General features: G+C 38.1%; 2 protein-coding genes across 3 annotated transcripts; one reads left to right on the top strand and one right to left on the bottom strand.

Annotated features, from left to right (window-relative positions):
- The first annotated feature begins 11,889 nt into the window (after positions 1-11,889).
- LOC145772812 (importin-4-like) lies at positions 11,890-46,212 on the top strand. 2 transcript variants are annotated; one of them, XM_082584692.1, is made up of 27 exons: positions 11,890-12,001; positions 18,464-18,582; positions 26,894-27,119; positions 29,269-29,448; positions 29,687-29,755; positions 30,081-30,182; positions 30,694-30,777; positions 31,026-31,175; positions 31,739-31,792; positions 32,238-32,347; positions 32,586-32,694; positions 33,439-33,571; positions 34,197-34,310; positions 34,890-35,021; positions 35,349-35,472; positions 36,246-36,357; positions 37,034-37,127; positions 37,413-37,549; positions 38,914-39,016; positions 39,561-39,715; positions 39,968-40,051; positions 41,355-41,366; positions 42,192-42,314; positions 42,492-42,619; positions 43,396-43,609; positions 43,943-44,120; positions 44,444-46,212. In XM_082584692.1, exons 1-27 carry the CDS (start codon positions 11,906-11,908, stop codon positions 44,575-44,577), a joined length of 3,276 nt encoding a protein of 1,091 aa, XP_082440818.1. In that variant the 5' UTR covers positions 11,890-11,905; the 3' UTR covers positions 44,578-46,212. The 2 variants fall into 2 exon arrangements, with proteins under 2 accessions (XP_082440818.1, XP_082440819.1); XM_082584693.1 differs by lacking the exon at positions 41,355-41,366.
- A 2,097-nt stretch (positions 46,213-48,309) lies between these two features.
- On the bottom strand, positions 48,310-58,712 carry LOC145772814 (mitochondrial thiamine pyrophosphate carrier-like). Its single transcript, XM_082584695.1, has 6 exons — positions 58,499-58,712; positions 53,380-53,526; positions 52,547-52,729; positions 51,103-51,274; positions 50,139-50,230; positions 48,310-49,655 (listed from the first exon to the last, which is right to left on the bottom strand). Exons 1-6 carry the CDS (start codon positions 58,619-58,621, stop codon positions 49,452-49,454), a joined length of 921 nt encoding a protein of 306 aa, XP_082440821.1. The 5' UTR covers positions 58,622-58,712; the 3' UTR covers positions 48,310-49,451.
- Positions 58,713-72,089: the final 13,377 nt, after the last annotated feature.

Raw genomic sequence — 72,089 nt, 5'->3', positions numbered from 1 at the left:
GGGTCACCTGAGGCTTTCTGAAAAGTTTAGAATTTGACTAGTTTAGAAATTTAGGAAGTTAGCTCTTAACAATGAGCAGCTCACCACAGAGTGCATCGCGATTTTACCATTATTTTTTTTTACCATGTTCTGTTTTACCATGTGTTACCATTTTTACTAGTTACTAGACAAACCAGAACACCATGGGCAAAAATAGTGCATTTTTTAAGCAAAAGTTGGACTTGAGGTCGCGATTTTTGTTGATATTTGTGAGAAAAAAGTTAAATTTTCAAACATTGAGCAGCTAGGATGCAAGTTGAGAGCTAGGCTATTATTTCTGCATCAGTTGATAGCCTAGGCAAGCCAGTGTAGGCTCAGTGGCGTAGCAGCCACTTGGCGGTTCTGGCTCTGCGCCAGAGGCGGCAGGCTGCAAGGGGGCGGCAAAATGAGGCTGCATAGTGCACACAGCACGAGAAATGAAGTAATGCCTTCTCACTGAACAAATTGTTGTGTTGATTTGTTGTGTTGTTTATTTATTTATTTAGAAGTCAAATTTAATATATAGCCTAGTAGCCTACTAGTTAGCTCCAAAAGTGCAGTGAAGGAGGATCAACCCAACTAATTTTATCCTTGGGGTCACCGCAACTTGGCAAATGTTATAAAAGGGTCACGGCACCAAAAAGGTTGGGAACCGCTGGTCTAGTCACTAGTAGCTACTGGTGTAGTGGTGCCACTCCTAAGGCGGAATTCAGAAACCAGACTTAAGGCGGCTTACGTAACTCTGTCTGGACAAAAGTCTGCGTTAAGCGTCGATTTTGCGATTCAGAAAGCAGACTTACGCTTTAGCAAGGCTTATACTCGGCTTAAAAGCCGAAAGATATAAGCCACCTGCGGAGGTGGTTTAAGCCTCTGTTGAAGGAAAAAGTGTTTGGCTAATACTGGAGGTATTGAAAGTAAGAGGTTTGTTACAGCATTTAAAAAAAAAATAGACCGTCTGGTGCAAAGGCACGAGACTTTTTTGATAGTTTTTAATGTGAAGCAGGTGTGCCTGTTATCTTAGCCTGGTTGCAGGCAGAGTTTCGGTTTGACAGTTGGCTTTATTGTTAAATAACTAGACTTCATTCAGACGCTGACAATAGTAGCTTACTAGTGTTATTGCTAGTGGTGTAAATTTTGAAATGCCTATTTTGTGTTGCTGAATAACCGGACACTGACACGCAGTTTAGTAATAATGCTTGTAACGGCCACCCCCACTAGTGGGGAACAAACCGACGATGGATTATGATGATGATGATGCTTGTAACATCACTTTTGCAAACATACAATTGTGATTGGTCATACTTTTTCCTTTGTCTGCAATGCCAGGAAGAAACAAGTCTATTAACTATCTTACATTTGACAGTTTTCAGACTAAAGGGAGGCTATGCGCCCTTTTAGTTATAAACTGGCGACAGTATTCCTAGAATTGTACTATTTTTAACTTTCAAGGCATCAAAAATAACCTGAGTTATCTGATTCTTTCAAATTGATGAATTATTGCAAACGAAAGCCATGTGCGTATTGGCATAATGTTGTTTTACGTTGTTTCAGTGCTTAATGAGTATATATTCGGCAGCAATGGCCGAGTGGTTAGCGCGTTGGGCTCGCAGTCGAGAGCCTGCATGTTCGACTCCAGCCACCCGCACTTGCTGTTGTTTCTCTGGGCAAGAAACTTTACGATAATTGCCTCTACCCAGTGATCGATTTCGAGTAATGGGTAGTACCAAATTTAAGTCATAAGTAGAGTAGACCGCAATGCAGGATAAAGATAAACAAACAAACAAAAAAGATAAACAAACAAACAATATTACTTGCTTGTGAATGAACTTTTTGTGCCAGATCTGTTGCGTCATGGATTACTTGGCATCTACGTTAACCAACGACTTACTGATGCAACTATAACGTTTCTATTTCAACATCACAAAAAAGGACTTTTTTTCTAGTTGTAGGTTTAAATAGCACAGCATTGCATTATTTGTTGATTGATTGATTGAATCTTTATCCTCGGACTGGGAAAGCTTCTTGCAGAGCTTAATCCTGGCAGTTTCGCATACTTGTAGAGGCTTTGAATCACTGACGCAGGCCCGGTCACCAAGATTGACAGAGTGAAGTTTCCGATTGTTGAAGTCTTGTTGCCGGGGAACTATTCCATCCATTAGATGCTGTTGAATGGAGAGCAGTCCTTAACGTGCGTTGCTTCAGCATGAATATAGCTCAGCTATACGCAAACATTTCTTTGCGTCAGTTTTATACTTTAATAGATAGAATTACTTAACAGTTTAAAAATATCGCATCTATTAAATGAGCTATTGAAAAGAACTTTGATCGTACTGTAATTTCAGACGCCATATATAACTATTGCTAAGATATACCGTAAACTGTTGCTTTAAATTCAGTGGGCAACTTGATTAGCGAGTTACTGCGTATTTAGATAAACATAGTTTATACAAATTCCCGTAACCCTTTGAAATAAATTGCATTATCATTTCTTGTTTCAATAAAAATGCCAAGAGGATTTAATTACAACGATTCTGAACGCCAACTGCTTACAACCTCATCAAAGACTTTCCAGTGGTGGAAAGTAAATAAAAAATTGATAAAAAAGCCTTTCCAAAAATTATCAAGCGTGGAATGATTAAACTAAACTTTTTAACGCGAACAGCTCCACTGAAAGGACCACAGATCAGCTGAAAAAGCCATCAATTTCTCCATTCTCAAATTTATCTCGAATGATGCTGTTGTCAAAAATCCGCGCATCATGTGTCGATTCTGGCCATGATTGTGCAAGCAAATTCAAAACTTTCCTATTTAGGCATCAAAAATAACTTGAGTTACCTGATACTTTCAAATTTATGAATTATTGCAAACAAAAGCCATGTGCATATTGGCATAACGTTGTTTCATTGTTAAATGAGTATTACTTGCTTGTGAATGAACTTTTTGTGCCAGATCTGTTGCGTCATGGATTACTTGGCATCTACGTTAGTTAACCAACGACTTACTGATGCAACTATAACGTATTTCAACATCACAAAAAGGATTTTTTTCTAGTTATGAGTTTAAAGCACAACATTGCATTATTTGTTGATTCAGCATGAATGTAGCTCAGTTATACAGCCTTCAGTTTTACGCTTCATTACCTCAACCGACGAGTTGCTATAGCAATTTCTCTTTCGCACGAAAAAAGAGAGGCTTAACACGGTCTTGTATAAGTCGCGCATAAATCGAGTTTCTGCATCGCAAATAAGCTTCTCGTATATAGTCAAACAGGCAAATGCGCGGAGGTTTTTTAAAAACTTTATTCTACATCATTTAATAAGCGGAAAATTCGTCTTGTTTTTGTTCAATTATGTTGGTCTAGTACTGATCTATAATCATGCAAAAAATTGCAAACTTGCGGCTTGTGGTTTTGCGTCACGGTAATTATCGCAATCACTCGCGCATTCCCGCACTTTTTATTAATGCGCGTCGCGCGTTGGCCTAACGCGCTCGTGCATTTGCAAATGCGCGGTCCATGATAAAACTAGTGAATTACGTCTTTAAAGCAAATACAGCAAATAAATCTGCCACTTATTGCCACACTCTCCAGTTTGCACAAGTAAATGTTTTAACGTTGATTCAACGTCGTTAGACGTTAAATCAACGTTAAAACATCGACTTTTCTTGGCTGGGTTGTTTTAACTCTAGACCTGACAATTCATTTACTAGTTTCGCAACAAAAAAAACGTTTCTTTAACACAGAAGTTTTATCACTGTTACCTCATTGTTGTGATTGGATTATTTTGTTATAGGTACAAACACTAAACAAAAATACTGCAATAATAGTAAGAATTCCCAGCAACGGGGATCTGCGAAGAGACCATGAGTCTTCGAGTCAAGCAGATACCCTTATTTTTAATAAAAATCTTTATTTGCGATAGCAGTTAATTAACCAAAAAGTACGGTACAAATGAGCGATAAACTTTACCAGTCACTAAGGACAAATACATTGAAATCAAGAAATAACATGATGAATATTTCAAAAACGAAATGGAGTCAGAGTGTTAGTTGCTGTAAACTGCTGCAGAAATATAAACAAAAATAGAAAATAACAAAAAAGTAAATCAAAATTACTCTTCAAAACTATTTTCTTAAGATCGTTCTGACCTTTTAAAAAGAAAATCACAACCTCTTCTTTTTTAAATTTAGTGTTTTCGCCCATTTAACCTCAGACAGCAAAATCCGTCAAGTTTACATTGATTCAACGTCTGCAGACGTTGAATCAATGCAAAAATAACGGATTTTGCTGTCTGGGCTACTTGAGCCATGTGATAAATTAAAGCCTTCGGTTGCGTCATAATGAATTACGTAGTTCCAACTCATCGAACGAGGAGCAACATATGCGCGCCGGTATTTAAAAGAGAATAACGGAGAAGAGAAAAGAGAAAAAAGTAGGAACCGAGGTAAAGTTGTTTACCACAAAAATGAGCGTCACCGCGCAATAACGAAATTCTCGAAAACCTTTTCGAATGCGCTGATTAATGATTTCAATTGGGAAAGAAAGCCAGAAAGTAGAAATTTTTTCATTCAGGTTGAAGTGAAACCACTCTACGTTGGACTAAAGCGCAAAGTAACTCTGTCACGTTGCCTTGCAAAGCGGCAGATCAAAGTTCGCAAAACCGGTTGTCAAGTTGATTTTGCGCAAAAAATAGGTGGTCGAAATCAATGCTTGATTACCCCTAAGTTTGACGTGATATAGGCATAATGATTTTTTGTAGTCGGAGTGTAAAGATGGAGGTTTGATATTATCGTATTGAATCGCCGGTTAATACTTGTTTTGATACTCTAATTTGATGGACCGCGCATTATCGTAAAAACTGTCCGACCGCGCATTTGCCAGTTTGACTATAAGCCTGGCTAGGGATGGGCAAAATAGAAGAATAAGCTATTCTAGAATTATTCTAGAATAATTTTTCGAATTTAGAATTTCGAATATATACCTATTCTAGAATAATTTTCAATTAGCTTCAGAAAATGTCAAAAAGCTTTGTTTTTATTCTGGTTTTATTGAAGAGACATCATGGAAAAGTGGCAACGAAACGAAAAATAACAGTAACTGCCTAGGAGAGCAAGTCTTTGTTGCAGTGAAGAATGTTAAAAGCTTCTAAATGCTCGCCAGTGAGCCGCAATCGCAGTTTTGATGCTGTTAATCCAGCACTCGAGAAGGATCTTTCTGAGGATACAGAAGTGACAGGAGTGGCTGAATACTTCCTCGCAAGATCAAACAACAGCGGGAACTTTTCTTTATTTTTGTTCCACCATTCACTTGCATCGCTGTTTGGCACTTTTGCCTTAAGGTACGATCGGATTTCCTGGCCAGCTGAACGCTGTTCGTTGTCGTCGTTACATATTATACTTGATGCTGAAGGCTGAAGTATTTGTCGCTTCAACACCGGAGCTCAATAGACCATCCATTTCATTGGATTGCTGCATTGTTGTGGAACTTCCGACACTAGGTGTAGCCATAGGCGTCGAAATAGGGTGGGCCGGGTGGGCGACGCCCACCCTGCAGTGAAACGAGGGTGGGAAAAATATGTTTCGCCCACCCTGTTTTCATGACACTTATGAAGTGTTCGTTACAATTATTTTCGTTTTTGTTAAAGGGATACTAAAGGAAAAACCTGACTTGGCGATTTTCCACGTTCTTTGTGTTTAACTTGCTACCGTAAAACGGTTTTCAATAAAATTTTGCCCCATTGCGGTCTGATCAGCATTCCGCGCGTACTTTTGTCAGAACTTTCAAAACCAGAATGGGCCTGAGCAGCGAAGCGTGCGACTGTACAGTCTACGTCACAAAAAAGACGAGCAATCAGCTGATCACGCAACAGTTGTTACTGCCGGCGATTTAACTGTAGGCTATGTATGTATGTACATCAAAACATCAGATTTCAACATCAAAACATCAGACAGTTTGCTCAAAACCTCAGATCTGATGTTAAAACATCAGATGTGGTAACGTGGCTTTTGTTATTGCTGTCTTTTGTGACGTATTCTCGAGCAGTATTTGCACTTATTGGTCATTTTGAAAAAAAATGAAAATAAATGAAACATTGGACTTTGGGCCTTGCCAGCGCCATTGAAAACAATTTTTTTTCGGTAATTTTTTTTGAAATGTATTCTTGTATGTTCAGTTTACGCATTTTAATGCTTAATTCCCGTTTGAAAATTTCATTTAGTATGCCTTTAAACGCTGAATTATCCAACCAACTGCAGCGCAACTTCTTGTTTTACGCTATGTCTCTCGCTCGGTATCCGACAGAACAAAGCAATTCCTGCGTTGAAAAAATGCGGTACTCACTGCATTGTTGTTGCTAAGGCAACTGCCACACGCTGGCAATTCCTGGAGAAAGCCACGTTTGATCTTTTTCTCTGAATGGTCTCACTTTCATTACGTCACAATCAAACTTCAGTTCCGGGTCAGCGTAAGGTAATATGAACATGACATTATAATGAATATGACAATAAAATAACCGATACAAACTAAAGACGTACGGTACTGAAACAATCGCTTTTACAAATCTTTGCTTTTTACAAATCAAAATGCGGCAAATCCGAAGGCGCCACTTTAAAGATAACAGGTCACGAGTCACAAGCTTTTTAGGTCGCAAAGGAAAACATAAAAGAAGTTTGTTTAGTTTAGCAGCGCTCATAAGATCGCAAGGCGCAAGAAAGCAAACATCAAACCTATTAAAGCTTAATTGCTGCAGCGACGCTAAATGCAGTCTTTGTGAGAAAGACTAACCATTGCGAATTTGCGAACATACCGTACACATTCAATGAAATCTGTTTGAAAACTTTCGCCCACCCAGAATTCCTCTCTTCTAAGAAAAAATCGACGCCTATGGGTGTAGCGGTAGCTTAACCCAGAGTTGAATTGTGTTCCATGTTTCGTACAATGAAAATAGATGCAAATCCACAACACAACGGTCTTCTAACATCTGAAAGAGAGCTGGCTAGCCGTTTTCGCTAGAGCGAATAGCTATCGCTGAGCCGAATGTAATTGATCGGCGAAAATCGATAAAAAATTTTGGTAGTGGTTTTGTGTGAAAAAGCATTGCCGGTTTAAGCAACTTCACTCACTGAAGCCATGACCAACAACGCACACGCATTAACAAAACAATATATTTTTCTGTTCAATATAATATTTTGTGTGAAAAGCATTGCCCTACGCAGGGGCGTAGGGCAATGCCAAGCTGATACAATCTGCAGACTTTACTAGGAATAGCACCTAAATGACCGGGCGCCACAGTGCTCCGCACCTAAATATCCAGACGCCACAGTGTGCGCGCCTATTTGACCAGCGCCTAACTGTCAGCGCCTAAAAGACGTGGACCCCTGATGCTGGCTTTCGTTGAGGGCCAGGCTTACTTTTCTGAATTTTTGCAATTTGAAGAGTTGTAAAAAAAAGATTCTTAGAAGAGTGGTACTTTAACCTTTTTCTTGTTGTTAGCACTTAATTAAAACGATCAAGCAGTCCTCGCACTCTTTTCTAGTGTAAAAGTCTGCCCCCATAGCTCAGCTGGTTAAGCACTCGACTTTTCAAAGAAACTACCGGTACAAGATCAAGATTCGATTCTCCAGAGCGTGCACTTGAGCAACGTATTTCAAGGACTGCTCTTTATTCAGTGGCACCTGATGAATGGAATAATTAACAAGACAACAACCATTGGACACTTCATTCTGTCAAACCGTGTGGCCAAGCCTTCATCAGTGGTTTAAAGTATACGAAACTGCCAGGATTAAGCTCTCAATAGGAGTGGGCTATACATGGGTCAAAAATACTTGTTTTGTTATTTTTCACTCGGGACAGTTTTTTTCTATTCCATTTAACCTATCTCAACATAAAATAACAAAATTTTTGATCTTGTATCCAAGAAAAAAGTGTGCAGAGCAAAAATCCAAAATGGCCGCTATTTTCCATAAAAATCACATTTTTAGCCATAACTTTGTTATTTTGGGGTTGTTTTCACTGGTTCTGGTGTTCAACCCTATGTTTGTGGGGTCATGCAATCTGTTAGTGCATATCAGAAAAGTCACTGACGATTGGAGGTTGACTTAATATTAATTTTTACCAAATTTATCGTTTTTTTTTCACCTTTATATTGTATTATTTCTTTAAACACAGTTTCAATTTCAGGGGAATTATTTAAAATGTAACATGGTTTTCTCCGAGAAAAGACCCAAGTTCCTGATACTGTCACAGGGATAATCTGTTGCTCCTAGTGTCCTGAATGTCACCAGTGCCAGGTGGTCGCTGCCAAGTTTTATCACGCATCAGATGGTCCACTCGAAATGTTCCATCCCCATTATCGTCGAGGTAAAACCCAGCGTACCATCTTTTGTTTTCTCCCACATCCCATATGACGTCAAGTGACTGGTTTAGTTGGAACACCAGACCTTCCTTATCCTGAACCTCTGCCTCTTTACCTCTTCACCTCTTCACCTCTTCCTCTTCACAAGGGAAGACCACTGCTTCCTCAACTTGGAAATCATCTCCAAGGAGTACAGTGAGGTTCTCGTTCATCTCCTTTTGGGATACCTTGTTGACCTGGTAAAGATCTCTGCGGACATCTGCATCATGTTGGTGGGTGACTCTCTGATTTCTTGCCTTATGAATGTCTTTAGCTAAGGTGGCGTTTTAGAAACAAGAGTTTTTACTTCATGAACAGACGTAAAAGGCCCTCCATGTTTTTTTCCATTTCACAAGGAGTTGGTAAATAAAATCACTGTCTCTCACTTTCTTTTGTAAATTCCCTTTCAACTTTTGCTTTTTCTTCTCTTTCTGCTTGTTGCTCCAGGTCACTTCCATTAAATCTAGTTGTTTGAGAATAGTAGTGGTTGACCGGTAAAATTCATTGATTTGTCTTTCTTATAGGCTAGCATAAGGTCATCTTTGATCCTCTTTGCCTTGAACATCATGTTTGAGTGTTTGGCCGATTGTGAAGCAAGATAACCAAATTTGACCAAGTACCTCCCTGCATTCAAGTTGTGTGTGTCGGCCGGTTTTTTTGTTGTTCGGATACCAGTGTATGGAGAGGAGTTGCTTGAGCAGCATTAAGATAAACATCCCAATACTTACGCTTGCACTGCGGTTCTACTTTTCCAGCCTGGATGCACAATTGCACATCTCTCCAGGAAGAAGATGATCAAGATCGCTTTGTGGAGCATTGTCTTCCATTTTCACATGTGTCCATGCTACATAGTAGTCCCGAAGGGTGTGGTCTTTTTTCAGCAAAGTCACTGCAGAGCTGAGGAAGGATGTCAATTAACAAATCCTGGTTTGCTCGTTCCACACAGTCAAGGAAGGGCATTGTCACTTGGTATGTAAAATTTGCAAGTGCTTTGAATCCTGCTATGATGAAATCATTCTCAAGGTAAATTTTACAAGCTCTAACAAGATTATTAAGCGGTGTCTTGACAAGTGATAAGAAACTGCTTCATGTACGGAATGCAATCATAGACTGCACCTGCCTGATATTCAAGTCTGGTAAAACGTCGCTCTTTGTAGAGGCTAAACGACTTATATACTCCAGCTTCCTCTAAAATCAAATCAAACTGTTCTGCTAAAGATGCTGTCTTGCCATCTCCCTCATGGGCTAAGAGCTTTATAAGAGCTGCCAGAGTAGCTTCAACCACTGGCTCTCTCTTGACAATGAGTTTACGAAGACCAGTTTTGTTTTCAAGATCAGCCATAGCTGTGAGATTGTCTGTATCAAACCGTTCACATGTATGGGACTTACAAAGCAAATGATATGGCACATGCTTTGATGCCAGTTGTTCTGCAACACATATCTCAATCTTGAGATTTTTGCTTGCGGCTGCTGTCGTGAGGGCATCAATCTGCTCCCAAAGACGTACTGCAGTCCAGCGAGGGTCATTGGCAGCTACCTGTAGTCTCTTCATCGTCTCAACAATAAAGGCAACTATTTGGTCTCTATCTTCAAAGGCAAAGAAGAGAGGACATACAGAGATCATCGTATATTCGGTGTAATCATCATTAAAAAAATTTAAGATGAGAATCACTGAAGTGGGATAGATGCCAATCACCATCTATTATCCTACTTCTCTGTGTAGAGTTACTTTTGTTGTGGGCTTCTTATTTACAAGGGCATTTGTAGATGCTACTTCCTGACAGAGTGCCTTTTTGAGTTTGAAGTCTGCTGATGCTCGAAACGAAAACCACAAAATAGATTTAAAAAAGTGAGTAATTTTGTCAAACTATATCATAAACTATATATATCACGTGAAAGTTAACGGAATGGCCCGTTTCGGTGAGTCCGATTCGGTGAGTCCGATTCGGTGAGTCTGATTCGGTGAGTCCAATCTCTATTCGGTGATTTTTTGAATTTTTTTTTTTAAATTATCGGGTACGGTAGCCTAAATATCATTGCCGTTTTAGGGTTAGGGGTTAGGAGTTAGGGTTAGAGGTTAGGAACTCACCGAATCGGACTCACCGAATCGGACTTACCGAATCGGACTCACCGAATAGTAGCAGACCCGAAAGTTAAACCCTACTTATTATTGCTTAAACAGATTGCCTGACCCCACAAACATGGGGTAAGACACCACAACCAGGCAAAAATACCCCAAAATGACCAAATTATGGCTAAAATCGTGATTTTTCAGGGAAAGTGGCGGCCATTTTGAATTTTCGTCCTGCACACTTTTTTCTTGGAACTCAGACCAAAAATTTTGTCATTTCATGTTGAGATAGGTTAAATGGAACACAAAAAAACTGTCCCGAAAGCAAAACTAAAAATTGCCCATTTATAGCCCACTGCTACTCTCAAAGATGCTTTCTTAGTCCAACTATGAAGATTCCATTAATCAGGTGGCCCCATACTCAGTTACTGAGCTTTGGGGAATAAGAAAATAGGCTATAGGTTCTCAAGCCTTTGATATTATGCCGTGCTAGACACGAGTAGTCTGGCCAATTCCTTTCTATCGGCTGCCTGTCATTTAGCAACTTTTCCCACACAATGAATAACTCCCTGGGTAGAGAGGAGCAGTGTTTTTCAACTACCAGCATAAGCTGAGTGTTTAACCAGGTATGGGGGCTTGATGGTTAGGTTGAAAGTTGTTTATAGTGGTAACGGCTTGTACCGACTTACCTTATGAAGATATTACTTACTATCAGGTACGGTATTACTCATTATTACAGTATTAAAATAGTACGGTATCGTAGTGGATGGAAGGACGACAATGCCTTCAAACCCACTCACAGCTGCGTCGGCTGCATAGCCGAGTGGTGAGAACACTGGAACGGCAATCGAAAGGGCGCCGGTTCGACACCGCTCAATAGCATGCGGATGTGTCTGTGGCAGGACACTTAAAGGCATGCCTGAAGGTGGACATGAAGATTGGCTTCCTTGCTTTCCCGTTCACTTAATCTAAATCTTCAACCACCTGGTGTAATCCTGGATGCGACAAACAGATGTGACCTTGTAGCAAGTTACCGGTACAAGTTTTAAAACCCAGTACCGGTATTGCTATACTTTAAGAAATATGGCTAGGTCTTGAAACCATTAGCTGTGGTGAAAGATAGTATATATCACTTTACAATAATTGTTGCATTGCATTAATATTCAAGCAAGAAATATGTCGACATGGTCAGTAACGTCTCTCATAACATTTCTCTTGTAATCTCTCTCTTGCATTCTCCTGCATAATTTCTCTCATTGAAAAAAAAAAGAAATTGCATGCAACTTCAAACCTACAAGCCCCGGTGTGAATATGCCTATGTAATGCAATTACAGACTGAACAATGTGATTTTTCATTTTAATGAAACAACTTAATGTGGTACGGTATATTTTCAGCATAGATTTGTTGATTGTGAATAGATTGACTATGTTAAACTTTTCTGAAGTAAGCACAGAGGTGCTGGATAATATCAGAAGAGTATTACATGATTTTTGTATTCCTGACAACTCTACATTGCTTCAGGTATATGGCCTATAGATAAGTTACTGCATTTTTAGTTAAAATATCAGTATTTTATTGCTGCAGTGGGTATTCTCATTATATGTAAATATAACCTGAGGCTGTATCTATTGGGTGCAACCTATTTCGTCCCCTGAACACTTCATCCCCCGGTTTTGTCCCCTGAAAAGGTCAAGAAAAAAAAATAGACAGTGGCTATTTAACCGGCGTCGGTTTTTGAATCTGAAAAACTATTTGACCGGTCATGACGTCACTATATAGGCACTTCTTTCTTTTTTTCTTTCAAAGCAAAAGACAAAAGACGAGAAGAGTGCCTATATAAGTTCTAAATTCGACAATTATGTTCAACTGATTCGGTGGCGCGTAGGATACGTCTCAGGCTGGTGTTCCAGAGGGAATGAGTTCGATACTACGCGGAAGCGTTTTTTTTTTTTAAATTTTTAACTAAATTTTGACCCGAAGTGACTCAATCGTTAGGCTGCTGCATTTTTGTGGTCAATTTTTAATTTGAGTAGCCTACAGCCCAATTTTTTATGTCTTTTCAGCGCAAAAATGTAATGCGTCGTTCGGCAAACACGGTCACATCCTCTTATGTCGAACGGAAAATTATCCAGAGAAATTCTCAAATTCAAGAAAATTAAAAAACTCTAACTTTATTACTCATAGTTGAAAAGACATAAAAAATTGGGCTGTAGGCTACTCAAATTAAAAATTGACTACAAAAATGCAGCAGCCTAACGATTGAGTCACTTCGGGTCAAAATTTAGTTAAAAATTAAAAAAAAAACGCTTCCGCGTAGTATCAAACTCATTCCCTCTGGAACACCAGCCCGAGACGTATCCTACACGCCACCGAATCAGTTGAACATGATTGTCGAAATTAGAACTTATATAGGCACTCTTCTCGTCTTTTGCTTTGAAAGAGAAAATGAAAGAAGTGCCTATATAGTGACGTCATGACCGGTCAAATAGTGTTTCAGATTCAAAGACCGGCGCCGGTTAAATAGCCACTACCAAAAATATAACAGAGCTAAAGTCGCTGATAATCGCAGTTGCCGCAAACATTGCAAAATTTCCATTGATCGTTTCAGAGGACAAAATAGGTGTATAAATAGGTTGCATTCTTATTGAGGGTTAGAAATAGAAACATTTTGGTTTAGAAATAGAAATAGGATTAGGAATTAGGTTAGAGTTTGAAATGTTTCTATTTCTAACCCTAACCCTTAATGATTCAACCTATTGGTTAGGGTCAGGCCCTCAGGGTTAGAAATGTTTCTATTTCTAATTTTCTAACCCTAACCCTTTTAAGGATTCAACCTATTTTGTCCCCTGAACACTTTGTCCCCCAATTTTAGGAGACAAAGTGTTCAGGGGACGAAATAGGTTGTATCCGTATCTATTCACCCATTCACCTTAGCATAACGCACTTTTTTACACTTTCTCTTTAGCAAGTCACTTTTTTCTTCACCATACCTTCAACAATGAAAAAAGCTGCAATTTTTGCCTTTGAAATATTTTCCCCTCAGGTTAGGTGGCTTATGCTTTGTGTCTGTTGTTGAGATTCTGAAGGATATCAGGTCAATACAGCCCGGAAACACTCTGTTTAAAAAAAGGATTCATAACAGTTCAATCGATAATTGTGCGTTTTCGCTGCTTCCACTTGTTCTTTGTGCAGTATTTTCTATTTTACATTTTGTTGTCACCATGAGCACCTCCCAATTTTTTGTACCTTGCTATGCATTGCGCAAAGCTCACTGCTTGCAGTTTGAGCACTTTGGCAAGGTTGGCAGTAGTACTATTTTTGGTGCTTATGTACCATAAAAGGAAAATGTCACATGGAGGTATATGTCTCCATGGCCATACCGTACCAGTGTACCTACTGCACTGAGGAGACCGGAAGGCCGAAACGGTGTGCACTGTCTGCACTCTGCAGTTATATTATCAAGCCTTAAAGCAGCCGGCATCCATCGCGGCTTGATTGACCGCCGGTGCTACCTTCTCAGTCGGCCAAGTTTGGCTGCCGGTTTCTCCTAGCCAATTATTTAATTTCGCAATGGAATGAGCGTGGATTAACTGTCGAAAATGTGTAGTATCAAAGAGTGACGCAGAATTAGGTCAGCGCGTCATAATCACCACTGTTGTATTGTGCGGGAACATTTGCTGTTGTATATATGGAATATATCCAGCTGCGATCACCAGCTGTACCTGCGCATTCGCAAATGCGTGAGCACGTTAGGCCAACGCGCGACGCGCAATCATCCATTGTGCGCGAGTAATAGCGTTAATTACTGTGATGCGAAACCACAAGTCGCAGGCTTGCGATTTTTGCACGATTATAGAGCAGTAGCCTACTAGACGAACATAATTGAACAAAACAAGACGAATTTTCCGCTTATTAAATAATCTAGAATAAAAATTTTTAAAAACCTTCGCGCATTTGCCTGTTTGACTAGTCTTGTTTGTAATTCCCGACATTTATTTTAACAAAGTGTTAATCCGAAGTGCTAATTTACATCGGCTGGCAATATTGTCGTTTTTATGTCGATGCAATGTTGTCGGACATTGAACCGTTGTTAAAAAGGAGAACTATGTTAGTTGACATCCGAGGGGAAAACACGTGTCTTCATAGTGGAAAAATGTTCCCCCTATGAGTTAGTGACTTCACACCCTCAGTGGTGACATCACAACGGTATAAATGGTCAGATTTTATGAAAGGCGGTAGGCTATTGGGTAATGCAGTTGAAACAATTTACTGAGCAGCTGAAAGAATTTAGTGTCGTTAGATGGTCCCGCAATACCGGATTACAATCCCGATAAAGCAGTTATTGCGTGGTTCAACGATTCTATAATTGCAGGACGTCGCCCAGACTTCAACAGATGCTAAGTGATCATTTTAGCATTGTAGCAAGTTTAATTCTATTTGCTTACAAGTGCTATCATTATTTGTATTTTGGCCTCCAAGCGCGCAGATTTGGCCGCCGAGAAGGAGCTCCCGGTAGCAACTTTCCAAAAGGTACCATTAAAAAATCCCCTTTGAGCAACAAAGGAAAACTTAAATCGTAGTTAAATTAAGTCATCGGTTTGGCATCGGCTGACTTGGCGCAGAGGGATAGGGCGGTGGGAGTCATTTCATTGACGTGGGTTTGATTCCCACCACTGCTGTTGCTCTTTTTTCTTCTGAAATTACCAAACAAAGTTCAAAGGGGATTTTTTAATGGTATAGTCATTCCCCTAACCACGAATTTTTTTTTTGAAACACGAAATGTTTTTCATCACCCACTCTTTAATTTTGAAGATATATATTGAAGATATATTTTTTTGGTGGTAATCCACTTCTAGCTACTTGCGTCTACCTTACAAAACAATTTATTTCAGGCGAAAATTCCATCAACTTCGGAAATACGGAAGAAGATCGTGATATAGGAGAAGGATTTTCGTGGAAGGGGAAAAATCCCTAATGCGTAAATGCGCAGTTGGGGAAATTCGTGGATACAACAAATCTTTCAATTGCACGTTTATTTTGGAATAAATTTGCTTTAGCTCCTGCATACCTACTGATTATTTTCACATAGTTTCATCCGAAAAAAAAAAAAAACCTTGGCGTAATGGATCCCGAAAACAATGTTGGTCTGTAGGAAAATATGTATAAATTACCACGTATCCGCAATTTTCCTGATTCTTATTTATTTAGTGAAAAAATATCAATCCAAACATTTTAAAGACTTGAGAACACAATAGCAGTGATGACATTACTCATCAATTGATTGATTGAATCTTTATCCTCGGACTGGGAAAGCTTCTTGCAGAGCTTAATCCTGGCAGTTTCGCATACTTGTAGAGGCTTTGAATCACTGACGCAGGCCCGGTCGCCGAGATTGACAGAGTGAAGTTTCCGATTGTTGAAGTCTTGTTGCCAGGGAATTATTCCATCCGTTAGATGCCGCTGAATGGAGAGCATTCCTTAACGTGCGTTGCTCAAGCGCACACCCCGAGAGTCGAACCAGCACCGATTGATCTTGAAGCTTCTTCATTCCAGAAGTCACGCGCTAACCAACTGAGCTAACGGGGCGGACGCCATTACACAACGCAACAGTGGAAAAAAGAAATTTATTAAAGAAATTAAAATGAACAACACAGCATAAGAAACACGAAAACAACATGGAGGAGTTAAAATGATTTGACAAAGTCTTCAAATATTTTGACTCGCTCTGCGTGACAAGTGCGGGCGAGACATACTATGGCATCATAATTAGTACATTGCCATTTGTTGCCTTTAATAGAGGGAGCATGGCTCCAACAGATATTATGTCACATGCTGGAAAAATGGAGATGTCCGGATTTAAATGATCCGGGACATTTATCAAAATTCCCGGGTTAGTTGCTACGTCCTTAACGCAGCAGTGGACCTCGAGCATTAGCGTCGGCAATAAAAATAAGGTTAAGGTTAGACATTCCTTCCAGTCGTTATGCCACAGCCATAGATTTGCTCCTTAGTCAACACCCTGATGGAGCTCTGCGAAAGAGGCGTGTGGATGGGTATCAAAGTACGAAAACGGCAAAACGTGGACGCTTCATTGCGAACGGTGAAGAGAGTGTAAGTTTACAGCTAAGCGATGAGCCTTTTGTTGTGTCCGATTCCAGTGATGACGCGACAACCTCATCCTTCGATGCAGCATCTGATGATTCCGATTCTGACAGCTAGTTCTATCAAACAGACTTTGTGTTGCTCGCAGTATCCCAATTGTGCCGAAATTATGTTAGTGCATACGTAAATCGAGGCAATCTTCTCGCGGGGAGCTATTGATTTGTTACCGGTACCTGGTTGAGCAATTAACGTTATTGGATGATAATTCAACGTCGAATTAATGTAAAACAAACATAAATTTCTTATTGAGCATTGTTGTTACGTAATATAACCCGCCGGGAAAATGAAATCGATTTGTACTGACTCGAACGTTGAATCAACCCAAAATTAACTTAATTTTTTACCCGTGAGTTATTCAACGTGAATTAACGTAACAGCGTGCGTATCGCGTTGCTCGCTTTATCGCTACTTTTTGGTATTATTACATCACAACAAATCAAACGGTGCGGTCGTGATAGACTACTCTAGTACCGTATATTTTTCACTTCTCGTTTTACATGTTTTGGTACAATTTTTTTCGTTATGAACGTTCACAGCAATTGCCGAGGCAATTTCAACTTTTGCCGTTTGTCCTTGGCAACGTTTTTGTAGGGGTTTGCAGTTACGAGTTAGGGCTGTAATAGTTAAAATATCGAACGAAATTGAAATAAATATCGATATTGAAAAGATATCGTATCGAAAATTCGATAGATCGCCCAACACTAATTTCCACGTGTTTGGGAGGTTCTTGCCTTGGAAGACGATCAAGGATGGAAGAGCTTCACCGGCAGCACTGCAAGAAGCTAACACTGTTGTGTCAGCACGACCTGGACCGGAGGAGACCTTGGCATATCCACAGCCTATATTAATATACTTGCATATTTCAAACATGTACTATGTTTCTGACAAATAAACCATTGATTGATTGACATTTGTAAATTTGTGTCCGGCTCTGAACACTCCCACACTAGCCTGTGTAATGAACATGTTTAAATAAGTTTCTACATTCTCTAATGCACATATCTGAATTATAATCCTAGGCAAAGGCTAACTCTTCATTACACTTCCTTACCTTTTCAATGACCAGATCAAAACGGATATAATAAAAGCATGGCCGCTCTTACGCATTGGTAAAATCGCTCGAATGCGCGATATTTACTATCGCCATCTAGTGGTTGCTGTTTTGAACTTTTATTTGCCACATGGCGCTAGAGTATTATTTTCCGATTTTATTGATGTTTCAATGGCAATTCTAGGTTCACCAGAAGAAATTTAACAGCAAAGTTAGTGCAGACGGTCAAAAAGTTTTCAATTTTATTAGGGACAGGGTTTTGGGACTAGGTCAAACATTTGCTGATTGCTGAAATCTGAAAAGCGGTTTTGGTCTAACTTTTAGTGCAGAAATAGGGATAGCAATCTTCTTGCCTGTGCCATTTCAGATTTTGAGTTTGAACAAATATTAGCCTGTTTATTTTGAAATTCGTGTTTCGGGTTATTTTACCAAAAATTCGTGGTTAGGGGAATCACCATACCTTTTGGAAAGTTGCCTCCCGGTAGGCCACGATGGCTGCCGGAAAAAAATACGAGTTTTAAGGCCTGTATTATAATATATATTAAATATATTATCCTACTTTAGGGAATATTTTTATATGCTCTTTGATGTTTCAAAACTTTCAGTAACTTTCTAGATGAACAGTTTCAGGTTATCATTACACTAATTTACTTTATATGATGACTATATAATAATTGTTAATAACTTTGATTCTAACATCATAGCCTATGCTATATCTTTGCTGTCTTGTTTATTCGTTTGCATTTGGCTGTCATTGTCAATTCTTTTAGGCCACCAAAGATCTTCATCAGCTGAGTCAACATTCTTCTTTCATTCCCTCATTGTTCTACATTTTATCAAATGATGAGTCAGCACAAATCAAACAAACTGCAGCAGTGGTTTTTCGAAGGTAATTTTACAAAACAAATAAAATTGGTCACAAAATATTTTATATTATTTAAAAAAGTAGAAAGAAATTTCTTGTTTTACAACTACACTTTTTTATCGGAATGACCCGTTTCGGTGAGTCCGATTCGGTGAGTCCGATTCGGTTAGTCCGATTCGGTGAGTCCGATCCCTTAACGGGGGATTTTTTCAATTTTTTTTTTAAATTATCGGGTACCGTAGCCTAATTATCATTGCCGTTTTAGGGTTAGGGGTTAGAAGTTAGGAACTCACCGAATCAGACTCACCGAATCGGACTCACCGAATCGGACTCACCGAATAGTAGCAGACCCCTTTTTTATACAAGTGTTTCAAAAATTTTCAATTTTGAAACAATAAAAACTCTCCATTTCATGTATGTTTGACTGTAAGTTAATTTAAGATTGTCTTGCAATGCGTTAAGAAAGCTGAAATCACAGAAAATTTCTAAGGTCATGTGAGTTTTAAGCTTTTCACAATGTACAGGATGCGAAAAAAATAAATATATTAAATCAATGCTTCCCAACCTTTTTCAGTTTGCGACCCACTTTTAATGCAAGTTTTATTGTGCGACCCACAATGAGATATGACATCTTTATTATGGTATCTTTACTACTGGCGTACGTACTGAAATAGTTAATGCGACACAACACATCTAATTGTTACATAATGCGACACAACACATCTAATTGTTACATATTTTTCACATTGTTACGTAATGATAATGCAATAATTTCCTGATCTAATAGAAAACAGGGTACACAATTAATGAAAATGAAAAGTCAACAAATGAAGTGAAGATAAGATTAGAGATGGCGCATAGTATTGTTCAAGACCAAACTGAGGCTTGTGAGATCCATAGTAATGTCGTTATTTTTTAGAAAATTTTAACATTCAGTAACATTTAGAAATGCTTCGCGACCCACCTGAAATAGCTTCGCGTCCCACCAATGGATCGTGACTAGAGATGTAAAAAAACGTCTTTTTTGTTTAAAAAAAAAACGAGCTCGTTTTGTATCGTTTTTTGTTTTTGTTTTTTTTATTCGTTTTTTTTAATTTTTTTACCTATTTTGAACATTAAATGTCACAATATGCAGCAATTAGGGTAAACTCATTGCAATAGCGTGTCTTTCAACAAACAAACAGTCTCATAACTCGTATAACTTACTTCAAATCAGACTGTATATATATGTCTGGTATATTTTTTCATTGTAACTTTGTAGATCTCAAGTCTCAACACACAAGCCAGTAAGATTTCTCATCGTCTCAAATAGTAGTAACAGTGCCCTATGGTACTAGCAATAGTCAGGCATGGAGGATCCACGTGGGCCTGGGCCCACCTACTTTATTTTCTGGGTGGGCCTGTCCCACCCACTTTTGAAAGCCAAATTTCTTTGAAAAGGTAGCGAAAACGGCAAATTAGAGAGGCAGTTCCAAAAAAAGGTCTTCACTCAGTTGATTCACACTAGTTTGATTATCTTTGATAGCTCAATGATGAAATCCAATCTTTAAGCTTATCTGTTGAGCCCTTACTGATGGTCAGCACGTGTGGGACTGTGGGTGTGGTTGCGTGTGATTGGTGGATCAATCTATCAATATAATTATTGTCTATGTTCTCTATGGTTAAAACACTGATATCATTACATATGCACGATTGCACTTATTGTATAATGTTGCAGATTATTACTCTTAGGTGGTATTATAACTGTGTGTGTATTATTGCCTTTTTATTTGTGTGTACATCGCCATATTTTGTGCAGCGCTATATTAGAGCAATTTAACAATTTTGTAATATTTTTGGTCAAATCGCGCCCACAAATGGAACATTTTTGTTTGCTGGCATGAAAGGCAATCATGAAAACACAATGTAGGCTATAAACGATTTGAAGTATTAAAGAATGCAACAATGTCATGGGGGTCTGGGGGACGAAGCCTCCCAGAAGTTGGATTGACTTTGACTTTTGCAGGTCTGGACCCACCTACTTTTAAAATGGTTCCTCCATGCCTGGCAATAGTCTACATGGGTGGTGGGCACTTGAAAGGAACATTAACCTAAATCTTTTCTGCTGAATGGACTTACTTTTGACAGCTAAAAATATCAGTGATAAGATCTCTTGCATTATGTCACAAATGATCTGCAAGAAGCATCAATGACAAAGTGTCTAAGACCTTATAACACACGAAAGGAATACTTCTGTTTCAACATTTATAAAGCATATAAATACATTACATTAGGGTGGATCAAAAAAAACGAATTTTTGAGTTCAGCTAAGTGCATCTGCCAAAAGTTGCAGTTTGGGCTATCTTTTACATTGGTACTTGAAAAAACGTTTTTTGACCCTGTTTGACCCCTATCCAAGAGCTCTCTAGTGGCAGCCGAGCCAAAATTCCTTAAATTGGCTATAATACTTTTTCTAGTGGGTGTAGGCTTATGATTTTGGTGTCTAACCCCACTAAATCAAGTCTTGGGAAGTCACTTCTGCAGTCTAAAATGATGCATGGGCAGCCAAAATTGCATAATGACATTTTTGCTCTAAAAAAACGCATTTTATGGGGAAGAAATGGCATTTTTAGATATTTCGGGCAATTTTATAGATGAAATACTAAAAAAAGTGTAACCTAGCAGGCCTCGAAATATCCGGCGGTCATGGCGGACATGACCTCCGGAATGACCTCGAATGTCTGCCGAAGCCGACTCATTGGTCGGTCATAAATGACCGCCGCAAAATTCTTGACAAAAATAGAGCAAATGCAGCAAAAATATATTTTAAATTTGAATTGTTACAATTGTTTGTTTAACGCGAACAAATACGGAGCTGAAACAATAATAGTACAGGTAATTGCTTTAAAGATCACATTAGAGTGGCGTGGTTAACGAGCTGATGGCAAAAGTAGCCATTTTTACATCATTTCAACGCCTTACAATGTTGCCTTGAAATAAAGTTGTCTGAACTTTTCGGCAGGATATGTATTCTAATTATAATAATGAGGATTATTGCGTTACATTGATCGTTTGTTAAGGGGGGCAGTTCTACTTAGAAAAAAAAAATTCAAATTTATTTTATTTTATTGATATATATTGAAAATTTATCGTAGATTCCGAATATGCAGTCAGTTTTTACCTATTTGCCCTCATTAGGCTTCAAACGGAAGGTTTTCTGAACGCACCTCAGTTTAAAATGTGAATAAAGCCGCCCGCAGCCAAAAGATTAAAGTCTTCGAAAACACCAATTTCTGGTGATTATGTACCTGGTAGCCACTGATATATTTAATTTGTGTATGTGTAAACTCAGTATTTTGTTCATTATGTATATTTTAGCTGTTGTGAATGGACATAGAAGAAAAAAAGTCACATTTAAAGTCAAGGGCATAAATTTACCTAATTCTATTTTTCAAATGCGATTTACTCAAAATCATGTCTTCGTGCACTAAAAATGTTTCTTCTAGAAAACTACTTGTCAGAATTGGCTAAAATTTTAAACAGATGTACAGTAGGCCCTTACGGACATAATGCTTGAGTTTTGCTTCAATATTCAGAGTAACAAATATTTTATTACCAAATCCCGAAGTCATTGCTCTCGATGCATAGCAATTATGCATTTTTTTATATTTAAAAAAATAAAAGAGTTAAAAGAAATCCCCTCTATCAATTTATGGCTAGGATACCCTACTAGATCACCATGCAGTTTGAAGTCCTTACCTCTAGCCATTTTCGAGTTTTTAGGGCTGCAATGGAGACAATCGGTTGATTTTATGTACAAATTCAAAATGGTATAAACCCTTAATGGATTGCCCCAGCCTAACAAAGTAAATATTTTTGGATAGCTTGTTTCCTCCTTTTTCCAGCAATATATGGTTTGTTGGGGCTTGTGGGTGAACTTTTGTGTGTAGATTGTTATTTATGACACATACGAAAAATGCGATTCTAAGTAGAACTGCCCCCTTAAAAAGAAACGTCACAGAGAAGCAAGTCTCAGCTGGGTTCCGCACGTGCTTAGGCGAATGTGGCGACCTTATTCACGCTGATACTGATAGAAAATCTTCTACAAACACGACTACACAATACTGTAGTGTGATTTTGTGCAAAATCTGCATGCAAAAAATATGTCCGGTTGAGATATTAAATGTCCGCTGAAAGGGCCAGTCCGGTAGGACATGCTTGACCGCCGGAAAAAAGTACAAATTTCGAGGCCTGCCTAGGTATAACACACTAGTATATGATCGTTTGTGTGCAAACTGGCCTCTAGTCCAATGAGGTGGTCGAGGTGGTGGTGATATGAGGTCCAATATGAGGTCCATACATTACAGAAGCATACGATAGTGCAGCTGTATGCCGCATATGATATATATAATACTGTATATATTTATTTGATAGTGTATATAAAATTAACTATTGCAATTATTACAGCTTTAGGTATGTTTATTTCAATGTTTGTAAATATCTGATCACATTTAACTTAATTGAGTTTATATGATGTTTACTAGAGGAAAAACTTGCATTTGGCTTCTGAATAAGCATCCCATTGAACACATCCTGGGTAGGGTGCACACAACACCCTTGTTTTCTACTTTTTTTGGACTATTGACTTGTAGATTTATGAGATTGTTCCACTAGCCAAGAATCTTTGCTGGCCCAAAAATCAGTAGAATTGGGGCACGTTTATGTGGGCCACCATCCCATTCAAATTTTCAGGTTTGCCATTAAGTAAATATTGAATTATTTTCACGCTTCTTAGCAGAATTTGTATGTTTCAACAAAATAATATGCATAAAACTCATAAAAAGTATGCCTGCTCGACTATCTATTGGCTTGTCTATACGAGTTCTCTGTAAATTCACATTTTTTACACGTTGGAATAGCTAAAAATACAACTCCAGTGAGAAGAAGTGATCTAAAATTCTAATTTTGCACTGGAAATAGATCAAATACACGTAGAAGGTATACTATATATATATATATAGTAACTGCAAACTTTTACTTACACATTTTGACATAGAAGGCAATGTGATCGACCAGTCTAATCTGTGCAAGAGGATATTAGTTTTTTCTCTTTCTCAAATTAGGTGTGCCTTTTCTGTAGGCTTCCACTATTTGTAAAGTGTTTTGATAGTGTTCCTCGTTTCTGGCACTATGTAGGTAATCGGTGCTCAGCTTAACTCCACGTTCAGCCAGATCATTTGTCACATTGATGGAACCAACATTGTTAACAGCTTTCTGGTACGACTCTGATTCAGACCATTCTCTACTGATAAAGCAAGAATATCATAATTTATTTCTAAAACAGAGAAAAAGAACCGAGACCCCTTTGTGATAAAATCTGTCAGTTTTGATTGCAAATTGATTTCTGATGGAAAACGTGGTTTCCCGTAGCTAGCCAGTGCCAAACCGATCTGCAGGTGTAAAAACAGGATCTGTAGGTTTTACACATATAAGTTCATCAACCATCTGACGTTTTTCCTCTTCCTGAACTTCAGAGCTGAACAGTGCCAGTGGTACCATCTCAGCAGAAAGATACCAAAAGTGACGTTTGAAGCTACGTTCAGCAGCGTCTGATATCAACTTATGCACTGCTCCATATCTGAGAATGTTCTTGTACATAGTCAAACAGTTCCAAGGAGCATCTACAGCAACACTAAATCGAAACCAATATGTACAGTAGACGAGTGAAATAAAGTTCATGAGATCTTTCAGTTTAGCCACTTGTGAAACTGATGTGAGAGTTCCCTTAGGTAACTTAGCTATTTGATTTTCCAGGAGCACCAATTAATAGGAATGAATCAATTTGGCCATCCATCTGGCCTTGTGTGTGGCCCCAGGACGGCAGAATTTCACATTTTGTAGACCAAGACTGATATAAGCAATGGGCTGCAATGCACAAGTTCATAAGTTCTTTATAATCGCCTCAAATGAACTCGTATTTGCTTTGTGCAAGTTGAACAACGTCATCTTTGAGGTTCTGAATGAGATCGTGTGTTGTTACTGGAAAGCTGTTGATATCCAGTGTACTTAGCAGTTGGCCACTGTGAAATAGAATCCCAGTTCTTGTGGAGTCTCATGAAGATGCTCATTTCTGGTTATTTTAAAACCTGTAGCTTTAAATCTTCAAAGATACGCGACACAACGATTTCACCGATGTGATGTAAACAAGCTGACCAGAGAAGATCCTTATCTTAAAAGCTACAGTAGAAGTAGCTTTTGCGTTTCTTTTTTAGAGTGTTTTTGTCGTTTTTCTGCACTCAGAATCCTATTTTCTTTCCTTCTGACTCGTACGAATGAAATAGAGTCAAATCAGGCTATTGTGGCTGTCCTGTCTGTCATCATTGATTTTAAGAAAGATATGTCTGCAGGATTTGATATAAGCTCCTCAACAAAACACTAACAGACTGATTTTGCCTGAACCCGTTGTCATGCATTTTGTGTCCATTACTGTAATGCCATGGATAATTGGATGCACAAATTAAAGGCAGTACTTTTGCAAAACTTTATATGGTAATTGTTTGCTTTTATATGTTTGCTTCAGTGTATTAACAGCAATACCTTTAGAAGCATTATGAATTTGCTTTTCTTTGCCCTTTTTTTAAAAAAACAATAAATTTCCAACTTTTTCAAGCATTTTTGCTGAATGTCTCTGATGTCTCTGAAAGGCTCTGATGTCATTTTGCTAGCCCATAGATGATTTTAGATTGCAGAAATGACTTCCCAAGACTTGATTTAGTGGGGATAGACACCAAAACCACAAGCCTGCACCCACTAGAAAAATAATTATAGCCAATTTAAGGAATTTTGGCTCGGCGGCCACTAGAGAGCTCTTGGATAGGGGTCAAACGGGGTCAAAAAATGTTTTTTCAAGTACCAATGTAAAAGATAGCCCAAACTGCAACTTTTGGCAGATGCACTAGGCTGAACTCAAAAATTCGTTTTTTTGATCCACCCTAATATACATCGTTGCTAAGCCATCAGTTAAAAAACATGTTTAAACAAGCTATTGGCAATAGCTTGCCTCAGTAAATTACCAGTCATGGAGGAACCATTTTATAAGTACTAGTAGGTGGGCGCAGAGGCGCAGCAGTCAAAGTCAATCCAACGTCTGGGGAGCTTCGCCCCCCAGACCCCCAATAACATTGTTGCATTCCTAATACTTTAAATCGTTTGTAGGCTACATTGTGTTTTCATGATTGCCTTTCGTGCCAACTGGCGACAAATTTTCCATTTTTGAGCCCAATTTGGCCAAAAAAATTACATATGGCGATGTACACACAAATAAAAGGCAACAATAGTCAATACACACACAGTTATAATACTACCTGGGAGTGATAATTTACACTCTACACTACAGCATTATACAGTACGTGCATACGTAATGACTAGAATAAGTATATTGATTGATAGATTGCTCCACCAATCACACGCAACCACACCCACACGTGCTGACCATCAATAGTGGGCTCAACAGAAAACTTTGAAGATTGGATTTCATTATTGAGCTATCAAAAATAATCAAACTAGTGTGTATCAAATGAGTGAAGACCTTTTTTAAAACTCCCTCCCTGATTTGTCGTTTTCGCTACCTTTTCAATGAAATTTGGCTTTCAAAAGTGAGTGGGCCAGGCCCACTGAGAAAATAAAGTAGGTGGGCCCAGGCCCACGTAGTTCCTCCATGCCTGTAAATTACCACAAACAAGGTAATGTGTGTTCTGAATACTGCCATCTTGTTTTTGCCAAAATTTTGTCAACCATTGAGTGTGTACAAGAATAACCAGTACCGGTATACTAATATCGTAGGCTAACTTCCATAAAGGGTACCTCCATAAAAGGAAAAAGAAATTAACTCATCTACATTATGTCATGTATCAAATTGCTTTAATTCAATGTTTGTCAGGTCTACTGCCACAAACATGCCTGAGAATGAAAAAGAAAGTGAAACAACGTAGGACTATGCAAAAAACATATATGCTGCCAAGCACAAACACTTAGGAATTTCAGCACACCAATAAAACCATTTTTACTAGTTTAATGTTTTTCAAGAGCACTATAATGAAACTAAGTTGCAAATTGTAAAAAATTTGCAACTTTTCCAGAAAAATATGAAAATAAAAACAAAAAAACGCGTGTTTTTTTTGGCCCAAGTTTAAAAAAAAAAAAAACGGTTCGTTTTTTTTTTGCATTTACATCTCTAGTCGCGACCCACCGGTTGGGAAGCACTGTTTTAAATGATGGCGATTTAAAACTTATCAGATTCAATGTCTCATTGTATTTATGAACATGGTTGTCCTGCTCATTCTATGCATTCATACAGAAAAATTGTGAGGTTATGGAAATCGATCAACTCGAGCACTCGGCTTGAAATTCGAAAAGCCTTATTGGAAAAGCTAGCTGGAGAAAAAGATGACTTAGTTAAACATTCAATCATGGAAATAATAGGGGGAATTTCAAGGCAAGAATTTTCCAAAGAAAAAAACTGGCCAGATCTTATTTCATTCATTGTAAATGAAATTCAAAGCGGAACAGCTAAAGAAAATGAGGTGCGTTACACTAGGCCTACTACATACAACTATAGGTAGGTTATACTGGTGTTGGTTTCAATCTGTTTGCTGTATGTTTTTTAATTTTATTTTCATGTGATTGGAACGAATTTCGTCTAGTGATGCAATTATATACTTGTTTCTAGTGCTAGTTGCAATATTCATCAGATGAATGCTGCAATTAGCGCTAGAAACGATAATTATCCTGATGAATATATGCAGTCTTCGAAATTAGCCTCGGCAATCGGCAATTGCCGAGGTGATTGCCGAGGCAGATGCATGAATGGCACATTAGCCTCAGCAATAAAAATGCCGAGGCCACGAGCGCTTGTAAGGACCACAAGATTACAAAAATAAGCCTAATTTTCTTAGACCACACCAGACTAGGAGGTTGATTCAATCTTACTATTGCTTGATGTTTTTATTTGGGTTACTTTCTACTTCGCTGGCGCTTAGACACGTGCCCAGCTGGGTGAATTGAATCTTTTATAGAAATATCACCCTATTTGCATTGATTTAACGCCAGTAGACGTCAAATTATTGTAAGCATTTACTCCTTATCGCGCTTCGCCTTCCGTTATTTCGTCCAGCTGTATCAGAAACGATCGCGCCGCTTTCACAACGAACCACACGACATCAACAGACGTCGAATACAATAGGTTAACGCGTTAACCTTTAGAGTGAGCTTTGTTAATTGCGGTTTGTGATAGATGTCTGGTTGCGTAACAACAACAGGTGCAATTTTATGCGCTGACAATACTCATGTGAACTATAAAAAAAGTTTGCAACCTTATAAATACTGGCTTAATTGTTACGCAAAAGTTATTCTTTCATCGAATGCTTGTTCTTTACCAGTGTCATTGCCAATATAAATCATGGTAAAGGAAGATACAGTTAAAAAGTGGAATTTACCTGCTATAGGTTATGAAACAGAGGGGACAGAAGGAAAAGTTAGTGTAGTATTTTGCAAAATTTGTAAAGAATTTTATGACGGAAACAAATCGGAATTCGAAAACCTACGGGGCCCAGTTAAAAAAGTAGTACAAAATTGGATAAATGGTACTTCGGCAGTAAAGAAAAGTAATGCTTCCGATCATATGACATCGCGCGTTCATGAACGGGCAGTTTTGCGTCTTCAAGAAACCAGCAGCGAAAGTTTGACTCCAGGGGAGACTGCAGCGTGTGCTGTTTCGAGTACCCAAAGTAGCATTCTTCACCATATTCAGGCGCTAAATTTGCAGCAACGGGACCAACTCATGAAAAAGTTCCAAATGGCCCATTTCTTGGCTTCGAACAATAAATCTTTCAAATTTTTCGAAGAACTATATAAATTTGAAAAAGGCGTTTTTAATGCTGACTTGGGAATTGGATACTCTACTGATAAGGCCTCTTGATGTGTCTAATTCCAGTGATGACGAGACAACCTCATCCTCCGATGCAGCATCTGATGATTCCGATTCTGACTAGTTCTTTATCAAACAGTATTTGTGTTGCTCGCAGTATTCCAATTGTGCCGAAATTATGTTAGTGTAAACGTAAATCGAGACAATCTTCTCGCAGGGACCTACTGTATTAATTTGTTTCCGGTACCTGGTTGAGCAATTAACGCTATTTTATGATAGGCTAATTCAACGTCGCTAGATGTCGAATTAATGTAAAACAATTTATGTAAATTTCTTGTTGGGCATTGTTGTTACGCAATACAACCGGTCGGGAAAGTTAAATCGATTTGTGCTGACTCGAACGTTGAATCAACCCAAAATTAACATACTTCCCTCCCCCCCGTGAGTTATTTAATATGAATTATCGTAACAGCGTGCGTATCGCGTTGCTCGATTTATCGCTACTTTTGGTATTAATACATCACAACAAATCAAACAATGCGGTCTTGATAGACTACTCTATTATATTTTTTGCTTCTCGTTTTACATGTTGTGATAGCCTACAATTTTTTCGTAATAAACGTTCACAGCAATTGCCGAGGCAATTTCAACTTTTGCAATTATATATATTTATATATCATACTGTTATAATTATAACTAAAATGAAAAAAGCTGCATAGCTGACTTGAATTTGCAAGTGACAGGTGATCTCTGCTCATTTCAAGACAAATCTTTCCAAGGCTTAAAGATTTTGTTTTCATGTTTAGTGTGGTGCTGAACTTCTAAAGATCGTATGCGAAACATCAGCAGAGCATTTAGATGGGTTATATAATGACATTCTTCGAATCATTGATCAGGCTCTTCAACGGAACTTATCCAACGACTCTTCATTTCACTGTGTTGATGCATTTAACTGTCTGGTACCATTTCTTGGGGATGATCATGTGGTAGGATGGTGTTTTAAAGATTAATTTTGACTTTAAATCCTTGTAGAGATTTGTGAGTGTATTTTATTGCAACTTTTACCATTCCTCCAAGGCAGCAATGCATTATCTAGTAATGTTTCACCAAAGTTTAGGTTTTTATAGTCATGAGCAAAATGACTTCATACATTTTATTGAATTGTCATCCAACTATAGTGTTGTGTTGTTTTAAATTGGTCAATGCTGTTTTTTGTTACTTCAGAAACTTGTGCGACGATTAGTTCCACAGTGTGTGCAAGTTGTCAAGACATTGCTCTCAAATGATTGTGAGGTATTGCATTAATATTATATTGTTTGGTTATTTTCATCTGGCGTTTAATATGGAAATTGTGATATATGCCAAAATTATTCAGACAAAATTATACAAATCAACCGTTTTTTTTTACATTGATTCAACATCTGCAGACGTTTTAATTACGTTTTGCGATTTTCAGTACATCATACATGTTATTAATGAAAGTAACTGACTAACTGTGTACCAGGAATCATATCTGAAAGTATTATAATTTGTTTTATTGAATAAATTCAGATAGTTTAAATAAATAGTTGAATTATATATTGTACCATAATGTACTCGTGAGGGTGTTACTTTGCAGAGCCAAGCGGCGGAACTGATTGAATTATTTGAAAGTTTACTTGAAACTGAAGTTTCCTTCATAGCCCCCTTTGTGAAAGATTTGGTGATGTTTATTCTGCAGGTACCTGGATAATGTTTGTATTTTGTGGTAAATAAAAACACTTCAGAAAAGTTATTTAATCGTTTCTTCTTCGTTTGAACCTTCTTCGCCACGCCAGGTGTCGAGGGGCTTTACCTTTTACCATCCTTGGGCAGTGGCGGCGACGCGGTCTAGATGTTTGAGCAGGTGTCGAGCAGCCATTGAATTGATTCGTCATCCACTTCACGCAGGCCACGCACACCATTTGGCGCAGTTGAAGATGGTGTGGTCTGCGGTTTGTTCCTCCTTGCCACACTCACAGATCGCGAATGGAGCATTCTTCATTTGTGCATGTTGAAGCGGAACAGTCTTACATTTGATATTTGGTACTCTCCTCATCTTAAAGTGGTGATAGGTTTGATCGACCTTGTTAGGTCTCCTCTCGTATTTTTGATGTATGCTTGTCGGTTTTTTAGGTCCACTTTTAGGCATTCTAAAGAGTTTGTTAAATGTTAAGTTGCCTTTACATTTTAGAAACAGAGAATGTTTTCAGATAGCCAGGGATGAGAATATGGACGATGACATAAGAGCTCGAATGCTGTCGGTTTTGCAATGTATCATAAGATTGAAGAAAAAGGTATCATTCCATGTTTTTCATCATGTCTTTGTATAAATGTGATTGTTCTTGTTAAAATTAACAAGTAGCTAAGGTGATCTGATCACGTATTTATTTCAAAGTCATTTTCTCTCATTACATAATTTTTTTATTGAATTGCGTTAATGCTACACTTAAATTTAATTTTGCTATTATTTATTCGTTTATGGAGCAGTTGATAAGTGTGCTATTTTTCCCCCTACATGAAGTTTCGTTTTTCTACTTTACAGGCCATTATGAAACACAATCTCATAGGTACAATCCTTGATGTGATCTGCCCCATTTTGATATCACCTATGGATGATTCAAGTGAAGATGATGAAATGGGTTTCATAGGGGAGTCTGCCGACACGCAAACCCCTCTGGCCGCTTCTCTTCATGTAATTATCCTCTTAAGGCTTCAAATCATAACTACAATAATCATTTGGGCGCAAAATCTTGTGTGATTTTGCGCCCATTGCGACTTCACATAGTGAACTACGATCACAGATACAGCATAATAGAATCGAGTCAACTGCTATTATTTTGTCATACCAATTACCATTGAGTGTCTTGCAGCTGACACAGCTGTGTTGTTTTGAAGCGATGTCGAACCGACGCCCTTTCGAGTACCGCGTAGATGTTGTCCCCACCCGGCCACGCAGCTAACAAACTGCTTTATTGACAGAACCTTAGATCAACTATATTCAATTTAAAGTCCAAGTATCAACTAAGTTTTACTTCCTAATCTTTTTGTTTTTTAAATTTGAGATTGTTGAATTGGTTGCGAAACTGCGATATCACTGATAACTTCGATGTTACACCGGCATGATTAGCATGAGGCAGGTTGTGGTTCATGGGCGTTCATCCTGATGATGGTACCCAGGTGAAACCATTCCTGTTTGCATGGATTGGCTTGTGAGTTGTGACTGTCTTAAATCAGAAGTCGTGTGTTTTGATTCAGGTAATCGATGACATGGCTCTGCATCTTCCTCCAGAAAAACTCTTCAAAAAATTGGTACGTCCATTAACAGCAAATGATGTAAATGACAAATAAATAAAATAAACCTGGTTCGGAAATTCATTTAGTTTATTGATAAAGTTTTTTCTCAAGATAAAGCTTTCTCATAAAGGTTGCTTCTTCACTAGTATTGTATGAAAATAGAATTATATTCTGTTGGAACGCCTAAAAGCTCGTCAGCCTAAAAGCTCGTCAGCATTGTTTCTGATATGAAGTGAAACTTAATAAAAAAATTGGTTCTGAAATCATTAAGAGTTTAAGGAAAATTATTTGTGATAAGATGGAATTTGCTTTGTTATGTGCCGCATCTTCCTGGCTGATACACAGTGCTTGAATATTTCATTAAGCTATCAGGAATGCAATGCCAATTTCAGTATATAATTTCTCATGCAAAACTTCTCATCACTCACAGTTTAGTTTGTTAAACTTCGTTCTTTATCAGATGCCGTTTATTCAAGGCTGTGCCTCGCGCGACGAAGATCGTTACAAACGTGGTCTTCTGCTTACCTTGGCTTGCCTGTCTGAAGGTATATCGGAGTACATTAAGACCAAGTAAGTTATGGTAAAAGTTGGTTTAATAACAAGAAGCATGTTGTGCTATATTCAGTCGACTCCAAAGTCTGCGCTAGCAGTGTCTTTGCAAAGCAGTGTCTGTTTGCACTTCTCAGCAGCTGCACTCATCGACAATCAAACCGTTTATTGCTTCATTTTGTTGTGTTTTACAGAGCTTCAGCCCTCAGTTTATTTGTTTTGCTACAGTGCTAGCAGTTATTTTTTTCCAATATTTCAGACACCTTCAGTCTTTCGTGGAGATTGTATGCCGGGGAGCTATGGACTCAAACCCCCGCGTTCGCAATGCTGCCATGTTTGCTCTGGGTCAGTTTTCCGAACATTTACAAGTGAGTATGAGTAATGATGGATTAGTTTGAATGTCTTCTTCTTTCATGTGTGACAGGATTGTTCAGATTTCTGTGCAGGAGATGTAAAGCCAGGTGAGTGTAGCTTTGTCAAGTGCTGCTATACCACTGTGTTTCATTGTTATTCTTGATTCTAGTTCCGATGTATTGCCTTCAACGTATTTACCAATAAACCGGATTTGATTACTGCAAGTTATTTTTGCAATACGTAGGGTCGTAGGCTATGAAGATTCCTGCTTGTAGATGTATGCAGAATGTATTTCTAAGCTCTTCAAGTTCGTCTTCAACAGATATGACCTTTATATGAACTCCCTCCATTTTTTTCTGTCTTTTGTGTGTTCTAGTACTTCTGACATGCTTTTCATTTCCGTAATTTATCTAAATATTTAATTTTTGTCATGCTGTTGCTCGTTTGCCTTGCACCATCCTAGTCAACATTACATTCAATCAGCTGTTTCTTGCTACGTGTCCGAAGTATCTTAATTTTCTCATGTTGATGTTATTTAGATTCCAGTTCTTATCAAGTACAGTATTTACATTGCGTGCATATTACATACATTGCACAATAACCATAACTAATATTTTAGTACACCACTGCACATTGTTGCTTGCTTTCCAAACATTTCAATGAGAGTTATCATCTTGTATGCATGGTTCCGTCTTCTCATAAGAAAATAGCTATTGTCCAAAACTGATTGTTATTTGACCATGTCTCTTTATTTATAGCCGGACATAACAAAGTTTGCTCCAGATGTTATGCCCCTTCTCTTCCAAGTCCTGCAGCAAGTACGAGATGGGAGCAGAGGCTCTGGAATAACCAAAGCTTACTACGCCCTGGAAAACTTTGTGGAAAACTTAGGTTGGTTAAGAAAGGGACAGAATAAACCCGATTCGTACTTACAACATGTTTATTAATGAATCCCGTCGACTGCATAGCCGAGTGGTGAGAGCGTTTCTACGGCACTCGAAGGGGCGCAGGTTTGACGTCTGTTAAGAGTATGTGGGACGTGGGTGTATCTTTGGCAGGAGACTTGAAAGCTTGTCTGGCGGTGGACATTGAGATTGGCTTCCTTGGCATAAGCCTGGACACACAAAAATGAATTCCAATATAATCTTGTTTGTTAGATTAACTCTTTACCCGATGAGCACTTCACAGACATCACCAAAACGTCATTTGAATCGTATCTGTGCTTGACTTCCTGGTGCGTTGATATTATTGACGGTTAAAAAACGCCGATGCTCACCTACTGAGGGTGGAACAAACGAAAGATGATGTGATTATAAAGCGAACAATATAAGTTAACAACATTGTTATAAGACAAAGTGGTGTGTTATTTTTATTGTAGAATAATGTGTTGTTGATGAGGTTTTTAAATTTTTTTAAAATTTTGTTGACCCTGGCATTATGGGAGAAAGTTTAGGCATTCTAACATCGTATCTGATCTGCTCAGTGCTCAGTCTTAGTTATATTTATATCATTTTAGAATCGGACATCCTGCCGTACCTCGACAAACTAATGGATCATCTCTTGAGTACTCTGAGGTCAACCAGCGATATACACACAAAGGAAGTAGTCATAAGTGCAATAGGAGCTGCTGGTATGATGACTACTTTTCTTTGGAATGTTTTTATATAGAAAGCCTCTAGAGATCATCTGTGAGTGTAAAAGACACATTTTTTGAGACTAACTCAATAGCCTGGAACTTTCCTTTTCATAATCGACTGTCACTATCTATTGTATAAATGAGAGTCGGTCGATTACACCACATTACGTTACATCGATTTAGCTAGCCGAACCCATATTGTGATGTAGTTTGGAGTGCTCGCTCAGCTCTGTGTTGATAGCCAGATTAAGCTCGTTTTTTAATCCAGTCGAAAGAGGAAGACCACATTTACTTTTTGCAACGACTGTGAGTATCTGTTTAGTGCAAATCAGATTTAAGTTTTACAATATATAAATGCTATACATAGGGCACTACAGTATCTCGAAGCGGATGGACATATCAATTACATTCCTTGTAATAAAAAATAGTTTATTTTCTCGCTATCAGTTCAATTTTATACAGGTAAAAATCAGTTTCGATCCACTGTAAACGATTGAACTGACTCGGGTGAAAAAAATAAGTCATTTGTATTGCAAGCGCTTGTTTTCTATTATGATGTGCAATTTCTTTCAGCTGTTGCCGCCAAAGAAAATCTCCTGCCATTCCTGCCAGAAATTTTGCGGCAAATTCAAACCTGCCTTTCTACCATTGATCGCGCTGGCGAGGATGATCCAAGCTTAACCGTGTTGCACACGCAAGCACTAGGTACGTTTGATGAGACCGGTGCATTCGTGGGTATATCATTAGCAAGCGAAAATAAATAACCAAAAACACTTACATGGTGTGATTTTCGACTGCTTTGCTAAATAATTCATTTTTTTCATAATTTCAAGATCAATAATGATGCATTTTGTGAGTGTTTCTTTTTGAGGTTTTAAAACCACCTTTTTGCTTTCTATATCATATACAGTAAACGAGCAGAGACATAAAAAGTCCGTATTCTTTTGTAAACTTTATTTAGAGACATAGAAACACAACATAATTAGCAGCACGATTTGCATGTGCGCTGATATGAAAGCGGTTACTCTCCAGATACACTCGGGGTCCTGGTTCGAAACCTGGGCAAGGCAAACGTCCAACTAGCGGAGGATTCCATGAAGTTGGGAATGGATTTGATTGGGAAAGAAGGAACAGATCCAGACCTTAGGAGGGCAGCGTAAGGGTCGTTTTCATTCTCCGTCTTTCCCTTGGCTAGTAAAATAAGGAATTTTACATTAATTAAACATTTGCAGACTTTAAATTATAGTAAAAAAGCCCCGTTTCGTCAACTGAGTTTGTAACTTAGTTGTCTTCTTCTTCTATCGAGTCTTCTAAAGTTCGTTGATACACCACAGATTGACACATTCTTCCGCAATGGAGTTATACACTGACAGGTCCCACCTACTGCACCGGGTGGCAAGCCGAGGGCAAACAAGGTGGTCCGCTGTTTGGGGCTCGGTGCCACAGATACATGCAACAGGGCCCGTGTCGTAGCCCCACTCCACCATTGCAGACTTAGTGCGTCCAACACCGGTTCGGAGTCGATTTAATGTTTTCCACTTTGCCCAAGGAGCGTTTGCTCCTGGGGGGAGGGACTCTGATGGTGGGATCTTCATTTCAGTGTATGATGGGTCATTTTCGAATTGCTTAAGTCTTGTTTCTTCTTTTGTGGAGGTCTAACTTGGTTGTGAAGCTAATCAACAAATTTTGACAACGAAGCTTCTTGTCAATTAGTTTGAAATTGTCAAGTTTAAGTTTTAGGATTTTATCGAAACAGCGTTAAAAGGCGTTTGTCTGATTTTCCCAGTGCTTGTAACACAATCCCAGCAGGTAATATTCGTCATTTTTACATTGATTCAACGTCGGCAGACGTTGAATCAATGTAAAGTTGACGGGTTTTGTTGCCTGGGAAGTTTGTTGTCAGACATAATTGCTAAGGTTTGCATGCAGATACGGCTTGTTTGCTTCTGTGGCCAGCGTTGTTGGGGAAAGCATGCAACCGTTCATGGCCGTCATCATCAAGCACATAATAGACACGCTGCAATCGAACGAAGGAATTGTTGTAAGTTTTCAGCATCATGCATCTGGAAAATATTGATACGTTTTTATTGTTGTAAAATGTTTTGATGCAAGTCACACACGAATTATGCTATGTGATTGCCACAATGCTTAGTTCAACAACTAAGACGATAAACGCAATCAACGACACAGCGTTCGTTTAACATGATATGAAGGCCTACAGAAATAAACTAAAAGTTGCAAACGTTTTCGGCTCTTTTGTTGTTCAGATGCTTGGCAGGGCTAATTTGCAATTCTAGGTGTTTTTGTATATTGTGTTAAATGCCGTGTCGTTGATTAGGTCTTGTGCTTGTTGTTCAACAAAGTTACCTGTCAACTAAATTCAAAAATTGTATTACCATACAATGCTTATTGCTTAGTAACAATGCGTCTATTGCGTTTGTGTTTATGACCCGTCAGTGAGTGTTGTTTCCCTTTTGGAGATAATAATATTTGCTAAATATCTTTGGAATTCATTCAGTTCCCTAAAGATAACTTCTGTGACAGATTTTCAAACTCACTTATTGTAGCTTTTATTCACTTATTTTTGAAACTTCTATCGCAGTTAGACACATCGTACATAACCTCAAGCAGTTACTGGCATATTTCATTCTCGCGTTATAGAGTAGTCTGTGTTGTATCATAATCGGATTGATTGTCTCATTCTTCCACCACCCTAGGCCCACCTGAACCCAAGCAGCTCAGAAGGAACTAACGATTTCTCGTTTCTTGACGATTCAAACGAGACGGACCTGGATGCTGAAGAGGAGAACGGTATATAGACTTAAAGTTGTGTTGATGTTTTCGACCAGGGATTCTTTTCGAATATACAATACCATTGCAGACCTGTACGTTTGTAGTTGAAGTCTGGGGTCCGTTTGTGTTTTTCCATCATTTTGTTGTAATCTTGGATTGTTCCGAACCCCTGGAGAGCTTACTAAAAAGTAAATGTGATACATAATATAGCGCAACTACCGTAATGTAAAAATATTTGATTTAATGTACTTATGTAGAAAACAAGTCTTTTTTTATGTTGCTGGCCGACATCATTCTTTCCAGAAACCGACATTGTCGATGGATTCTCGGTGGAAAATTCGTACATGGATGAGAAGACGGATGCCTTAGACGCGCTGGGAGATTTAGCAAAATATTGCACAAATTCCTTTCGTCCTTACTTGGATAATTGCTTTCAAGAGGTGCGTGAGTAGTCGGCGTCATAGTCCCAACCTATCAAGCCACATGTTTGTAGATCAGGTTACTTTCCAACAGGCGAGATGATTGCATTGAGTGTGCGGCTCTCAGAGACGACCATTTAGCTGCAAGCCATATATTTCACCATCAATGTTATCAAATGATCTTTCGTTTCTTTATTACACCCTGTTTCCGTCATAAAGGCCTCCTGCCTAATTGTTGTGCTCCAGATGTAGTCGATTTCTTTGGGCATTGTTCTTTAAATCATTTGTTAAGTTTCTGTAACCGCGGTGTAGAATAAGTAGTTTTATTGGTGACTTCACTTAAATCGTGTTTTGTATGTTCATCTGTAGAAGTGTGCGGCTCATGTTCTCGCCACAGCAGTAGTCGGTGAAGTTTCTGTCTGTGAATAATAACGTTGCGTATTTTTACGTATATAGCTCAGCACTCCCACTCGGCATAAAATCATAAAATTTTGCTTGATTTGGAAAAAAATCATAAAATAGCATAAAATTTAGACACAATCATAAAAAATCATAAAATTTAATTGTGATGAAGAACTGAGCATGTAAAAAGCAAAAATTTTGTAATAGTTCCAACCAGGTTTTTTTTTAAGGTTTGGTTTGGGTGACCACTAAGTAGTTTTAAGAGACCGCAAGTGTTTCATTTAAATACCAAAAAATAGCCATATTTGCTTAAGACACAGCGAGAAACAACCATTACTTTTCTACTGTAGTTGTAAGTCCAAATTTTGGGAAACCGCTGGAGAAATTTGGGGGACCGTTTCGGTCCCCCAAAACACCTTAAAAAAAACACTGGTTCCAACCATGGTGACAGCATAATTATTTGTGTACCGATTGTGACGCCGTCTGTGGAATGCGCTGATAACATGTGGTTGCGGAATCAAGTCCAGCGTTGCCTGTAGAGCTGACATTAGAAAAGGAGCGTAGTATATTATGTTTTCTACTTCTACTCAAAAGCTGTATATTTGCTTTGACGTGATGACTTGCATTGACTGTTTTTCCGTAATCGCTTCTTGTGATTCAAATGTAAAAAAAAACTTAAAAAAAAATAAATATAACAAAACATCGAGCTCTGATGTAAAATCATAAAAACAGCATAAAATTTTGATGAAAAATCATAAAAAAAACATACAATAGCGAAAAAAATCATAAAATTTTTGACTTTTTTGGCATAAAATCATAAAAAAATAGGAAAATCTTGAGTGGGACCCCTGATAGCGCTGCATCCATTGCTAATATACTTTGGTTACAGCACTTACAAAGCAGACAGTTTCAGTCCTACCAATTAGTGGTGCAACTGAGTACAGTTCCGTATATTATGCGAAGTACTTTCCTTCTAATTTCAGGTATTCAATCTCCTAGACTTTCCCCACCCCGAGATAAGGAAAGCATCTGTAGCCGCATGTGGACAATTCATGATATGTGCCCACACTCTCAACCATAATCTTGGTATATGACTTTCCTGCGCATATTTTAGTAGCTTGGTTTCATTCATAATTGTTCCGGGTGAATCACATTTTATGTAAGATAAGGCTATCAACTATCGTTGTTCACCAGGAGATTTCCTCTATTGTCGTGAATACATTCGAAAGTGCAGTCCAAACATTGCGTGTAGAATCTACACGCAATGTGTAGATTACACACTACTACACATCTACATTGTAGATGTGTACGGTAAGTCACAAAACGTCCAAGTCTCCAATTTGATTCATAGCCAGGCGTATGCTTGATTCTTAAAGGTTTGAATTAAACGGGCGAAGTGCAAGGAAGCCAATCTTTGTGACCATCTTCAAGACTAGTGTCCTGTAAAAGATTCATCCGCGTGCTCTCAAACGGTGTCGAACCAACGCCCTTTCGAGTGTCTTACCAAGGCTCTCACCACTCAGCTACGCTGCCGACTCGATAGTGACGCTAGTGACGTCACTGCGATGTCACTACCTCATTGTGGTGAAGTCATAACATTTCTTTTTACTCCCAACCAAACCTATTTCAGAGAACAACCTCCAGGCTTCCTTCTTTCCCGCTCTGTCTAAGATCATTCTCGAAGACAGCGAGCGTTTGGTTGTCATGGCAGCGATTATGACGTCAAAGGAAGTCCTGGAAGCGTGTGGGGTGAGAGCGTTCGCCAACGAAGAGAGTGATTTGCAGGTTAGTGTTGTTCATTCGTACATTTCTGTCTGTCTTAGGCAATAACCCATTAGCATAAGAGAGTCCGCAATTTTTTGGCAAACTTGGCATCTATTTCACTCATTTTTACTGAGCATTTGCTTTAAAAATCTGATTGTCTTCAGAGACCATTAATTTTTTCAAGAATCAAATTCATTCTCTTTGGCTTGGTTCAATACTCTGAAGAATAAGTATTTTACTGATGTAGCTTTGATGAACAGTCTTATAATTCAGGCTCTCATGAATGCTATCCTACAAGTTCTTCAGCAAAAGTCCGCTTGTCAAGATGATGATGTGGATGATGAAGACGACCAGCAGGTGAGACAGCATCCCTGGTACAGTACAAGGTAGCTGCGTTACTTTAACGTTTTCTCTGTCGTAACGTTTAACTAAGTCAACAACCACTGCAAGGCATTGTGTAAAGTAGATGCAGGAAATTTAATTCAATCACTCATTATTTATGTTTAAATAAGAACGTATCTGTATGGTTTAACTGGGCTGTGGAGGTTTCAGATTGATTGCAATTCAATTCTCTTTAGATATGAAGAATTCCGTAGATAGAATTTCTTCAAGCAGTTGTTTTTGATTGGTTTGGTTTTGAATCTTTATCCTCTGACTGACCAAGTCTTTGATAGGTTATTCCTGGTGGTTTCGCTTACTTGTAGAGGCTTTTGGCGCATGGGCGGTAACTGGGATTATCGCAGTGAAGTTTTTAGTGCAGTTTTCAGTCACAGTGAAGCTAGTGAACAGACTACAACCTACTGCAGTAAAATCCTAAGAATTTCCTAAAAAGCGACAGAGGTGGCTCCTGTGAAGGTTTTGCCCTGAAACGTTCGTAGTTCAAGGTGTGAAACATGTAAAATTTGTTATATGATAACCAGCCTCCAATGTTAGCAATGCAGTGTGAATGCACATAGTGGGTGAAGGGTCTGACTGGCTACGTACGAATTGTAGAGTGGAATTTTATAATATAAAGCGCAGCATTTTTCATTGTTTTTTATCTTCCGTACCTATTAGCGGTGGGATGACGCAGCGGATAAGGCGCTTGCTTTCCAATCATGCGATCTTGATTCGATTCCCGGCTCTAGCCGGTTGTTAAAAACACCGCTCATCTCTACCAAGGGTGTAATAAATTGAGTGGGCATAGTTGCTGAAGGAAAAGGCGGCCAATAGAAAAGAACTGACCACCCTACTCTTGTCAGTGCCTTAACCCCATATTATTTTCCCCTAACATGCAAATCTGGGAGGTTAGTCGTTTTCTCTAATTATTTACTCAAGACGTTAATTATTAGATTTGTCGGCTGCATTGCCGAGTGGTGAGAACCCTGGAACGACGTTCGAAAGGGCGCCGGTTCGACACCGCTCAAGAGCATGCGGCTTTGTCTTTGGCAGGACACTTAAAGACATGCCTGAAGGTGGTCACCAAGATTGGCTTCTTTGTCTAATCGTCCACTTAATTTAAGTCTTCAATCACGGGTGTAAGCCTGGATACGACAAACAATCATTAGATTTGTGATTAAGCAGAAACTCAACAGAAAATCATCCAAATCAAGTCTTTACTATCTCTCGGAAGATGTTACTGGTTAGAGTGGTGAATCAGCTGAGTTCTTGTGCTTTACAGGATTTCGGCCCAGTGAGTGTTGCCAGACTTTTGAGCGTGATGCAGTAAGCTGCATGCCAATATAGTACAAGTTTATTTAAACAAGTTACGCTGCAAGTTTACATGTATCTCCGGGAAAGTTTAGTATGAAAAAAGCCCCACTTTGAGTTTTTACTGTTACAGTTACAAATAAGTTGTTTTTGTTTGCACGAAAGTTAGTTTGTTTTTACTTACCTGTTAAGCACGTAGTTAACGTTGTTAATTTGTTATTGTTGATTTAGAATTTTTGTATGGTTTTTGCTATGTTGTTTAACGTTGTTAGCTTGTGAATGTTGATTGCCTTCTTATATTGTTGTTAATGATGTAGACGGCATCCAAAGTGCAGTGTTCATTTAATTTGCAGGCAAGCTTAGTTAATGTGGCCTAAGCTACACCAAAAGTTTTGCTCTCTTGTGCAAAACTTTAAGCGTTTTATGTTACTCGAATCCCAACCAGCAAGTGATCATTCATGCCGTGAAGACGTTTTTTTTTGACTAGGAGTATCTCAGCAATGCAAACAGTATCATTTCATCTCACTCTAAAAGTCCCTCTGAAAGATAAACGGTATCTCCCTCTGAAAGGCTTTTTTTATTTTTGAAGCTTTGTGTGCGCTTGGAAAACATTTGAAAAATAATGTTATTTTTTGTCATTTATTGTAATGGTATTCTTTTATCACAAAAAAGTCGAAGTGCCGGCATCTACAAAGCCACCAATCTCTTAACATACTTAATTACTTATTGCATAAGATTGCTCTAATAAGTAGCATATTCGAAAATCAAATAGATTTTCAAGTTTCTATGAAACTTATTTATTATTCAGGCTGAGTATGACGAAATGTTGATCGAATACTGTGGTGAAGTTTTCCCAATCTTAGCCAGCAATCTGAAGCAGGGATTCGTTCCTTACTTTATGGCTTGCCTACCTACGTTCATAGGAAAATTGGTGAGTGGAGAAAGCCGCTGTTGAGCAACTTGCTTATGGGCTGCTTTATAAACCCTTTATATAAGTTTGAAGAACCGCCAAGATAAAGCTTTGAAGTCATCTTTTTCGTTCTTAGGATTAAAACTTCTTCAGTTAATCAAATTTGAAGCAATTTTGTTCATCTTTTTCATCTCTCAGAAACCCGGTTGTACCACGTCTGAAAGGTCGTACGGAGCAGGTACAATCGCCGAGACAGTTGACAAGTTGGGTTCATGTTCCCCTGAACTGCTCAGGAGCGTCGTCCCAAGGTTCATCCAATTGAGCAGGTAATAGGTTATTGATCGTTTTGCAGACACCACTAATTTTTCACAAGTGTAGATTGAACGTAGCCTAATGCTGCGGGTTCGCTGTGGCAATAACAGTTTGTCACTAGATTACGGAACACAGTTACTTAGTCAAGTACAAAGGACGAGTGGTGTTGGAGTCAGAGCGTCAGTGAACCCGCAACATGATCACAAGCACGTTCAATCTACACTTTGGAAATGATTAACGATCATGCTTCTAAAAACGAAACTCAATTTATTGTTATGTTTTCCTTATCAGAAAAAAATAAACAAACAACAATGTCTTGCCGAAAGAGCTCTGAAAAAACTTCCAGTTTTATTTGCGTATCAAACGAAAAATGATTGAACAGGTTTTACCAGATGAAAGAAACCTTGCTTCTTTGTCCTAAGGACAGCCGTAAAAGCAGACAGAATTTTTATTTAACAAAATACATACAAAAAATGGGAAATAATACTAAAATACTTTTCTTAAGTAGAAAAAAATCCTACCGAAAAAGCTTCTAATTTATTTGCGTTTCAAACAAAAAGAGATAGAACTATTGTTGCATGATGAAAAAAATAACTTTGTTTTTTGGACAACTGTAAAGACATACATAGATTATTATCAACTAAGAAAATGCGTGCAGAAGGTGGTAGATTTGAAATTTCATTTTGTCTGGATGCGAAGATAAAATTTTTACTGATACATGTTTCTGCATATTTCGAATTCACTGCAGGCTCCTGTTTAGTTAAATATTCTTCCTTATTTGCATCTTCAGGGATTCGGAGACAGAAGTTAGAAATAATTCCATCTTTGGATTGGGAGTCCTGATGCAGCATGGTGGGAGCTCTTCCATCAATCATTATCCACTTGTTCTTGGATGCTTGTCGCAAGCTCTGAGCAAGGAGAAGTCGAGACGGGTTATTGACAACATCCTGAGTGCGGTTTCCAGGATGATTATGGCCAACAAAGAGCTGATGACGCTTGAACAGGTGCGAACATTTGTCATGTACAGATGCAAGATTGTAGTCGTCTGTGGGAAGAACTGCAGCGATAACAATTGTTTCGACTCTTTGAGCCAAATTTTATCCCCACATCGTCAGTTAGTTGTGGAGTTTCCTATGTGGAGACAGAATAGTCAACCGCTGTAGCTGCTTGCTCATGAGAACAATATCGAGAGGAGAGTTTTACCACTCAAGCGCAAGTTACTTTATAGATCGGTTATCTTGTTTTTGTGTAGTCACCGTTTTCAAGTTTTCATTCCACTTTTACGAGTTCAAGGTACCTTCAGATCAGAATGTCAGCACTTGCATTGTTTTGTGCAGGTTCTTCCTGTCCTTCTGGAGCATCTTCCAATACAAGAAGATCATGACGAAGATTCAGTTGTTTACGGTTGCCTAGCAACGCTTTTGCGTGACCCTTGTGTCAGCGGTGACGTCACGTCCGTTTCAAAAGTTCTTGACATATTCGCCAAAGTTCTGATAGATGAAAAGGTGTCGAAAGGTGGGAAGTCTCTTGATTGATGATAAACTGACCTTCCCAGCATTTTACCCCAATCTCACATAAGGAAACTAATGGAAAAGTAGACAACCAGTCACTGCAGTGAAACTCTTAAACTTCATTTGCTTGGCTCAATTTCATTTTTGTTGCGTTTTGTAACTGGCTCGGGGTTTGGTTGGACTAATGTCAGCAGATAGGTATATCAGAATAAGGTTCACCATATCCAGTGAACCGTAGTCCATTATTGGTTTCATGTTTAAAAACGTTGAGTCAATTGTAAAATATGTTTTTTTTTCTATTTACAAAAATTTAATTTTTGTTTTCAGACGTCCGCGTTTCAATTGAAGACGAAGTTCGTTCGTTGCGGTCACGTGACCAAGGAGTTTATCAACAAATATTTCAATCGAACATTTTAAGCGAAGATTCTCGTCTTGTGCTTGAACGCGTCACGGCGACTTAACTGTCATCGAGCAATTCTGTCGGTTTTACGTGACTTGTGGGCAGGCTGGGGCGTTTGTAATGTTCTCGAACTACTAAGGTTAAGGGAAAGTAGGAATTAATTGACTGGTAAAGGCAGCTAATTGGCCCAGCCTCGTAGGGGGAAACGTGTTTATCGCTGTTGCTTGCTGCACTCGGCTGCCGATGGTCACGTTTGTTTAACATTGAACGACAAACCCTACCAGGTGGCGTGACATTTAATGTCAACACAAAAAATACAGTTTTAATTTAAACCTGAAAAAGTTGTTTGTACACGACTGGGCGCACGTGACTGACGGGGATTCTACACCAGCAAGTCCAGCATGTGTTGCAAAAAGCAAATTTGCGCTGTGACGCTGGGTACTCGGTTTTAGGATGATAGCCAAGGGGAACACTAGGATGGGAAAGAGAAAAATCGTATAGGGGTGGGCTTCTTGCAGGAAGATTGCTGTCACGTTATGCTCTTGACCTTGAGTTAGATGTTTCAAGATATTGCATTTGGCTTTTTTAACTACAACAGTGTTACTGCGACCCTCACGACAGGTGGAACCGCCTGCACTTAAAAGTGCGCTTGCTCTAGATCAGGAGAAAGAGTTTCTCTCGTTGGACACGGGGGCCGAGGATTTATCCTTATACCGCCTCTGGTGCCCTGTTAGTTGCGGTCTCTGGTTGTTGCCATTCACTTCACAAACGTGAATTACCGGGACTCACCACAAGAAGGTTGGCAACATGAGTCTCGGGGTAAGATGACACTGATAGCGCTCGTGACCTGGTTGTTTCCTGCCTGTCGATGGTCAAATTTAAGTCCAAATTTTGTTTTTCGGGCAGGGGCGCGTATTTTAATTTTTGCACCGAGGTAAAATTTTTACAAGACCGCGTGGTTGTGCTTTCTTATCACGTGATTGCCAGCTTTCACAAGTGTTGCATGAAACAGTCAGAATTGAAGTCTTACTGTTTTTGCTTGTTTAATTATTGAAATAATGCATGGATTTTTGCTTGTGTTTGTTTTGGTCTGTTTAATGTAATCAGGCGTTGCAATAATTGAAAAAGTGTGATACTGCCCGCTTGTGCTTTATCGTTAGCTTATTTAGTAGAAGTTGTCCCTATTAGTTTGAAACCACATCCAGTATAGTAAAATTGCGTGCAAACTGGATGTGATTGCAATTCCAGTGAAGCAACGAGAATTACCTGGAGATTTTATTGAGTAAAAATTATTTTAGAGGAGGGGGGCGAACGAAAAAGTTGAGGTTGTTGTGCGCAACTTTTCCTAGATTCGAGAATGTGCTAATGTTCCTTGGTCTTAAAAATCGGCCAAAAAATAGCTTTGATGTTCCTTGGCTTGACATTTTTTATCATTGGTGCAAGTTGTGTAGCAGATGGGTAATACAAGCTGAGAAGTAAATGTTTCAGACGTAGCCTTCCTGGCAAAGAAACAACCAATATGTGGCAATATGAAGTTCAATCTGGTAAATGCTGTAGAATAGCTCCTTGCAATTTAATAACTTATATTGGTCCCAAGCACGTATGTGCTCAGTTGCTTTTACCTTTGCTATGCTGTGTTTGGAATGTACTGTTTTTGCTGTGACGGCCAGAAATTACAACCACTGAACTGAACGATTTTCAGTTATTAAAGTCGTTTGTGTGTTGCGTGGAAACAGACAGTTGAAGTCTTTTATAATTGAATACGTGAATTCTAAATCACACAAAGGTGTTTTTGAGATAAATTTGTTTTGGTCATTTATTGTTGTGGTGGAATTTCCATAATGATTATATGCTTAGACAGACTACAGACATACCGGTAACTGCGGAAAGAAGTAGCTTACTGTAGCCTATTATGCCTGAAACTGTCTCGGTGAAACTCAGGAAAAGTTGAGGCCCAATTGCTGGAGTTGGGCCTTTTATTATATCAATGGAAATATTGAGGGAGTATTTTTCATGTTAGGCTTGAAAAAATGGTCTCGTTTTCAGCCATTATTCAAATTAAGAAGATAAAGCTTTGGTAGAGAGTTTGCATTGCTCTAGATTCAGAAGATACTGACAAGAATCGGAAAAATACAAAAAGTGAAATTTGAAAAAAAAAGGAATTGGGCCCGTTTTGAATTCACGTAGCCTATCCGATTAAGTCACTAACCAGTCCATCGCGTAGAAACAATTCTTTGCCTCCCTCGCTTGTCTCAGCCGACTATCGACAAACTTGATTCAGTCATTGCGCAGAATTCGATTGTAGAGATACATCTCGAGGCAAGCTCTGAAAATTATGTCTCCCCCAAAATCTCCGCACTGTGTCATAAAAATATCTAATTTGCAACTCCCTGACTGCCCGTTTTTTATGGACAGCCTCTTAATGATTCCTGCAAGACAAAGCAACGGTGGTTCATATCTTGAGCATCGCACTTCAAGGATCCAATGATGTAGCGTCAAGTTAGTGGAATAATTTACAGAAAATATCACTTCGATCTCGTCCTAGTAGTTGAAAGTTTGACAAATCAGTAGGAAACCTGGCGGCACAAAAATTGTTTCTTAGACGTGGCAAGCATTCATACAAAACAGCACTTGGTATGCTTGTATTGACCAGTAAACTAGCACAGCTCAACAACTACGAAGATCATCTTCAAGCAATACTTTCTGAAGATAAATAAATTAACAGAATGATCGTAGGCGTCATCTCAAATTCACCGAGTGAATGTCACATGTCCGAACAGGCAATCTACCAAAGGGCTGTTGAAATATAAAAACACCGTTGTCTTCACTTGTCTAAACAATGCTGGTGGGAAGTTCGGCCTTACTTATGGTTGCGACAGTTACTGCTCATGATGATCGCATGATGTTTGTAAAGCTCTTAAATAGAAACGGATCAGGTAGTTTGGCTGGAACGGACGTCATCAAAACTGTTTATTAGATAACCCTTTAGCACACGACGCAAAATATGCTGGTGTTTTGTAAAGAGGAGCATTGGCGAAGATCATTTCATAACTTAGAAAATATACTTTATACCATGTCGGCCATCACCGACAGAGCCATATTAAAGGGAAATATTTCATGACTAGGGCCCCCAAGATATATTAATGTGTTGAGAAGCCATACAGCAATTTGTTCATTTCACAATGAAAGGTGTTTACAAAAGCTTTTTTGTTGGCAGCAAAATGACACAGACTTCAATTTTCGAATAAAACGCACAAATAACGTTTATGCGCGAAGAACTTGCCAACATATCAAATCACCAGTACAATTACAGTAATGTAAGACAAAGTGATTTATTTATTTCTACCCTGGTCAAAAGTAGGAGTTATGTAATAACACCCAGATAACAGTTGACTATAAAGATATTACAATTCTTTGATATAGCTTGGGAATTAATGCAGCGTTTTACTGCTTTGCGGTCTTACAGCGTCTTACTGCTTTGCGGTAGCATCCTTAAAAGTATCCGCAAGAAATGTAGGCTATCATCCACCAATTTTGATTAGCCTATACAGGCCATGAATAATATGTTGAGGGTGTGGCTTGTCTCTGTCGAGAGCGAAGTGTACGCCTCCACACTTTGCGATCTATTGGGTTGGCAGAGTCCGTGTTCAGGGCTGCAAGGTCAAGCTTTATTAATTCTATCAAATAAGTTCATGGTAAGACTTTGAACAAAACAAACGTCTCGCCAGCATCGGTAGTTTATGTTTGCTCTTTTGCAAGTACGTGTGTATGACAAAACAATCAACTATTACAGTATCTCGCTTTTATTAGTAACTAAAAACAGATCACCATGACGATAGAGCAAGTCATAGCCAAAACACAAAGTTATTCGAACGCACAAGGATGGAAGGTAGCAGTAATCATATGTGATCGTTGGTACAAATGCGGCTGCAGTCTTTGTGAAGATATCAATTAGTTGTTAAAGTATCACTGCTTTTGGCAAGAACTTTGCGATGCGTTAGATAAGACTTGTTAGACAAGAATGCACCAATAAATATAGATTTGTGTCTCCAACGCGTTTTGTGCTTAAATATTTATCTATCTACAACCTGGAAAAGATAACTTAACAACACTTCGAAAAATGAGGAGCATGCTTTGGTGTTCAAACACTGCGATCAGTTTGTCTGTTGCTTCCCGCAGATACCAATAACGAGATGACAATATTCAAAGCAAAAAAAAAGTTACATTCAAATATATTTTCATTATGCATATAAAAGGTAATTCGGCTTATAAAGTTCGAAGATGGCTGTCACGTTTCGCAAAGCTGTTGAAATATTTTACGACAAGTGATAATGCGGAGTGTACGTATACCACCTAATCACTGTGGCTATTTCTGCTCAAAGCGCCCCCGAGCGGGTTGACAAAATCTGAACAAGTTGTTCTAATCACCACTTGATGCCAGTCAACAGCTAGACTGGCTCGCCACCATTGTCATAAAGTGAAAAATATGAATTTAAAAAAAAAGTTGTTATTAAAGTTTAGACTTTGTGTCAAAAGAATATTTGAAAGTGGTGCGAACTGTCAGTTACTATGAGCGACTACACCTTTCACAAGCAATGGTGGCTACTTGTTTGACAACACTTGTCAGTCACAAAGTGATCTACCCACCTAGCCAGTGCATGTCAAGCTGCCCGATGGGGAGCTGCAAACAAAAATTCAACTTATCGCAAGTAGCACCACGCATGACCAAGGTAAATATGTCTATGTTGGCACAATGTTGAACTTTGTGAAGAACAATGCATCTTGTTATGATGGCACAAAGCTACAGAACGAGACAGATTGGCACCTGGGAACTAACCGAGTAGTTTGTGCGAGCAGATAAATAAAACAAGGCGGTTACACAGTGTGGAGTTACAAAGAAAATAGTGACGCTGTACCAAAATCTATGCGACGTATTCATCGGCGGGGTTGTAAAATTTCTGTAAACATTTCATAAGTACAAAATATGAGTCCTGAAGTGGCACCAGACTTGAGCACCGCCGCTGCCAAACCCTTGTACAAACCAGTGACGCCCTCATTCTTCACAATTGACAACATGCAATGACGAAAGCCTTTATAGTTCACCACCGTGCTCACTGTTGCCTCGTGAAATCCTTGAACCTAAATGCAAACGAGACCCAGTTGTTTCATCATGTGCGTCAAAGGCTTATCAAGCAAAATATACAGTATAAATTGTATCAAAAACCTATCTCGATTAGACATGGCAAATTATCTCATTTGAGTGCCGAATTCCTTTGCCTGGATTTAGCTTCAGCAATAACAACTCAATAAACATAGCCGAGCTAAACACTATTCGGATGTTAATAATTCTAAGTGCTGAATAGAAGTGATGCGGCCGTCAGCACAAGGCTTGAGTACCGGCATTTAATATATAACAGCGAGCATTACGTTTCCACGACAACCACGAGGAAAAACGTCATGTGGCATGGGTCTATCGTGTTTAAGCACGTGTCGATTGTTGTCACTTCTTGCTGGACTCGATTGTCGAGAACATAATATGCATTATGCATACTAAGTTATGATAATTAAAGTGTATATACATTACAAAAACGAAAAACAATTCAATGTATTTTTTTTAGTTACCTGTAAACGTTTCTTGACCACATCTAGGGGATACACCAAGGACTTACTCATTATACCGGCAACAGCACCACAAGCCAGGTTTCCAAACCATTCTGCAACGTTATCAAAACATTTGTAAAAATATACTGCAAACACGTGAATAGACCAGACCATTGCACTGGCAGTCATGTTGTGTCAACTGTAATCTAATGAAGGTGAGCAGAAGCAAGAATAGATACCACAGATATTGGGGCAGAATTCGCGCCAAATAGTCTTGCAGTAAAATAGCACTGCGGCAAGTCCGCTGAGGTCAATTGGCTCGCGCCAAAATGCCGTATTCTCAAGGATCTCAGCTTGAGCATGACATTACTGCAGTGCAATAGAGCAAAAAGTCAATTGAAATATCTTTCAAGTTTCAAATCATCAAATCCTATAGATGTTTGCTGGTACACCCCTTCATTTTCTTTGAAATATCTTTGCCTGCTTTGTTTGTTCTATTTCCAGCCGAATAACTGGCCTTCGCCTAGTAGACGACTTGCCGAAGAAATGGTTCAGAAATATCCACTATCCTTCTGATTTCTGAACATCGCTTATACAAACAAATTGCTCTTTATTTTGTGCGATGGTTTTAACATTTATGGCCACAAAAATGAACTTAACATCTTTGCAAGTTAATGGAATTGAATTTGAAGGGGCTTTGATTGAAAAGCAGGTATGGTATACACAGTTATGTATAGTATATACATAATACTATTACTATATATAGTATATAATACAAAATAGTATATATATAATATAATGTGATGTACCCAGCGACAGTGTCACTAAATCACTGGCTACAAATACTGCACTTCTTTCTGTTCAATTATAAAAATCTTAAACCACAAGATCATAAGCCTGGACGCGGCAAAAAGGCAATCACAAAAATTCATAGAAACTTAACTGGGACGTTAAGAAATATAAAAGTGAAATAAAAGATAGACACCTTTTTTTAGGAAAAAATACAACCACAGTGACTCTAGCATGGTGTAACTGGCAAATTGAAAACCCGAGTAAGGTACAACTTGCGTCAGAGCAGGAGTCAAGCCTCTGTAGAAACCACGAACTCCTTCATGCTTCAACATTTTCTTTCCCAACCCAAAGACACTGCGATACATCTAAAAGAAAAAAAAGATATTGTCAAGGCTATATGAAGCAACTGTTGCCTGTGTCACAGAAATACGAAGCAGCTGTGACCAGAAGGACAAGACTAGGTTAGGCAAAGCTATAAGGTATATATAGAAGAAATTTTTTGTTAAAAGTAAAGGAGAAAGTGTATCGGAAATGCTTTCTCCTTAAATTTAATAATTATCATCGGAGTTGTGTGCGGCCTGCAAGATTGTACAAGAGGAAGACATGGTTACTAAGAGAGAGTGAACTGGCAATTTTAAGAAGGGCAACATTGGTGAGAGCATTGTGGAGTAAAAACGAGGAGGAGAAAGACCGATGAATTGATGGATATACTAGAAATGAAGATCATAGAGCATTTAGACCAGGGGTCCCAATTTTTTTACTATCACGGACCGGTTTTAAAATTAAAATAGCTTTGCGGACCGGCAATTAGAAAAACTATGTTTGACATCTACTTATAGATCTAATTGTTAACACATTAAGTTAACATTAAGTATATAAAGTATTCAATAAACTTTAGTTTAAACTACGTATTAGTATCTTGGTTTTTGAGGGTCCTTAAGACATCTTTTCCGGTAGGCTATTATTCCTTAAATTCATTGCCGAAATCAGGCGTTCCCAATGCCACTAGTAGTTTTTATAACAAGAGATGGAGCGATAGCAAGAAGACAAAAAAATTTGCAAAAATGTAGAAAATTACGTGTTTTTTTGGGGAGGGAGCATGTGACTAAGCGCCCCCTCCTTAGATCCGCTACTGCTTTGATAGATATACAGCATAGATATACGGTAAGGTATAAAACCATAGAGTTTGGTGCCAGTGGTACACCATGCTGTGTTCCAAGTGTCTTCCATGTAATGGTATTGTGCTGCACTGGTGGTATGATTAGCCGGTCGATGATACGGACGTGGGCACTGCGGCACCAGGAAGGGGCGCAGTAATCAGTGACAAATGTATCATTCATTCTTCACAGTATTTATGTGAAGAATGAAGCAAAGCCGGACTGAAGGAAGGTGCGATGGACAGGATGAGATGGAGAATAGGAGTTAAGACAATCGCTACAAGGAAATAATCGGCTGCCCCACTAGTGGGGGCAATACCGAGTTTGGATGATGATAATGATCAGGAGAAAACATAAAAAATATCAATAGATAATAACAATTTAGAAAAAGCAACTTATTAACTGTTGCATTTTACGTTTACTGTAACACGAAAATAAGATTTATATATATGATATATTATAGATGAAAATTTTGGCTACCATTGGTTCTTTTTGTGCCGCAAAGCGAGTACGCAAGACATCCACAGGTTGTGCTGAGCAACTGGCCAGTGCCCCAGAGAGACAGCCACAGCCAAAATGAGTAAACGCAACAATGGTATGATCAGCTCTGGTGTGAGGGTAAAATTTATTTGCCAACCCAGTGAAGTATTGGAAGGAACTGAACTAAAACATAAGAATTCGGATACATCAATATTTATAAAAAAAAATTAAAAAGAAAACTTGACAGGCTGTTTCAACTTTATTTGGGATCTTCAGATTCTATTTGAATTAGAACTTTCTGATGATCCCAAAAAGGGTGAAACAAGCTGTTAAGGTTTCATAAGGTTGATATATTTGACATATTTTGCTCTTATTTATACATACTGTTGATTTGATAGTATATATAAATTGTTTATCATTATACGGTACATAGGCCTATACATTGTTTAAGAATTCAATTAAATAGAACAATATTGCAAGCTACAACATAAAATGAATATATAATTTCACCACTGTAGTTTGTAATGAATAACAGACCATCTCCGAGTTCAGTGGTATCTTTTTATGACACTGTTGTAAAAATAAAATACAAATATAGATCATATAACATTTTCTGGCCACTAATGCAAATGATTCTTTATAATAAGCAAGAGATTAAGGCATTTTGATTGCTTTTCCAGAAGGGTGTGACTACAACAGCAAGGTCTTCCAACAAAGTTTCACAAATTTATGCCCCATATGACCAAAACGTTGAGTCGTTGATGCATGCAATAATGTAGATAGTTTATATTCCTAAATATTTTTTGGTGTTCTGATGAAGACAACTCAATCACCTGTAAACCACCATATATCATTGATAAGCATTGTGCTGGCATGTGCCCCTTCCAAAATGCACGTATTCCTTCCTCCTTGAATATAGTATCGACAGCCTGTAGGATTCCATTATATTTCAATTGGGATCTACCTTTTTCAGGTTGTAGCTAAAAAAGAAAACAGCAGTTTTACCGTATAATAACGTACATACTCCACTACTCCAGTATAGGACTATAAGTGGAGATTTTCGAAAGTGATTTTTACCTCAAAGGGCAGGGCTCGACTTATATACGAAACAAGGTTTTGTCTCCATTTCGGTTCATGACTTCTTGCAGCTCACAATCGGTTTTATTTAGCGCACAGTAGGAGGGGCCACACGCTGATTTACATGTGCAATTGTGCATAGGCGTCGATTTTTTCTTAGAAGAGAGGAATTCTGGGTGGGTGAGAGTTTTGAAACAGATTTCATTGAATGTGTATTGTGTATAATATGTTTGCAAATTCGCAATGGTTAGTCTTTCTCACAAAAACTGCGTTTGGCGTCGCTGCAGCAATTAAGCTTTAATAGATTTGATGTTTGCTTTCTTGCGATCTTATGAGCGCTGCTAAACTAAACAAACTTCTTTTATGTTTTCCTTTGCGACCTAAAAAGCGCGTGACTCGTGACCTGTTAACTTTGACTTCACCACTGTCCATCCTTGAAGCACTGCTTTCTTCATCAATGTCATCTCTACGTTCATTAGTGCTGGACGTGGCTTCTTCAGCGTTATCATCTTGATGCCTTTTGACATCTTGACGCCTTCTGGTTATAAGAATGCGCGAATAGATGTTTGACTTTGCTTCATGCTTAACTTTTCAACAATGACATGACAACATCGCCCGGTGCCCCAATTTATACCCAACAACAAGTTTGTGAGGAAAGATTTGTAAAAAGCGGTTGTTTCAGTACGTCTTTAGTTTGTATCGGTTATTGTCATGTCATGATTCGTCATGTTTCGAAACATGTCATTACGGTTATTGTCATGTTTCTCGGCAGCCGATTTGTAGCAAGAATTGACAGTGATAGACACCGTGTTTCGCCTATGAGGCTGGGCTCGTCAGTATCGCACCACTAATTCTGCCACAAAGGTATTCGACGCTGGCTGCCGAGAAACATATTGTTGATTGGATGGTCTGAATGGCTAGCGTGGAAGCTACACCGTTATGGTTAGCGAATCGCAACTGCTCGCTGTACCAGTGAGTGCTCAGCCTTGTGCTGATAGCCGGGAAGAACGCCCCTTTCTTCACAATTCTATTGTCATGTTCACTATGATGACATATTCATATTCCCTTAAGCTGACCTGGAACTGAAGTTTGATTGTGATGTAACAAAAGTGAGACCATTCAGAGAAAAGATCAAACGTGGCTTTCTCTCACCAAGAATTGCCAGCGTGTGGCAGTTGCTGTAGCAACAACAATGCAATGAGTACCGAAAATGGTTTGCAGATGCTGATTTTTGTTTCTAATCGTTATGATATTCAATATGTATAATAAATAGAGGAAATGTACGACATGTCCTTTTAAAAGAGTGGAGTGCAGTAAATGCACGCATTTAGCGTTTCAAGTACCGACACACTTGTCAGCGCAATCATGAAAAGCTAGGCCACATGGATTCTGTCTTGGCTTTCTGCTCTAGACAGGTTTTCAATGGGCAACGTTCCAAGAGAGAGATGAGTTTGGTGGTTTTACAGCGTATTGGCTTGATATCAAATCGTGCCTACACGTCTTTTTTTTAACGCAGCGTTGTTGCATAATAGCTTTGTTCTGTCAGATACCTAGCGAGAGACATAGAGTAAAACAGGAAGTTGCGCTGCAGTTGGTTGGATAATTCAGCATTTAACAAAAACAGAAATAATTGTAACGAACACTTCATAAGTGTCATGAAAACAGGGTGGGCGAAACATATTTTGCCTTATCATTATGGTCCTTATCATAAAAACAGCTGATTAATGCCACCTTGAAAGAAAAATCAAAGTCATTCACTTGAAACAAAACTAGGCCAGCAAAACGTGCAATACAGACTTTTCATAACTTTTTTGTCAGAGCAACAAAATAGATTAAATTGCTTGTAATCTGTGAGAGAATTAAATTGAAAACTGATAAAAAAAGATGTTAAAATAGCCGTTAAGCGGACATAAATATTGCCGCTTTGCTGTTCTCAATATTTATGTACAAAATATTATTCGATTTTCGTGCGAAAAACATCACAATATTAAAAATGATTAAGCAGGTTATTGCAAGAAGCTGTTACAAGTCACCGTAACGGTGCTTCTAAAAAGAAAAAAACAATCTGTTGTGTTCAATAATGATTGTTCTCACAGCGGGAAGACCTCATTCGTGAATAACGCATTTGGTAGCTGGTTTACTTTTTCTTGTAATAAATACTGGTTGGCGACTATTCCAGTTCACATTTACTGTAGTCAAACTGTGTTATTCCTGTTTTGTGCTTGTTACCATATGCTGTTACCATATATATGTCATAGAATTTGATAATTCTCACTGTGTGTCAATGACAAAACTTAAAATTAGATGAACCACTGAATGCAGTGCTGGTAATAAGTTAGACTACTCGACTAATACACGAGAGAATAAAAAATGACACTGATTTCCAGATAAAAAATGGGAGTCTAGCCTACCTATACATGAGGTCGACATACCCTTGAGCATATGCTATAATAAGTATATATCATATATGATATATTATATACGATACCGTACTTATTTCAATAGAAATTGGGGTCTTGTTGGTTTTAAGTCGCAATAATCTGTAGCCTACTGTAGCCTTTTCTACCTTACTCGTACTGCGCCATAATGGAAAAGTTAAAATATGCAAAAAGTGTTGTACTTTTTAGCAATAAAATGATGAATTGTATTAAATTGCTACTAAAATTAAACATGCTGTCAAAAATCGCAGCATTGAAATGCAATCAACATACAGTATATATATGTTTGTTTTTTATAATGATAAGCATATATATATGATGATGATTATGTGCCTGATCTGATACAGACGTTGGCGATCATGGTCTTCCAAACTTCTCTGTCATTTGCCATTCGTATAAAATCGTTCGTTTTAACTGTTGTGTTTGTGGCCCATTGATTCAAGCTGTTTAAATAAGTTAATCTTTGTCGACCTCTGCTTCTTTTTCCCTGTATCATCCCCAATAGAGCTAATTTTTCCAAATCTCCATGTCTGTGAATATGACCTACAAATTGCATCTGACGCCTTCTAACTGTTGTTATTAATCTCCTTTCTGCATTTGCCAATTTCATAACTTCGTCATTACTCTTCTTTTCAGTCCAAGATATCCTCAACATCCTTCTGAGAAACCACATCTCAGCAGCCTCTAGTCTTTTCTTCATATCTTTACTTATTGTCCAGCATTCACATCCGTAGGTTAGAATTGATTCTACATATGCTTTTAAAACTTTAATTTTGGTCTTTATTGTCATGTTGCGATTCCTGAAGACTGTGCTCATTTTACTGAAAGTATCCTTTGCTATGGCGATTCTCTTTTTAATTTCAGTGTCATTTTTCATTTCAGTGTTCACATATATATATTTTTTTAATTTATACTTGAGTGTTACTGTTAACAGTTCTGCTGCTGGAAACGAGTTAGCACGTGCAATTGTGATGTAATTTAACGTCACATGACGTCATAATGCCCCAACAATCCTAATGTGTTGCCAGTCTGGGGGCCTGACAGGTTGCTTCAATTTTAAACAAAAAAAAAAAACGATTTTTAACCCATTTTCCCGCCAAATTCCTAAAATTAAATAAAAGTCAAAACACCAATCAGTGTGAACAAAGCTTGAAATTCAGCAATGACTTCGAGGTCTAGAAATTCTTAGACTGGGATCATGATGCCAGGCTACTAGTATATTGATCAATGCACATAGGTCATGTAAAAGAGCTTACTTTTTATGCAGCAAGGTAATTGAAATATTCTATTATTTTTTAAGGTTTAGACTAATTTACCTATTCAGTTAGTCACTAGACTAGACTGCTTACTGGTACTAGCTAGAAGTCCTGTAGGCTATGTAACCCTAGTCACTAAAAAAATCCAAGCAAGCATTTTCTTATGAATATAGGCTATGACTATGCTATGATGTCAACAAAACTTTTGAATGTAATGTAAAGGCAAACCAAACGTGGTAGCCTTTAGGTTTCATCGAAAGGAAATATGTTTGCAATCGCCTAGTTGGTTAAGTTAAACTTCGGTACCGTACAGTAGCCTAGCTACCGGCCAACAAAAATTGTCATTTTTACATCGTTTCATCGTTGCCAGACGTTGAAATCGTGTAAAAAAGGAACTTTTGCTGACCAGGTATAAGTTGCAACTGAGAAATATTTACAAAAGCCATTCGATTTGTTCAAAGAACCGAATTAGCCTAACAGTTCGTATTTACATTGATTCAATGTTTGAATATGTTGAATCACTCGGCCTATCATTTTTCTTTACATTGATTTCACGTCTGAACAGGTTGATTCAATGCAAAAAAAATGTTTTGCTGACTGGCGCGCTTGTAAATGCAATGGTCATTTTGATGATCAATTGCAACACCGATTTGCTCCAAAATTTCAAAGTGCGTTTCAATAGTTTGGCAACCCATTTTTTCATTACCATGGCAACCAGAGAAAGAGGAGAACTCCTCTCACTTTTTCAAAACGCTGGCAGCTAAAGTGTTAAGGTTACAACATGATCAAAACAGAGTGCAAGTAGTGACTCAGACTAAAGTAAAAGTCTCCTATCAACTTTAAAAACTGTGCTCATTTAAACAGAGGTAACTAAATTAGGTTATAAGTGCATGCACAATTCTTGTCTTTCACATACCAACTTTTGTTGTACAGCTAAACAAGATTTTTTTTATAATACATCCTAGCTACATATCATAAGAGTAAAATACAAAACAGCAACTTTTTTGAAAAACAACTAAGGCATAGTATTGTTGACAATTATTATAGAAATCAGCTCAAGGTATTTAATTGAGTCTTCATAGTAATTATGGTAAATAGGCTACCGTACTTTAGTGATATTAAACAATGTGTTTTTATAATGCCATCAAAGTGTATAAATCAGAAAATATAATTACGCATACTTGAAAACGAATTTTTATGACATCAAGGGGAGAAACAAGTGCTCTTGTAACAATTCCTCCTAAAAATCCAGCAAAAAATGAATCTGAAAAGTGTAAAGTCTTCTCATGATCGAAGCCAACCATAGTTTAGCTGTTTAACTAGCCAGGCAGTCCCTATCCATTCAGATTGAAAGAAATTAGATTACACTAATAATGACTTTATAGCATAACACTATACTGCAATCTGTTTCAAAGACAATAAAATCATTAAAGAATATAGGCTACTGTACGCTAAAGATACATCATAAATCATGTGGGAATGGCCTTATAAATACAGTAAGAGTTACCGTATTCAATCAATCATTTTATTTTTCATCATTAACGCGTCCGGGACGAAAAAGATACTAACTACAAAAATCGATATAAACCTACCAGCACGTTAACGAACGGGAAAAGGTGGCAAAACCTTGAAAGGTTTAAAACGTGCCTGAATGAAAAATTATGTAGTAGGCTATATATCAGTAGTTAGCACGGCCACAAAACCCAACAATTCAGAGGGCTACAAGTAGTAAAAAAAGCTGATGAAATAGACCAGTATCACAAAACAGACACATTTACTAATTTTGATGCAGACACACGACACACCGATAAAAAAGCTAAACGCTAGGCTATATATCATTTCAGTCAGCAGTAATTTGATATGTTAAGGAAACAAGCATTGCGATACAGCCAACCGATTTAAGTTGTCGAATCTCATTATTTTTTACAACTTTGCACAACAATTTAAAGTTTGTTATAGAGATCCTCAATCCCCATGCATTGGAGCCATGCACAATCACCAAATGTGAACAGGGTTTCCACATTTGGTTTGAAAAAGGAAATTCATTTCTCATTCAGCAACCATTTTTAACAATGGTAACCGGGAAATCACTTAAAATATATTACTTGATTTCAAAATAATAAAAAAACACTAGATTCTCCAAGAAAATCACTAGATTATTTCAAAAACCACTAGATCTATTGGAAAACCACTAGGAGTGGCAGCCCTGGTTGTGGGATTCAGTTTCTTATGGTACTAATTATTCATATTGTTTATACTTGCACCATACTATTCTCAAAACAAACAAAATAAAACTTGACTTTTCCTTCAATGGAGTTTGGGTTTTATTTTTGTGGAATATTTAGTTACCGCACCGTATGTGGTAAACATAGCTTCTAGTGTTACCGTCACGGTAAGTCACTCGAGCGTGACACCATGCGCTCAAGCACATCTTCTTGCGAAACGTAAGGTTGCGCATGCGCACTTTCTCCTGAAGATTTTTACCTGCATTTGGAAGGTTAATTCATTTTGTTTCAATGGCGCCACATATAAACAAGCAAGCAGAGTAAATTAAAAGTAAAAGCCATGCATTGTAAGTTACAGATGTGGGTAATTATGGCGCAATCAGGATGGTAGCGAAAGACCATTCAGCTTCCGTCCATCGTTAAAAGCCTCTAGTTCACGTATGCAAAACTACCAGGAATAACTTACAAGGCTTTGTCAGTTCGAGGATAAAGATTCAAAACCAACCAACCAATTTTTTACTCACATTGATTTTACAAATTATGAAAAATAATTTTTATTTTCTTCGTTTTTCAAACTTTCTTTTTCAGTCTTTTTTACCCAGTAGCCTAAGTTATATGAAGGGATTAGTTTAAATATTTTTTTTTATTGTGGCTTTCTAAATTAACATGTTAGGCTTTAGTTGTAATACAGTAAAAATAAAAGTAGGCCTAGGCAAGGCTATATGGATAAAAAGGATAATTGCATGATGTTAGAATTGGACAAAATTTCGGAGCCTACAGACTAATCAGATTCGAGCAATTTTATGTTTTGTGACAGCCTCATAAACTTGTTAGACTATAGTTGTATAATGTATAAATTAATAAGAAGGGGATGCGAGGATTTGTAAAGTCATAAGATCCCAATCGAACGAAAATCGACACACCACACTTGAGTTTCACCCTTATTTGGAATCATCAGTGGTGCATAGCAACATATCTATGTGTCTTGAGCGGGAAGCCGGGAATCCAACTTCATGGGAATTGTAGATTTCTCCGACTTGAGTGAGAATCGAAGAAAATTGATCATTTTGTTTTGATTTAAGGAAAACTGCATGATGTTGATTAGGGAAGTTTCGTAAAAAGACTAATTAAATTAAATAATTTATCTTTTGAGTCTGCTCAAAGCAACATGTTCCAGCAGTTGCATCAGGGATAGCCTATCCTATAGTCCTACTGAGTAGGCTAAATATATCGGTGCGGGTTACGTGAGTAAACAAAATTAGCCTACAACGTGTTAATATCAGTGTGCCAAATGAAAATTTCATTGTCAATAAAAATTTCTATAGGCCTAATGCTACACTGCAAATTTTGCAGAATAAGTAGCCTAGCCTCCTAAACCTACGTCAATGCATTACGTCATTAAAATATAGCCTACGTTGATGTTTTGCCACCTCAGTTCCATCTTCTCGATATTTAAGTATCAACGTTTTATTGCCATTGAATTATTGAACGAAATCTGAAAATATGTTCAAAAAGCAGGTCATAAAACTTGAGCAAAAGGTTAACTTTGTAACTTTGAACACAACACAGTTTGACCAGAGTGGCTCTGGTTTGACATTGTTGAAGACAAATGACATCATTCATGGCCACCTGGAGATCCGGCCAGATTTGTCACATTTTGCAGATTTTGATTACAGCTAGGCTAGCCTACTGCTAGTGCTTGACTGACATTTTTTGAGATGTTTTTACTTTTTGCGGTTTCCTAATGACATAAAACTTTTTGTTGCCTTGGGGAAGCAGTAGCAAATGAGAAAAAGTAAGTTGAAGAACGCAAAATCAGACTGTTATTGAAAATTAACAGTCTGACTAAAATCTTCGAAATCAAATTTTCTTTGTTTTTCAACATGTGAGGATGATAAACCTATTGTGTCATCTGGGGAAAAGAATAAGGTAAGCTTAAAAATCTAATTTTTAGAAAAATTTATTTAAACGTTCGCCCAAAGTTAGAAAAACCTGGAAATTTCTGCAAAGTGTGACAAATCAGGCCGTATCTTTAGGTGGCCATGCATCATTCATGAACAAAATACTTTTTTTCCAAATTCAAAGGACGCATGATAGGCTAATAGGCTAAATCAAAATGTAGGCTACGTTTCACATCCTACTATTATTGCAGTAGTTTTGTTCAATATTTACAGATTAATGATTATAACCAAATTCGTTTTATTTTGATTGTAGCCTAACCCAGGGGTGTGCAACCTTTATTACAGGAGGGCCAAATATAGATAACTGGGTGAAACCGCGGGCCGCACGTTTATTTAACATATGATTTCTAGTAGTTGCAAGCACAAAAAAGTACTTTGTTTTTGTTATTCATGTTATTCTTATGGCATTATTAGGAGTTATCTCTTTGCAGAAATAATAAGCCAAATGGAATAAACTTCTAAAGAAAACTGCTATTTTAATTTATTGTCACACCGACTTTATACGAGTTCAGTGAAAAGTTTGCAGCTGGCTTTTTTTCCCGACTGCTTTTCCCAATTTACTTTAATGGAAGTGCTCGCAATTCGAAGTCCATTTCCAAGTGTTCGTCTGTCAGAACCATGACCTTGGTCAGAACCGATCGATAGGAAAATTTCATGACCCCCATCTTAGAAAAAAATTGTTTGCACAAATACGTTGAGCCAAAAAGAGCCATTTTTGAAGCCATGAGTTTTTTCAAATGTGGGAACTCATCTTGGTTGAGATGTTTTCGGTAAACATCGCCAAGATTCATTTCTAGTTACTTGCTTTTAAATCCGTTTTCTCTTGAAGATCAATCAGTTCAAGTTGGATATCAGCTGGTGCTTTGTGAATGTCTGTGTTGAATGGCGAAGAGAATATACCAAACAAATGTTCATCAGATTTGAAGTCTTTGAAACGAGCCAAAAATTCATACAACAATTTTTCATGTTGGTATGCAAATTCATTTTTCTTCTCAGGATGCATTCGATAGTCTCACAAAGTTGGAAAGTGAAAAAGATTTTCTGTTTGTGTGTGAGCTTTCCAAAGTCGTAATTTGTTCATAAAGCCTTTTATGTGAGCATACATTTTTACGTTCAAATGATTAGGCCTAAATGCAATGGATTTGTGGTAGCCGGTGGGAGATTTCTAAAATAGTTAACAGAAGGTGTTAAATCCACAGTACAATAATTCACTCCACAATGAATTGTTCACACGTAGGCCTACCAGACAAAAATAAATTATAAACACGTTTCGCGGGCCGTGCACAATTCAAAATTGGCACAACTTCGCGGGCCACACAATTTTTCTTCGCGGGCCGCATTTGGCCCGCGGGCCGCACGTTGCACACCCCTGGCCTAACCTATGATAAGTGCTTTGAAAGGGAACGCTGTTTTACGATGATCTCGGCCAGGGGTTTTAAACCTTTTTCGCACCGTGACCCCTTCAGAGCAATCAACGTAGCCTAGCCTATAGCTTCGCTACCCCCCATAAAAATATTTAACAAAAACATATTGAATGCAAAAATTATCTAAATTTGATTCACGACGACATCCAGTTATGCCTCGTTTCGCTGTTCTAAATTCTAATGCACACTTCTGAAACCAAAAACGTCTTTTCACGATGTTATTACGACTTTTTACATTTTCTCCAGTGACGATCGGTGAGGGAAAGCAAGGAAAGCAGTGCTTACCTGAGCGAAAACTATGCAAAATATAATGACTGAATTTTAGGTTTAACTTTTTATTATTTTTATCACGTCTATTTTAACTTGAAAATAACTGTATTCGTGACTAGAATTACTCGTAACGCTGTGAGTAGTCTAAGTCCTCACCAAACCGCATGTCTTGCCTATAAATGCCAATTAACGCAAACGCTTCTGTCAGAAACAATCACTGAGGCTCCAGGTAAGCAACTATCAAACTTGCTTTCCCAGATTCAAAAATGTCAAAAAACGCCTTCGCTTTATCCAATCCTCACTCGTTTTGCAAAACGTTACCAGCTGCTTAGCCTATCAGATGTGTTATGGTTATGGTATGGTTAGTTGTGCTTTCCCAGTGACGTCAATGCGAACATTCGCTAGAGCGGCTAGACTAACTCGTCAGAATGGTCTCTCGTCACGGTACAAAACACAGCATCATAATGCCGAAATAATTGTTGCTGTTTTTTGATGTTTCCTTGCCATGTACTTTAGCCTACTAGCTTTCATAGTCATGCCTTTGCCCTTTTTACAGCGTTGATATAACGTTACTTCGCCAATGAACGTTCAGGTGCGGATGCAATATTTAGTTTGTTAAGCTTCTATATGCAGGAGGCAAACTTATCCAACTTTTTGTACAAATTGCTTGCGGTTGTAATGTTTAGGCCTAAGTGTTAGTTTTTGTAGTGTAGGCCTAACTGAATATCTGAGAATGAACATTCATGACGAATTAAATATTTAGACAACTATTATTCCATGTCTAACACTGGATTTTGGTCCTGCAACGTTAAAATTAAGATTGTTCATGACTTCTAAACATTAAATGGATGTATGATCACGACATAGGCGAAGCACAATTTGACAGATTTTTATTTTTGATTTGTTTTGGAAATGCTCTCAGAGCGCACCAAATTGCAAGTATTTTTCAAAAATTTCTGGGGGAGGCCCCCCAGACCCCCCGCTGGAAGTGTTGCCTTCGGCAACACACCTTCGGGCTTTGCCCGACGGTTACGCCCTTCGTGCCTACTACCTTGCTGCAGCATATTTCCAAGTTGCTTTCCCAACGATTTTAAGCCACCGAACGTCACTGATTTTCTCCAATTGTTATTTCCATTTCCTATCAAACTTGGTATAGACTATAGGCTAAGGAGAAAGAATAACGAAAGTAAGCCACATTTTTGCGTTTTCACTGGTTGAGTTCGTTGTAATCTTTTATGATTTTCTTAAAATTTGTTTCAGTGAGATGGTTGGTGCCAGGCCCGGATTTAGGGAGGGCAGAAGGGGCAGTTGCCCAGGGCCCCCGACTTTTAAAGGGCCCCCCTATGTGGAAAAAAATGTGATTTTGTGTTATTTTATTCCTTTTGACTTTTAATGTTTCTGCAAAAGCTGTGCAGTACTGGACTGATGCTACTGTAGACGTAGAGATGGTTTTTACGCGCCGTAGGCACGAAAATTTTTTTTGCACGGGGGCCCCCCGATCTAAAAGTGCCCCGGGCCCCCATCAGCTAAATCCGGCCCTGGTTGGTGCTACATTTTATTAACAGGCTTGTCGTTGCGTGAAACTGTTGCTGAAAGAACTTATAAACAAATTAGCCTAGACATCGAATTTTTTCAATACCATTGGAAACGATACTGACATTTCCATACTTGACACAGGATTCCAAATAACCTTCTTTTTTCCATAGCGTGGTTACTGGTTAACTTTAGTTTACACAAAGCAACGCACAAGAAGTAGGTGAAAATATCAAATGCTTTTCTATTGAGCCTTTGCAACGCCTGAAAGCTCAAACAAGGAAATAACCTCGATTGGGCGAATGCGCAAAAATACAGTTTTTAATCTTTTCTGGCAATAAAAAATTGAAAACGATACACTGGATTTTTGGGCGTCTCTCGATCTCTAGAATAACGATTCGCGACCCTTACAGGGTTCGTGACCCCCTGGTTGAAAACCCCTGATCTAGACTGACGGATTTTTGTGTAAATTTGTAAGTTTGCTGTGATACTGATCTTCTGTGATACTGATTTATTAACCTTTTACCGAAGCTATGCGTATTGAAATTAGCCAAAATAAATTTCTTTTCAGAAGCATATAAACTTTATAAAGCATCAAGACTCAAAGCAAATTTTTGAAATCTTCTGATAAATAGGACAATTTTTTTTTTCGATTTAACATGTTTTTTTTTTATTATTTATAGGCAGCGCTTGTGTAACGTGGTGTTAATAAAAACCCTAGATGCGAGGAACAGGTTTTAAATCATTTATTCAATAGGCTACAATTCTATCAGCTGCACATATTAGAGTGAATAATTCGCAGACAACAAGAACACTTCTTGAAGTAACTTTGCATGGAACAAAATTTTTGCAGCGCTTATGTTTAAAATAGCCCGAATTGATTGATTGTACGAATTTTCGGACAGAGACAATTTTGCATGCTTGTAGGCTAGATGTAGGCTACCTGAGGAACACAACAAACTTTTTCAGAGGACAAAACAAAAGTTTTCACAAAACGTTTATTTCGAAATGAATTGCAACCAAGACAAATACGACGTCGAAGTAAGACAATAACATAGCCATGGACAATACCTTTCAAACTTCCAAGCTTTTCGTTGCAAATAACTCATTCATGCAGGCATGCAGGATAGCAGAACATGTCAAAGGCCATTTAAAACTCATCGCACGCGGTACAGTTGAGCCATCTTTAAGAACAATTAAATAATTATGCATTTGAGATGCGGTACTTAGTCTTCTATTTAGTGAAGGAAGTTGATTACTCACAACTTTGACTTTGATGACTCAATACGCGTCATACAACGTTAGCAGTTATTTCGTCCTCAGTTTTAGGCTAATTACAATTTTCTTTGATCAATTCATGCAAAACAAATCAATTAGTGTTTAGCCTCCTTGTGTTTATGCTGACGCTGGGCCTAATGGACGGAAGAATGATAGCAGAGATGACAAAAAACGGTTTCAAAGTAATTACATTTGCAAGACTGAGGTATCTAATAACACACATATCAGAATCCAGCAAGTGAAACAATTCTTCAAGCGCTGTTAGCCTATTATTTGTTGCTAACTTGATCACTTTTCAATTTGTCAGTATGAATTCTACATTATTAAAGTTCACCATGAAAGAAACCAGACGAAATTTGAAATTAAGTTAATTCAATCTATCAATTACGACTAAATATAGGCTTCCTCAGAAAATATCAACGCCAATGGTCAACTCATGGCATGTGCTGTTGAGTGACCTTCGGCGTGGGAGGTAGGTTACTCAGAGAACGAAGTAGCTGACTCACAATTGAGGCACAATAAACAAAATTTGCGAATGACACAACTTTAACTCAACTACAATTCAAACCACAAAACACATAAAAAAAATCCAACGCACACGAACCAATACAAACAATAAACTTAAAAAAACAAATTCCCTTGATCCATGGTGTCCCCAATGTGAGCAGTTGGGCATTCTAGGACTCAACCTTAAGAATATTGGGATTTAACATTTTTAAAAGAAAACTCTAAAACTAACCTGATGTCACATATATTAATAGAACGACGTTCCCAGGCAAGTGAGAAGTAAGTATGTCTTTTAAGTTTGTAGGCTACATTTTCTTTGCACGTGGGAGATCTGGTAGGCCAATCATCATCCTTATCTTTGGACTTCATATTTTGTACAAAATGTCTACTGCTACGCAAGTCATTCACTTTGGAAAGTTTTGCAACAACGTGCAATGTACGTAAGAAAACAGATCAGCCAATCATCATCATCATCATTGTCAGCCATTGTTGTTCCACTGCAGGATGAAGGCCTTCCCCATATCTTTATAATTTTGTCTGTCTTTGCACGTTTGTGTCCAGTGTTTGTCGAATTGGTAGAGTTCGTCTCGCCATCTTGTTTTCTGTTTCCCTCTTTTGCGTTTATTGCCAAGCGGTATCCAGTCAGTAGCTCTTCTTGTCCATCTGTTGTCAGTTGTTGGCATGATATGTCCTGCCCAATTCCACTTTAAAATTTTTATTGTTTGAATGATATCTTTGATTTGTGTTTGTTGTCGTATCCATTTGGCTGGTTTCCTGTCTTTCTATGTAATGCCTAAGAGTACTTTTTCATGTGATCTTTGCGCAGTGCGTAGTTTGAGTGTTAGTGCTTTCGTTAAGTTCCATGTTTCTGCTCCGTATGTCATTGTTGGGAGAATGCATTGATTATATACTTTTCTTTTCATTGAGATCGGTAGTTTACTTTTAAATATTGAGCTCGCTCTTCCAAATGCCTGCCAACCAAGTGTAATTCTTCTATTAATTTCTTCTTCTTTATCAGGTGATGTGGTTACTATTTGGCCAAGGTATGTGTATTTGTTTACGTTTTGGAGATTGGCTCCATCTAATGTAATGTTTTGGTTTCCTTTGACATGGTGATTGAACATAACTTGTGTTTTAGTCAAATTCATTTTGAGACCGACCTCTTTGATCAGCCAATAACAGCATCTAAATCAGATTGTCGAAAGCATGATACAAAAACTCTTGGATAACTATCAGATTTTCAGACCGAAAAACATACCGAGACTTTTATCTCAGAACTGCACTTATCAAACAAAGGATCTTACTGAGAGTAGGATGCTATATGACCAGTAGAAAAAAAGATTGAAATTTAATGTTTTTTTAAGAAAGTGGATTTGGCTTATCTCAAGTTTCAACGTTTTTAATGTTTTTTAAATGGTCATATATCGTGGTTCTTGTCTGGGTATATTCTAAGCTTGTTACTTCTTTCAATTAATGGTGAATTGCGGTTCTTCTTGTCTCAAGGACTGAACTTGGTTTTCCATTCCTTTGTGTTGAAATCAATTGTGAAACTCTGGAAAACAACTTCTGAGAAATCCAGAGGTGCATACCTGTGTTGATCAGTGGATTGATGGCGCTGTTAATAGGCAGGAGAATGATGGCAGAAATAGCGTAAAACTGTTTTGAAATAATCACATTTGCAAGACTGAGATATCCGATTATACAGACAGGAATCCAAGTGAAACAGTTGGTCAAGATCAGCGCTGTTATTGTTTGTGGTAACTTTGGTCTCGTTGCACTTTGACCAACTCGCTGTTTACTTTTTGAAGATCTATACCAAATAGTGATGTATGCACACGCCATGAACAAAGTTGCAACAAAATTAAATGTGAGCAATACCACGGATAGTTTTCCACCACTAGATGATAACGAAGCAAACCACTTTGGCATGCACACAAAGTCAGTGCTAAAGTAGCCGAAGAAACCTAGATGTTTGACTTGCTTATCCAAACGATGAAATATCTCATTCCAACTAAAATTTTGGTCTGCAGATGTGTAGTTTCCATGAATTAAAGTTTCAAATGTTTTCAAAAATTTTGTAAGAGTGTCTTTAGAAACCACATCTGATTCAAAATATTCAGAACGACTTATCCAGACTTCGTCACAAAAAACATCCAAAAACCTTGAAAGATGAGGAATAATAGAAAGTATTGCTGATACCAACCATATTAATGTGATCAAGAAACATGTTTTGAATAATAATAGAGGCTCTTTAAACGGCCTTAGGACTGCTCTTAGTCTAAATGACGCCATCAATGCAAGAAACAAAGTAGACGCCAGACATGATATTAATTGGAGTGATCCCAGAGCTTTGCAAGTTATTCCAGTTCGCCAGCTTTTATCAATGAAGCAATATTTTTCTTGATGAACAATTGGGTTTATGGCTAGCGACATCAAGTAAATCCCCATCAGAAAATCTGCATGGGCTAAATTCAAAATCAAAATTCGATTGAGTTTTGAATGCAACTTCATTTTCTTGTCTACAATAAGTACTTTCCACGTTACTCCAATGACAATAGCATTTCCTGTGAACGATATTATTCCTACAATCCAAACCATTACCCTCAACCAAATGTTAGTAATAGCATTATCAGCAGATGAAATGGCATTGCTAGAAAATAATTCTTTCGGGCATTCGTCTGACCCATCACTGCAATCAGTTTTACCGTCTTGTACAAATGATTTGAGAACATAAAGTGGGTCTTGATTTTCACAATAAAAATGATCAGAACAGTTTAATTCATCTGTTCCATTTTGACAATCACTAACAAAATCACAAACTTTCGTTTGAGGTATACTAATTGTTGGTCGTGTCTGAGAGGACTGCACTAAAGGGTCACAATCAAAGCGATTTGAACAATGTAATTCATCTGTAGCGTTAAAGCAGTCCGCAACTCCATCACAAATCTGAAATCCAATTAGAAATTCAAATGCGAACTTTTCATGATATTTCTGGTAGCACCCTCTGAGCTGTTGAAAACTTTCCCATTCATTTATCCACCCTTCTGCTGCGACTAATTCTTTGACTAACTGCTGTGAGGATGTATTGCAAAACCGTGGTGTAGAAGCACAGTCTAGATTACACTCATCGTCCATGAAAGGGCATTCTGGGATTCCATTGCACTTTCTAGCCTTTTCTGAAATATTTTTTTGTACGTTGGTTAACTTCCAGAACATATTTTGCGTGCAATTGTAGTCTTTTTTTAAGGTCTCTTGCTTTTGTTTTCCAGGACCACAATACAATTCATCTATTCCATCATGACAATCAAGCTTCAAATCACACGCTTTTTCGGCATTTACCAAACGATTTGAGGCGCATGTGAAGGTCTTCGGTTGACAATGAGTGTGATTATGACAGAATAAGTTGTTACAAACCATTGGTGTTTTAACATTTTGACAAAGACATTCGTCAGATAAATCTGGACAGTCAAAAACCCCATCACACAATTGATCTTTATGAATAATTGTACCATCTATGCACTCAACCTGCACCAATGGATTGCTGTCTGAAATATCATCACAGTCAATGATAGTGTCATTTGTAATGAAGTATTGGGGAACAATACATTTCTTAGAAATACTTTTCTTGGTAATCAAACATTTAAAGCCGAATCCTACATCTCTTTCGTCAAGTGCATTCAGACAGTCAGGGATTCCGTCACAAAAGTAATTTCGGTTGATATGAGGCTTATCAAGAGTTAAACAGTGAAATGTGTATGTCGTCAGATTTGACTTTGAACATTCCAGTTCATCACTGTAGTCATCACAATTTGGAATGCCATCACAACGCAATTCAGACCACAAGCATCGTGACCCATCATGGCATTCAAATTCAGATTTTCGACATGGAAACATTTCTTTATTTATCAAGGAAACAGATTCATCACTGCCATCGTCGCAATTATATTTCCCATTCTTGAGCAACCGACGAGGAAAACATTTTTCAGAGGAAATGCATTTAAATTCACTTTCTGTACAGTTACTCAATGTCTTTTTAAGTTGATCAGTTGGCATGCAATTTTCATATGTGAGGAAGTTAGCGTATCGCGACATGCAACGGTTTGATGTTGTGCATTGAAATTCATCAGAATGGCAAGGAAAAGGAGGCACGTCTTCATCTTCACCATCAAGGCAATCGGTAACGCCATCATTCACTTTACTGCGGATAAGACACTTCCCTTCTTTTGAGCAGAAATAAAGTAAATCTGAACATTCGGTTTGCTTCATTTCATCGCTGTTATCGACGCAGTCTTTTACACCATCATTTACGTGAGTGACAGTGATGCATTGTTTGTTTTCTTTGCATTGAAATTCGTCTTTGTGACATTTGAAGGGAATTCCCAAAGCTGATTCGTAACTACAAATACCATTCAAGCTGTCTAGGCCTACATAATTTCTCAAGACACACATTTCTGTAAGCTTATTTCGACATTTAAACTCATCATCACTACAATTTAACGAAACACGTTCATCACTCCAAGATGGACAATCTTGGATTCCATCCCGTACGCTAATCTTTGGCACACAACGCTTGTTGACTGGACATTGATAATTTTGAAGAAGATCGCAATCGACGGGGTACATTTCGTTTTCTTCATCCCCGCAATTGTCAAATCTGTTTAGAACGTCTTGGAAGTCCACACAAAACTTTGTTCTTTTGCATTGGACTTCAGATTGTGAGCATTTTGTGGTTGTATTCCATTCGTCGCTACTATCCCTACAATCAGGAGTTCCATCGTGAAAAAGTAGTTTTCTTATGCATTGCATCCCATCTGCACAAGCTCCTTCGGTGTAAAAATGGCAAGCTAGGCTTACACCAGTTTCATCTTCGCCTTCTTGACAGTCAAGAACTCCGTCATTGACTTGTGATCTAAGAATGCATCTTCCGTTGCTCTTACAATGAAATTCTTCATCATGCATTGATGAATTGAAACATTTCAGGGTATGATTTTCATCGCTTGTGTTATTTCCATTTAAACAACTATTGTATCCATCTTGAACCTACAAAGTACAAACTTATTTCAAAAAGTGTTGCCGGATTACTAATAGTTTTTATCATCTGGATAACCAGAGTTATAAAGAAACTATCTGGACTACGTGTTATAGGGTCTACTGTAATTTGCTGTAAGCCAATAACCTGGCTAAAATTTAATAGCACATTATTCCAGAAATTCAATTTGTTACAGTTACAGTTCATATTGTTTTTGTAAACAGTAGGCTATAGGTGTCAACACGTTCTACTGTGCTTGACCTACCCACGATCTTGGAATACATCTTTTGTTTTCTTTGCATTGAAATTCCTGCACAAGACAAGGAATTGGGCGAATTTCATCTGAGTTGTCGGGACAATCCAATTTACCATCCATTACTTCGAATCGATGAATGCAGGTCACATTGTCATGACACTTCCATTGGTATATTTCGCATATTTTCAAGTTTCCTAAAACGACAATGAGTTTGTAAGATTTGATTTATTTGATAATAGTAATTCAATGCAATTTACTTTTCTTTACAATTTAAGGGAAAAATTGCAAT

Source organism: Aplidium turbinatum, chromosome 6 (genome assembly GCF_918807975.1).
Source record: "Aplidium turbinatum chromosome 6, kaAplTurb1.1, whole genome shotgun sequence".
In the NCBI taxonomy this organism is placed as follows: Eukaryota; Metazoa; Chordata; class Ascidiacea; order Aplousobranchia; family Polyclinidae; genus Aplidium; species Aplidium turbinatum.
Note: the sequence above shows the minus strand (reverse complement) of the source record. Positions and strands in the feature narration are given on the sequence as shown.

Bases quoted from the DNA above. Each gene is read 5' to 3' on its own strand.
- LOC145772814 (XM_082584695.1), bottom strand. From the start codon at position 58,621: ATGGTTGGCTTCGATCATGAGAAGACTTTACACTTTTCAGATTCATTT. The intron at 53,527-58,498 runs GTATGCGTAATT...TTTCTTTTTTAG, and splicing joins TCATAAAAATTCGTTTTCAA to CTACAACCTGAAAAAGGTAG. The intron at 52,730-53,379 runs GTGATTGAGTTG...CTTATGTTTTAG, and splicing joins TGATATATGGTGGTTTACAG to TTCAGTTCCTTCCAATACTT.
- LOC145772812 (XM_082584692.1), top strand. From the start codon at position 11,906: ATGTTAAACTTTTCTGAAGTAAGCACAGAGGTGCTGGATAATATCAGA. The intron at 34,311-34,889 runs GTATGATGACTA...AATTTCTTTCAG, and splicing joins AAGTGCAATAGGAGCTGCTG to CTGTTGCCGCCAAAGAAAAT. The intron at 44,121-44,443 runs GTGGGAAGTCTC...TTTTGTTTTCAG, and splicing joins AGATGAAAAGGTGTCGAAAG to ACGTCCGCGTTTCAATTGAA.